This window comes from Oncorhynchus mykiss, chromosome 12, assembly GCF_013265735.2.
Source record: "Oncorhynchus mykiss isolate Arlee chromosome 12, USDA_OmykA_1.1, whole genome shotgun sequence".
Taxonomy (NCBI): domain Eukaryota; kingdom Metazoa; phylum Chordata; class Actinopteri; order Salmoniformes; family Salmonidae; genus Oncorhynchus; species Oncorhynchus mykiss.
The window spans coordinates 13,922,316-13,983,263 of NC_048576.1; the positions used below are offsets into that span (position 1 = coordinate 13,922,316).

At 41.6% G+C, this 60,948-nt stretch overlaps 3 protein-coding genes across 4 annotated transcripts; all 3 read left to right on the forward strand.

Moving 5' to 3' along the window:
* Window positions 1-2,999: 2,999 nt before the first annotated feature.
* On the forward strand, window positions 3,000-7,883 carry LOC110537006 (Golgi phosphoprotein 3). 2 transcript variants are annotated; one of them, XM_021622702.2, is made up of 5 exons: window positions 3,000-3,117; window positions 3,262-3,465; window positions 3,777-3,908; window positions 5,507-5,621; window positions 5,844-7,883. In XM_021622702.2, exons 2-5 carry the CDS (start codon window positions 3,262-3,264, stop codon window positions 6,266-6,268), a joined length of 876 nt encoding a protein of 291 aa, XP_021478377.1. In that variant the 5' UTR covers window positions 3,000-3,117; the 3' UTR covers window positions 6,269-7,883. The 2 variants fall into 2 exon arrangements, with proteins under 2 accessions (XP_021478377.1, XP_021478379.1); XM_021622704.2 differs by having other exon boundaries at window positions 3,034-3,100.
* Window positions 7,884-11,561: 3,678 nt separating this feature from the next.
* LOC110537007 (activated RNA polymerase II transcriptional coactivator p15) lies at window positions 11,562-27,596 on the forward strand. The gene is made up of 5 exons (XM_021622705.2): window positions 11,562-11,804; window positions 21,229-21,310; window positions 21,828-21,956; window positions 22,058-22,166; window positions 27,203-27,596. Exons 2-5 carry the CDS (start codon window positions 21,230-21,232, stop codon window positions 27,280-27,282), a joined length of 399 nt encoding a protein of 132 aa, XP_021478380.1. The 5' UTR covers window positions 11,562-11,804; window position 21,229; the 3' UTR covers window positions 27,283-27,596.
* Window positions 27,597-37,613: 10,017 nt separating this feature from the next.
* On the forward strand, window positions 37,614-59,711 carry LOC100136685 (proline-serine-threonine phosphatase-interacting protein 2). Its single transcript, XM_036936982.1, has 15 exons — window positions 37,614-37,764; window positions 38,710-38,810; window positions 39,852-39,926; window positions 45,826-45,860; window positions 46,032-46,138; window positions 46,518-46,580; window positions 53,442-53,540; window positions 54,112-54,157; window positions 54,293-54,372; window positions 54,585-54,683; window positions 54,877-54,973; window positions 58,357-58,441; window positions 58,628-58,662; window positions 58,823-58,890; window positions 59,006-59,711. The coding sequence occupies exons 1-14, from the start codon at window positions 37,732-37,734 to the stop codon at window positions 58,873-58,875; spliced, it is 1,008 nt and encodes a 335-aa protein (XP_036792877.1). The 5' UTR covers window positions 37,614-37,731; the 3' UTR covers window positions 58,876-58,890; window positions 59,006-59,711.
* The last annotated feature ends 1,237 nt before the right edge of the window (window positions 59,712-60,948 follow it).

The window sequence follows — 60,948 nt, forward strand, 5'->3', positions numbered from 1 at the left end:
AGTATCATAAAAACACAGCGGTTGGAACCAATAATCTCCAATTTGGACTCCAGACCAAAGGACAAGTTTCCACCGGTCTAATGTCCATTGCTCGTGATTCTTGGCCTAAGCAAGTCTCTTCTTATTATTGGTGTCCTTTAGTAGTGGTTTCTTTGCAGCAATTCGACCATGTAGGCCTGATTCACACAGCCTTCTCTGTACAGTTAATGTTGAGATGTGTCTGTTACTTGAACTCTGCGAAGCATTTATTTGGGCTGCAATTTCTGAGGCTGGAAACTCTAATGAAGGTATCCTCTACAGCAGAGGTAACTCTGGGTCTTCCATTCCTGTGGCGGTCCTCATGAGAGCTAGTTTCATCATAGCGCTGGATGGTTTTTGCAACTGCACTTGAACTTGAACTCAAGTTCTTGACATTTTTGGTATTGACTGACCTTCATGTCTTAAAGTAATGATGGACTGTAATTTCTCTTTGCTTATTTGAACTGTTCTTGCCATAATATGGACTTGGTCTTCTCCCAAATAGGGGTTTCTTCTGTATACCCTCCTACCTTGTCACTCACATTAAGAAGGAAAGAAATTCCACAAATTAACTCTTTAGAAGGCACACCTGTTAATTGAAATACATTCCAGGTGACTACCTCTGGAAGCTGGTTGAGAAAATGCCAAGAATGTGCAAAGCTGTCATCAAGGCAAAGGGTGGCTATTTGAAGAATCTCAAAAGTAAAATATATTTAGATTTGCATAACACTTTTTTAGTTACTACATGATTCCATATGTGTTATTTCATAGTTATGATGTCTTCATTATTATTCTACAATGTAGAAAATAGTAAAAAATAAAGAACATTACATTTTGAATTAAAAAAATTGAATTAAACTTCTTAGCGACAGGATCGACAACACAGGAAGATGCATATGAGAACGCATTAGGTAGAAATGTTTTGCAGGACACAAACATGGTTGAGTGGGTATACCTGAGTCCATGTTTGTGCTCTGTGCGCGTGTGTATTTTACATCTGACTAGAAATAAGGAAATTAGTTAAACAGAAAAACATTTCCTCATGTGTGCTACCTACAGTTGAAGTCAGAAGTTTACATACACCTTAGCCAAATACATTTAAACTCAGTTTTTTTTTTACAATTCCTGACATTTAATCCAAGTAAAACATTCCCTGTCTTAGGTCAGTTAGGATCACCACTTTATTTTAAGAATGTGAAATGTCAGAAAATAGAGAATTATTTATTTCAGCTTTAATTTCTTTCATCACATTCCCAGTGGGTCAGTAGTTTACATACACTCAATTAGTATTTGGTAGCATTGCCTTTAAATTGTTTAACTTGGGACAAACGTTTCAGGTACCCTTCCACAAGCTTCCAACAATAAGTTGGGTGAATTTTGACCTATTCCTCCTGACAGAGCTGGTGTAACTGAGTCAGGTTTGACCAGAGGACATTTCTCCAAAAAGTACGATCTTTGTCCCCATGTGCAGTTGCAAACTGTAGTCTGGCTTTTTTATGGCGGTTTGCACTTTTCGCACCACAGTACATTCATCTCTAGGAGACAGAACGAGTCTCCTTCCTGAGCGGTATGACAGCTGCGTGGTCCCATGGTGTTTATACTTGCATACTATTGTTTGTACAGATGAACGTGGTACCTTCAGGCATTTGGAAATTGCTCCCAAGGATGAACCAGACTTGTGGAGGTCTACAATTTTTTTCCAGAGGTTTTAGCTGATTTATTTAGATTTTCCCATGATGTCAAGCAAAGAGGCACTGAGTTTGAAGGTAGGCCTTGAAATACATCCACAGGTACACCTCCAATTGACTCAAATGATGTCACTTAGCCTATCAGAAGCTTTTAAAGCCTTGACATAATTTTCTGGAATTTTCCAAGCTGTTTAAGGCACAGTCAACTTACTATATGTAAAACTCCTGACCCACTGGAACTGTGGTACAGGGAATTCTAAGTTAAATAATCTGTCTGTAAACAATTGTTGGAAACATTCCTTGTGTCATGCACAAAGTAGATTTGCCAAAACTATAGTTTGTTGTGGAGAGGTTTAAAAACAAGTTTTAATGACTCCAACCTAAATGTATGTATACTTCCGACTTCAACTGTATATCCCCCCAATAGAATCCCCATACTTTAACTATGTGTTATGGGATTTTTTTATGAATAATGACTAAATTATGTATACATTTAACATAGAATCACAACAAACAGAATTCTACCCTGTCTTTCTAGTAGTGTTAAATAATGTTTGTTCTTTAGGAAGGGGTTATGTAGCAGGTATATCTCTCTGGTCACCAGAGAGATATTTACTTTGCCACCATGGCCTTTTTTTTGCCTTTACCTCCCTTATCTCACCTCATTTGCTCACATCGTATATAGACTTGTTTATACTGTATTATTGACTGTATGTTTGTTTTACTCCATGTGTAACTCTGTGTCGTTGTATGTGTCGAACTGCTTTGCTTTATCTTGGCCAGGTCGCAATTGTAAATGAGAACTTGTTCTCAACTTGCCTACCTGGTTAAATAAAGGTGAAATAAAAAAATAAAAAATAGATCTAGGAAGAAATTAATGTATGTGGTTGTAGAAAGAGAATGGAGAGGAGCATTAACCTATGTTGGAACCAAGAATTCAAAGTATGGCACAAACACCAAATTGAGACTCTGCATGCAGAATTCTGCACAAACATCCTCTGTGTGTAATGTAAAACACCAAGTAATGCATGCAGAGCAGAATTAGGCCGATACCCGCTAATTATCAAAATCCAGAAAAGAGCTGTTAAATTCTACAACCACTTAAAATGAAGTGATTCCCAAACCTTCGTGTATATAGAAATAATATGACATTTCAAATGTCTTTATTATTTTGGAACTTCTGTGAGTGTAATGTTTACTATTAATTTGGTATTGTTTATTTCACTATTATGTTTATTATCTATTTCACTTGCTTGGCAATGTAAACATATGTTTCCCAAGCCAATAAAGCCCATTAAATTGAAATTGAGAGAGAGAATAGAGAAGAGCGAGCGCATCCTCATCGGACGTCATCACTTGTCGCCATATTGGTTCAGGAAGTTGAAAGTATCAAAGTAGGAATCTGTTGCAGGTTTGCTGCTGTATTTATTCGAATATTCACTTGATCTACACCACAGTTTACGACAGCCGTGTTCATTTATGCATCGGAAACCCTAAAACCATCTTGAGGTACAGAAATCATTTGTATTTATCTGTTGTTTGGACGTGCATCCAGATGACTTCCCTAACACAGCGAAGTTCGGGCCTGGTGCAGAGGAGGACCGAGGCCTCTCGTAATGCAGCTGCCGACAAGGAGAGGGGGTCCGAGGATGAGGACTACGAGCCACGCCAAGAGGAAGAGGACGAGAAGGGAGACTCCAAAGAAACTCGACTGACGTTGATGGAAGAAGTGTTGCTGTTGGGATTGAAAGATCGAGAGGTATGTTAGCTAGTTATTGTCGTTAGCCTGTTGTGCTAGCGAGCTGAGTTAGCTTGCTAAAGTTAGCTGGTTTGTTTACGTTCTAACCAGCTAACGTTAACTAGTTAGCTAACATAATAATGTGCTATTCCTACATTTAGGTAGTTAACTAACATTACTAGCTGTATTTTCATGTAATATTCAACATTACAACCTGAAGGTTATCAAACGTGTCACTTTGTGGCGTGTCACTTGTATGTCTGTTTTATTTATCCAGGAAGTGTCGCTAACCCTGTGAAGCAATACGGACTCATTACAATTTTTTCCAACAGGGATACACTTCCTTCTGGAATGACTGCATTTCTTCTGGTCTTCGAGGGTGTATGGTCATTGAACTGGCTTTGAGAGGAAGACTGCAGCTAGAGGCTTGTGGCATGAGGAGGAAAAGTCTGTTGGCCAGAAAGGTGAGCACTCACAAACCTTATATTAAAACACACAGATAAACTTGGTCGCCTGCCAAACAGCCGGACTTCCGTCTTCACCCGACGATGATAATAGGGCTGTCCCGAACTCATCATACTTGTATTTGTAATCCTATCCGTTTACTACTTAATAGGATACTGGTAATTGGATTTACTCGCGATCGGAAAACGCTCAGAGCGCTTCTGATGTTCCTTCACTCATTCACACATCGTTCACGATCCCGACATCTGAAAGGCACATGACTTACTTTCATAGTCCTAATTATCAACAAAATAGGTTCATAAATAATGCATGGCTGGCTACTGCTGCCTGCATTTATTTCTTACGATTTAGTTGGCTCTTCCTAGAAGCCTAGGCTACATTTCACTTTCGAGAGGAGCAAAACTTATCCCAACTATTTACATTTTGTCATTTTATTTTCTAATGATCTGTTGCTCAAAAAACATATCTGGGGGAAATAATAACAGCAAGCATGCACTGGCATAGCGCATGATGACAAATGTCTTCTTCAGCAATGGAATAGCCGATGCAGACAGACAAAGAAGCCCACAAGACAACACCAAGTAGACAGAGAAAAACAACCATATGGTGGTATAAAGTAAAACTAAATTGATAGCTAGAACAACAATGACTAGCTATGGATTGTGATTCTCCAGTCCAAACAGTTTGGACTGGTGAGTTGATTCCTAAGGTGAGTGAGTGTAAGGGGAGCCTTGCGTGTGTATCTGGGGAATTACGGGGCGGGAGAGCAGCTTCACCAATGCAATTGAGTTGACTGATAAAGTAATAACCAATAGCAAAAACTTCCATGATATGACCTCAGAAAAGTCGACTGAAAATATAACTAGATTGATAGCTAGCCGCTTTTCTTCTAGTTATCTATGGATTTTGATTCACAATGTTTGGAGAGAGTTGTGAGTGAAAGTGGGAGCCGTAGCGTTTGTGCAAGAGACGTATCTGTCTGGGAAAACGAGAGAGGCTTTTCCTAATCCAATCATGGCCAACACCTGTCCGTGTCTTTACTGACAGCAGAATCAGCCTGTTGAGGCAGTATTTGGCATGGCTTGAGTGATATGAGAAATTCTGGCTTTTGGCTTTCTCCGATTACAGAAAATTACATTGTTTCCGGCAAATTCCTCATGTCCGTATTGGTACTCGTTTTGTCATAATACCCCTAGACAATAACAACTCTGATCTGGAGTGGGAGGGGTCAGAGTCCAAAATGTCAATTCGGACATGCCAATTGATGGAATGTCCGAGCTTTGATTGGCAGCTCTGAGTCGTTGCTGATGCATATCAAATCATACAATGCCTGGATGGGTATTTTAAGGATCAGCTAATCACATGATATGTTATAGCAGTCTGGTGCCCGACTGCACAGTCTGACGTATCAACCAATGGTTGCGTGCCACATGAGACATCTGAGCCGGGCAACACAGCCTTGGCCTTCTGCGTGTTTATGCTGACGAGGTTGTCTGACGTGTGTTGCAATGTTTGGAGGACTAGCAGTGTATGCTAACACTAGCGGTGTAAACCTATGTGTGTTTGACCTTTTTGAAACGGGTTTATTTTTGGTCAGGTGATCTGTAAGTCGGACGCTCCTACAGGAGACGTGTTGCTGGACGAGGCCCTGAAGCATATCAAAGAGACCCAGCCCCCAGAGACAGTTCAGAGCTGGATAGAGCTGCTGAGCGGTGAGCAGAAATGGATTACCCTCCCCGTCCTTCTCCTGTTCTCTTAAATCTCTGTTTATTTTACTGGCTTTCTTCATTCTCATGTAGATTTGATTCAATACATTTGACAGGTGCTCTCACTGTGCCCCCTCCTTTCCCTCTCCCATACCCAGTCCATTTTAAACAAAATATCTTTGTTTTATATATAATATAGGCCATTTACGATTTTGACTTGATGTTCAGGTGAGACGTGGAACCCATTGAAGCTGCACTACCAGCTGAGGAATGTCCGTGAGCGCCTGGCCAAAAATCTTGTGGAAAAGGGCGTTCTGACCACGGAGAAACAGAACTTCCTCCTCTTCGACATGACCACACACCCACTGACCAACGACACCATTAAACAGAGGCTGGTCAAGAAAGTCCAGGAGTCCGTCTTGGACAAGTGGGTGAACGACCCGGGGCGCTTCGACAAGCGTGTGCTGGCCCTGATCTTCCTGGCCCACTCTTCAGATGTGCTGGAGAACGCCTTCGCCCCATTGCTGGACGAGCAGTATGACCTGGCCATGAAGAGGGTACGTCTGCTGCTGGACCTGGAGCCAGAGGCAGAGAGCACCAAGGCCAGCGCCAACGAGCTGCTGTGGGCCGTGGTGGCCGCCTTCACCAAATGAAGCCCTACCGGAAACAAACAGACGGAACTTTAAAAAACACTACAGGCCTGTGGGGCTCAGAACTCCCATGTTCTGATATGATGATGGAGATGGCAGAGATGATTAAGATCACAGAGGGCGGCTCTCCCTCTGTATTGAGACAGGGCAGTTACCCCTGACCTCTGAGTCACTGTCCTGTCCTCTACCTGGCCAGTTGGTTGACATCCAGTACCCTGTGGGTGTCTCCCAAATGGCACCCTATTCCCTATATGGCTCTGGTCAAAAGTAGTGCACTATATAGCGAATCGGGTGCCATTTGGCACGTGACCTTTCTGTTCACTGTGAGACCTTGTGTAACCTTGAGCACTTGTGTCAGTAGCTGGCACCCACACAGGTCTCTGTTCTTCCATTTAGAAGGGACTTTAATACTGCTAGGCCTTGCTTGACCACCATGGCCCAGACCTACCACCATGGCCCAGACCTACCACCATGATCATCTGACCTGATATGATGACCTATGATCTACCAGAGGACCTGATATGATCGTACAGAACATTATTTGTTCTTTGCGTTAGTCACTTTGAGGAGGGTGCATTCTACACAAGCTCTTAGACATGACCTATAGACATCGTGTCGTTTTATCTTGCTAATAAATGTTAACCATCTCCAAACCATTTTGCACATTCAACAAGGAATCTGGAAGGGTTTAATATTTGTATAAAAAAAACTAACAGAAAAATTGTAACGTTTTATTCCAAGCACCATTTTTTTTGTTCAGGGCACCAAACAATACAAACTTTATTCCTGTTCAGTTTTCCTTCCTGTCCCTCTCCATGTACTAAAGTGTTGTAGCTTGTGAATGCCATCTGTTTCAGATTAGTCTCTGCAACTCTTATCATCCTATTGCAGATATCCAGACATTGCATGTCTCCTCTTAACAAACTGGTTTCGGGTGTTCATGTGTGCAAAGTCATATTTTGAAGAGGTACAGTCTCAAGAAAGAAATTCTCTCAAATCGGACAAATATCTTTGTCCTTTAGTTAGTGTATTGAAAAATATGACTGGATAGGAGTGGAAGCTTCTCCTAAATCAGGCTAATTGTATTTTATATGGCTTAGTGTCCCTATCTGGCAGTATAATCTTAACGCTTGTGATTTTATGCCATATGTATTTTATTTTCCATTGATACATTTTTATTGCTTTAATATCATTCACATTTCATTCAGATTTAGTTGGTCGTCATCAATGGTTTGGGCTTTTTCTTTCTTCTTGTATGCCTGTCTGTTGGTTGTACTGTTCATGACTCGGTGAGTAGGAGTTGTCCCCAACCACTGACACGGGGTCAGATACCACGGGGATCCCCGTAATGGTTAACGTTAGGACAGGCGGTAGGGTTATCTGATCCTAGATCTGTGGTTAGGGGTAACTTCTACCGTGAGCATTTGACTCACCTGGAGGCTGTAAAGACCAAGTATGGTGTAGGGATCGGATGGGGATGATGATTATATGGTATGGAGAAACTGATTATGTAGAATTTGATAAATGAATGTACAGCGTAATAAATGAAAGGGTGTTCTCTATACTTCTGTAGGTTTTTTTTTACTACACAATAAAGGATATTTTAAGTGCCTGAATATAGCACTGTGTAGCTCTCCTGTCATTCTTATCTGCCCTTTTTGTATCACAATTCCCTGATGAAGATGAATTTGATTATTTCTATATCATACACACCACTTGGCTGAAACGGCCTACTATCTGACTGTGACATTATTGAACAACCAATACAGATCATTTCAAAATATTGCAGATTTTGAAAACAACTTTTAATCGCTCAAGGCACAATTCTTTAAAACAATGAATGTAAGCCTCACATAAGGCATCAGAGCACTTCAAAGTCATGTGTCCATGATCCAAAACATGTCCCCAACAACTGATAATCCTCCTTTGTCATCGTACTTTCTTGTAGGATCGGTCCTGTCAACTCTGGTTCCGATGTTCGCGTTTGACGTCCATGTGAATGGCTGCCCATCGGGCTACCAAATGTCCCAACGACAAACCAGCAGAGGTCCACTGGTTTTGCCATTACACAATGTTACTGATCCTTTTTACTCTCCATTGACATGGTGGGGGGGTGAGCACTGGACACTTTGCCATTGAATATTGGATTGTGGGGCAGGTCCAGGCAGACTGTCCTCTTGACTTCCATCTCAGGTGGCTGCAAATGCACCTCTGAACGGCCAGGCGGGACTGCTGCACAGCTACCAAAACCGCGGACTGAGATAGAATACTATCTTCTTGTTTCTGTGATCTTTACTGAGTGGGTTGAACTCCCTCACTTGACTTTGATTATATTCTTGTAATGTTTTGTCAATATTTCCAATAATTTGGATCTCCAGTCCAGGGTGTCACTAGCGAGGCCGTCTCCAACTTTACGCAGCTGATGAGCACAGTCCAGAATGGCAGTTAGATCTGGAGAGATGAGAAAGTCATAGTTTAGTCAAGCAATTAAACATAGGACAATGTCTCATTTGTGGCAAAATCTTAAATTCAATAGTAATTTTAACAAAACTATAAAATTAGCTGTTACGTAATTACCTTGTCCAGTCATATTGATTTGCGCTTGCTTTCTGTTTCTTTGTTGAGCTCTTCAAGAGTTCTGTTTGTACTTGTGGTACAGAGTAGACTGAGTATCCAAACGTGTTCAGCTGTGTATGGCTCGTCAGTCAGTGAGAGTCTTCTGCTAATGTCAGAAGTTCACTCCATTATATAGCCTTAATGATGGTGATGTAAGTTGTGGATCCCACCTGTGCTAGTCCCGCCTCCCAATCACCTGCTGTTTTTACAGTAATTTTCAAACCTATGTTGTTAGACATGTCCTTACAGATTGAACTGAAATCAGATAGGCAGCTGTTTATCATTGTAGGCTAATTCCCTTGGAAGGAACACAGTGATATGTCCTTGTTTGCATGGAATCAAATTGTGCTATTGTTATTCCATTTGTACAGTGAACTTCAGTCAATGGTTACCATAGCAAAATATTTTTGTTTGCGAACAGAGCAGACCACTGACTCACCACATCCTAAAGCTATTGCTTAGGCTACATACATACATACAGTATATTCTATTTTTAGTACTACATATTATATAATTGGTTATTTGTGGGGTGGGCCTAGAAAAAAGACATACATCCAAAAACTAATTTTGGAGATTCCCTTGGCCCTCACTGACAATGGGTGCCCAAAGACCCAAGTTAAGGTTCATAAGGACCAGAGATAATAACACTATTTATACTATTTTGTGGAATAAAAAGATCCTCATAAATATCTGAAGTATTGATGCATAAATTACTAGACAGTTATATCCTTATAATAATAGAACATATCAATTAGGGATATTCTCTTGGCCTCCATTTGAAAGTTAATTGGCCCAGTGCACTTTGCACAGCATCAAGCAACAGTCCATAAAGTGTGTGATAGGTGACGCTATGTGTACAGGTATGTTAAGTGTACACTACACCTGCAATCAATACTATGCTGGCTTAGGACACATGTTATTTGATATTTTTTGGAGTGGGAGAGAGCTTGCACACTTACATAAACCAGTCATAAAAATGTATTGGTTTGCTCAAAGTACAATTAGAGTTCATAATTAGAACACAGGACAGGAACATCTGCCAACAGTTAACCTGTGATTGAAACATACGTCAATTGATGAAGTGACAAACAACAATTAATAAAGCTAGATTGATTGTGCAACATGGCAAGTGTTTCTAAGAAATGCAGGTGCATTTGAGGAATAATTGTTGACCCTATAATGAACATTACAGAGCATCAGTTGACCTTCCTATATTGAGTTTGACCTTTCTGGAGGTTAATTTTAGGGTACTTTGTGCTAACTTTCATGGGTTAACAAACAATGTCTAATATGTGTCAAAGTCCTGTATCTGCACCAGATTCAGATCTGATTTGAAGATAATTTCCCTCCTGTCCTGAGTGTCCTTATATCCCTGGCCATAATAGCTATAACAGTGGTGACTAACATGTTGTGGCTTGTCCTGGGTGTGCCTAACAGATGTGGGCCAGTACTGTACAGTTCTGCTGTGAGTGCACCTGCTGTCAGCTGACTCTTGGGTCCAATTTATTAGCGCACCCTATAGCAAAACGTTTTGCAAAGGAAAATGAAAAAATGGTTTCTTATTGGACAAGTTCAGGTAGTCCCTCCAAGTTTCATTCCATTTTCCTTTCCGTTTGGTGCCTGGTGAATATGACCCTTGGTTGAACCCGGAGGCTCAGAATGACAAATGTTATGTTCTCTTCCCCTACGGTTACCAACGTACTTTGACCCGTACTTAACATTGTGCCAAGGAAGATTTTATAGGATGTTTTCATATTAGGGCCTCACAATGTGGAGCAATTGTATGCTTCTGTTTACAAATCTCTTGTCACCTTTAACCTACTCTCAACAATAACATCCTTTCTTCCAAAAATGGAACCTTCAGCTGTATAATGAACCAAGAGATAAATTAACCCTTAATGTTGACCTGGTGCAAAGGAAATGAGTTGGATATAGACCTATCAGATAGTACACTGTGTCTAGGCCTAGTTCACAGAACCTAAAACAACTCTTACAAGCATTGATATAATACATTATTTTGATATTTTAGTGATTGCTAAAATGTATGCATTTTTTTCTTCAGAACTGTTGTCAAATTTACTATCAATACAAATGCTTTCTGTATGCATGTATTTTATTTAATAGCATAAAGACTGTAAATGTGGCTTTTAAAGGGGGCAATATGCATTTGCAACTTCCCTTTTTGGACTTTTAAATTCATGATATTGTAGGAAACGGGCAAACGGCAGGGAAGCAAACCCGGGTCACTGGTGTGAAAGGCAAACACCCTGCGCATCGCACGAATAGGGTTACCCCAGTTGTGGGAATTGTATATCGAGCATCGCTACAATATAACCCATAGATTTTTTTTTTAAGAATTTAACTTATAAATGCCTCATGAACTGTCGTACCCTATCAGAAACCAACATATTATCTTGTTTTACTCCAATGTTTGCAAACAATGCAATTGTAAACAAACACTGTATAGCCTCAAAACATGGTATGTTGTATATTGTAAGTAAGTCCTTGCATCCATAGCTGTCAATGGATTTGAGTGGTTACTGGTTACATTTCTCTAGAAACATCCCTCAGCTATTTACCTAAACAGCGGCGCGGTGTTGCTTTAAATCGCAGATTGCCGCTTTAAAATTGTTAACACAGACTAACTGTGACCAGAACCACAGAAAGAGAACATAATTTCCCACAATTCAATATAAACGGTACGTCCGGGTGCAACGAACCTGAAGCAAACTCGCGCGACTGACTTCTAGATCACCGGAACAGTAGAACAGCCTTGTGGTAAAAGTACTTCATCCAGTTCATTTGGAATCAAGATCTGGTAAACCTCGAACCACTAGGGTAGACATTTTGCAGGCCTGTATCTACCGCCTTCACACAGCATCCGCGAACACTACACTCGAGCTCATACAGCGAAACATTGCACGTAAGTACTGTAGCTAATGTTGCTATTTAGATTTAATCCCTAGAGCGAACGAACCCCTGTGCAAAGCTATCGTTATATGCAACATTGTAACGTGCTGCAAGGACGCTGCTGTTGCATGCTCGATTGATTTGACCGTGATACATTTTTGCATTTTTGGTTAATTCAGGCCTACCTATCTAGAAAATATGTGTACTATAATAACGCAACGAGCTGTGCAATAATTCGAGCGAAACAGTGCTATATTGCGAATGAAAATAGTGAACAGAGCAGAACAATGACTCATTTGCATATTCGATGATCACGTGGACAACTTTTGGATAAGGTGAAAATAATATTGGCAAATAATATACTGGTTTTTATTGCTTTAAAAACAGTATATTATTTGCCTATATTATTTTCATCTTCTCATAATTCAAACAACCACCACCATTACCAGTAGTTATTTCATACAGGTTCACTTCTTATTTGGGGGACGGTAACTAGGCAAAATATTCTTCGCACCACATGACAATTTGTAGAAATTGCAAGAACGAAGCTATAAACCTGCAATATTCTCCCCACCAACAAGAGGGGTGTGAACAATTTGTGTCATGAACAGTGCTTGTGCGTACGCGCGCTGGAAGGGGGGTCCGAGTGAAAACATTAGGGAACCCCTGATTATTATGGATAAGAGCGAGATTTTTTTTATTTGTCAAGCATCGATCATGTCACCAGAATAGGGCACTCGATATTTTTGGAAAAGTAGCGTCAAGATCACCGTGGATTTTCACCAAGTCAAATTCATAATGTATTTAATCTGTAGCCGAATAAACTGAATGGTTTCCCAAGTCGTAGTGGAGGAACACACCATATAAACTCGTGACTCCAAAATTACTTTGATATGATGGTTGTTGTATCAATATTTGCGCATAAAGGCGTTTCCAGCGCCATTTCTGGCATAATTAATTTGACCAGCATTTAAACATCCCACCATTTTGAACCAACAAATGATCCGTCGGCATTTATAAAATAGTGCCGAAACTTCCTGTTTACATGATAGCTGTCGTGATTTATTTTTCTACAGTTGACTTTACTCGCATAAAAACTGTCTGTAAAATGTTTTTATAGTGTAGCTATTTTTCTAGGCTGGAAAATGTTCAGTGGAAATGTTATAGATATCTGCATATTACCAACCCAAGATGTCTACAGTTTGAGGTATCCCAACCGGCCGGTAGGTGGCGTTATTATTCCTTATACGTCGTTTGCCATCTGCTTCCAACTGGAATGTATGCAGCCTGCTATACACTCATGACCCCCAGCGACCGGCTCGTACATTAAACATCCTCCATTCAGACTGCAAGGGCGTCGGTTTCCGCCTTAACTAGCTTTAACAGCGAGCCGCCTGAAAAAACCCGACAAATATGCGTACTGTCTCAATAAAAACAACTTTCCACCATGCTAGTAGAGTGGCTAATGCTACTTCCTGATGCTGCACATGAAATGAATGAAAACAGAAAGTAGCTTTTTGGTCTTAATTTAAGGTTAGAAATGTGGTTACGGTTAGAATCACATTTTTGTAGAAATATACCTGGTTTATGACTTTTTGGCTGCGGTAACTAGTGACGACCAGACAGACTGCTACAACCTGATTGGCTGAACATCAGGAAGTAGCATTTTTGGTGGGAATTATTTTTTTTTTTACCTTTATTTAACTAGGCAAGTCAGTTAAGAACAAATTCTTATTTCCAATGACTGGCTGTTCAGAACGACAGATTTGTACCTTGTCAGCTCGGGGGTTTGAACTTGCAACCTTCCGGTTACTAGTCCAACGCTCTAACCACTAGGCTACCCTGCCGCCATGACAGTTGTTGCAGTCCAAACCCTTAAGACACACCCTACCCACTCAGCCCTCAAATTAAGTGGACACTTTAGTTATTAATACTTATTTCCAAGTGAAAAAGGTCTTAGGAACATAACTGTTTTTTTTAAATTTTTAATTCATTTTCATATGCTCTTAAATAGCAGGTACCCTTTTATTTAAATTATTATTTAGAATTTTATTTCTCAGAATAGTTCCTGATTACACTAAAGAGGGTTTTTAGTCTCTCTTACTACAAAGAACCCTTGGTTTGGTCTTGAACATAATATTCTGTTGAGTTTAATTTAAAAAGCCGGATAACATCTAGCTCAGAGTTTATGGAATAAGCTATTTTCACTTTAAGTTGACTTAAATGGTGCAGATCTCCGTTCCTTATCACGTACGTTCACTGCTCCTACGTCTTTGACTCATCCTACTACAGTTTATACTTTTATATAATCTTTGTTGTTTTGTCTTTGTCTATAGTTTCTCTTAATGTTAGTGGGTTACAAAACAATGTGAAGCGCAAGGCCTTATTTTTATTTGCTAAACAATTTCAAACAGATTTCTGCTTTTTTCAAGAGTCTCACTCAATTTCGGCTGATGCCAACTTCTGGAAGTCACAGTAGGGCAACGATATTTGGCTTTCCCATGGATATCCCATGTAATATTCTACACTCGGAATGTGACCCCTTTGGTCACTTTATTGGTCTTGTGATCAGTTACAATGACATTACGCTCATTACTGTAAACTTCTACAGGTACAACACCAAACATTAGAATGATGAGTTGCTTGAATCTATAGAGAAACATATACTTAATTTGTTATCTAAATTTCTGAATTCGTTATTATTGATAGGAGGGGACTTTAACATTACTATAGATAATTCAATTGATAGATGGCCCCCAGGTAGGCCAAGCAATTAGAATTTGGGTTTAATATGGAGAGAGAGGTTTCCGGCCGACAGATCATTCACTTGGAGTAACAAAACAGGTTCCAGACAATCCAGAATAGATGTTTGGCTTTTATCCAAATGTATTGATGGTCAGTGTGTTACTACAAATATTTGTACTACTCCCCTCACAGACCACAGGGCCATTTATATTGATATCAGAATATTAACCCCTGATACTAACCTTGGTAGAGCATCATACTGGAAGCTAAATAGCTCGTTATTAAATAATGATATACACTGCTCAAAAAAATCAAGGGAACACTTAAACAACACAATGTAACTCCAAGTCAATCACACTTCTGTGAAATCAAACTGTCCACTTAGGAAGCAACACTGATTGACAATACATTTCACATGCTGTTGTGCAAATGGTATAGACAGCAGGTGCTAATTGCCTATAATTTCCAAGACACCCCCAATAAAGGAGTGGTTCTGCAGGTGGGGACCACAGACCACTTCTCAGTTCCTATGCTTCCTGGTTGATGTTTTGGTCACTTTTGAATGCTGGCGGTGCTTTCACTCTAGTGGTAGCATGAGACGGAGTCTACAACCCACACAAGTGGCTCAGGTAGTGCAGCTCATCCAGGATGGCACATCAATGCGAGCTGTGGCAAGAAGGTTTGCTGTGTCAGTCAGCGTAGTGTCCAGAGCATGGAGGCGCTACCAGGAGACAGGCAAGTACATCAGGAGACGTGGAGGAGGCCGTAGGAGGGCAACAACCCAGCAGCAGGACCGTTACCTCCGCCTTTGTGCAAGGAGGAGCACTGCCAGAGCCCTGCAAAAGGACCTCCAGCAGGCCACAAATGTGCATGTGTCTGCTCAAACGGTCAGAAACAGACTCCATGAGGGTGTTATGAGGCCCCGACGTCCACAGGTGGGGGTTGTGCTTACAGCCCAACACCGTGCAGGAGGTTTGGCATTTGCCAGAGAACACCAAGATTGTCAAATTTGCCACTGGCGCCCTGTGCTCTTCACAGATGAAAGCAGGTTCACACTGAGCACATGACAGACGTGACAGAGTCTTGAGATGCCGTGGAGAACGTTCTGCTGCCTGCAACATCCTCCAGCATGACCGGTTTGGCGGTGGGTCAGTCATGGTGTGGGGTGGCATTTCTTTGGGTGGCCGCACAGCCCTCCATGTGCTCGCCAGAGGTAGCCTGACTGCCATTAGGTACCGAGATGAGATCCTCAGACCCCTTGTGAGACCATATGCTGGTGTGGTTGGCCCCTGGGTTCCTCCTAATGCAAGACAATGCTAGACCTCATATGGCTGGAGTGTGACAGCAGTTCCTGCAAGAGGAAGGCATTGATGCCATGGACTGGCCCGCCTGTTCCCCAGACCTGAATCCAATTGAGCACATCTGGGACATCATGTCTCGCTCCATCCACCAACGCCACGTTGCACCACAGACTGTCCAGGAGTTGGCTGGTCCTCATCAAGAGCATGCCCAGAAGTTGTAGGGAGGTCATACAGGCACGTGGAGGCCACACACACTACTGGAGCCTCATTTTGACTTGTTTTAAGGACATTACATCAAAGTTGGATCAGCCTGTAGTGTGGTTTTACACTTTAATTTTGAGTGTGACTCCAAATCCAGACCTCCATGGGTTGATACATTTTATTTCCATTGATAATTTTTGTGTGGTTTTGTTGTCAGCACATTCAACTATGTAAAGAAAAAACTATTTAATAAGAATATTTCATTAATTCAGATCTAGGATGTGTTATTTTAATGTTCCCTTTATTTTTTTGAGCAGTGTAGTTACGTTTGAGGTTAATGGTCTGCTTTCACACTTTTGGGAAAGGGCTTGTGAAGAAAAATCTTATTGCAAGAACTGGGAGCTCTTTAAATTTGAGGTGTCCAAATACCTTAGAAAATATGGTAGTAATCTTGCTAAGACCAGAAGAGCTGAGAAGGAAAAGGTGATCATTAAGATAACTTCCCTTTCTCAGAGGTCCCCAGCCAGCCTCTCAGGGGAGGAGAAGATGGAACTGATTAAGTTACAAAATAAACTGGCTAATATAAATAGATTAAAAGCAGAAGGGGCCTTTATTAGATCTAGGAAAAATGGATTGAGGAGGGAGAACAGAATTCATCTTGTTGCTTTAGACTTGAGAAATTTCACTCTACAAATAACACTATCCATAACTTAAACATTGATGGTGTTATTACAGATGACCAAAAATTAATCGCTAAATACTGTAGCAGTTTTTACAGAAAATTGTATAGCTCTACGTACTGTCAGGAATCCACAGATATGTTTTTTAACTCACTGAATAATGTTCACTCTGTCAGTGACATAGGATCTAAACAGTGTGATGAACCCATCAAAGTTGAAGAGATTATGGAATCTATCAAACCTTTAAAATACAATAAATCACCAGGTGTTGATGGAATTACATCAGAATTTTACTAATTATTTTCTGAACAAGTAGCTCCCTTCCTATTTGAAGTCTTTTTAGAGAGTATTAAAAACAATGTTCTCCCTCCTACAATGAGTCAGGGGTTAATGCCACTGATACCTAAACCTAAAAAATAAGTGCTGCTCATCGATAACTGGCGTCCAATTTGTCTTCTTAATAATGACTATAAGATATTAGCCTTACTACTTTCAAAAATAATTAAAGAAGTCCTGGATGCAATCATTGATGAAACACAGTCTGGCTTCATGAGGAACATACATATTTCTAACAATATCAGACTAGTATTAGACATACTTGACTACTCAGACCTAATAACTGAGGATAGCTTCATATTATTTTTTAGATTTTTATAAAGCATTTGACACAGTAGAGCATCAGTTTCTCTTCCACTCCCTTGAGAGACTTGGCTTTGGGTATTTTTTTTTCTGTAAATCTATTAAGACTCTCTATACAAATGGTAACAGCTCTATCAAATTGAAATATGGCACCTCACCTAGATTTGAGTTGAAGAGAGGAATTAGGCAAAGTTGTCCTATCTCTCCGTACCTGTTTTTATTAATCACCCAACTTCTTACAAATTCTTTAAATAATAGTCCTGTACACGGTATTTCCATAGCTGGTAAAGAAATTATTATAAGCCAGCTGGCTGATACTACACTTTTGCTGAAAGACCCTAACCAAATTCCCATATCGATCAATGTGATACAATCCTTTTCCAAAGCGTCTGGTCTATATCTTAACATTAATAAATGTGAACCCATGGCTGTCAAAGACTGTGACAGAGAAGAACTGACATATTTAGGTATAACCATTACAAATGTCTGGAGGCTTACTACATTTTAACCCTATTATTAAAAAAAACAAAAAAAACAGAAGAAGCTAAATCAATGGCTACAGAGGGACTGATCTTTAAAAGGAAGAGACCTTCAGCCTTAGTTATTGGGAATCTCTAGACCAACATATGACACGCTATCTTTTTATCTTGAAGGTTAAATAACCAAGGAGATAGACCAGATGCTTTTCAACTTTCTGTGGAGAAACCATACCCATTACATCAGGAAAACTGTTGTAATGAACACTTATAAACATTTCTGGACTTTAATACCTTAAATAATACTTTTAAGATCAATTGGATAAAACAATTCCTAAGAAGACCCATTTCTATGTGGAATTTTATTCCTCATCGTGTCTTCTCTACTTTTGGTGGCCTTATCTTCATGTTGGTTTGCAATTATAATATTGACAAAGTTCCAGTGAAACCTTCTGCTTTTCATCGGCAGGTTTTCTTGTCATGGTCCTTAATTTCTAAGCATAACTTTTCTCCACACAGATATTATATATGGAATAATCGGGATATATTGTATAAAAATACTTCTTTGTTTTTAGAATATTGGTCCCAAAATAATATCCTATTGGTGAGCCAACTGGTAAATGCAGAGGGTCTTTTACTCAGTTATAAGGAATTCTTATCACTTTACAAGGTCCCTGTAACACCTAAAGATGTGCAATTGTTTTAGATGCCATTCCCTCAGGTGTTGCTTTATTATTCAGGAATGTGTCAAGACCTGACCCCGTTGACCCTGTTGACTCATCAGTAGGAAAGATTTGTTTCTCTATTGGTCCATTCAACAACAGAGCGATACAAACCTTGTTTCAGCAGGATGTTGTATCTATACCTTATGTCATGCCTTATTGGAATGGATTTATTGATAATATCTTTTGGAAAAAAGTTTGGACGTTGCCACACACACCTACTTGTTAACAAAATTAAGGAAGTTTCCTTTTAAATTATTCATAAATATTATCCTGCCAACCACTATATGAAGAAGTTTAAGGAAAACATCAACTCAAATTGCTCCTTTTGTAATGACCACCCAGAAGCAGTGTTGCATCTTTTTTGGCATTGTATTCATGTAAGAAAACTATGGCAAGACATCAGTAGGTTTATAATTGAACACGTTTTTTATGGAGATCCTGCACTATTGTGGAGAGATATACCGCTTGGATTCTTTATCTACGATAGAAATAAGCTGAAACATTTTTGTGTAATTAGTTTAATTATACTTTTGGCCAAATGTCATATTCACAAGTGTAAATTTACAAACAAAACACCACATTTTCTTACCTTACAAAAATAAATTGAACTGTATAATAAGACAATTAAATACTCTACTAACAAAAAAGCTGTTTGAATAATAAGTATGCATGTCCCTTAAGGTCCTTGTGTAATATGATATTGTACCCCCTAGCCCAATTGTCCTTTTGTATATTATTTATATAGACTTTAAAAAAATAAAAATAATAATAATATATATATATATAATAATATATATATATATATATATATATATATATATATATATATATATATATATATATATATATATATATATATATATATATATATATATATATATATATATATATATATATATATATATATATAATTTTTTATTTTATTAACAAAAATCAATATATAAAGCACATGAGGGAACACAAGCATACATAGATTACAAACAATAGACAATCGAGCTAGGGGGTACAATATCACATTACAATTACACAAGGACCTTAAGGGACATGCATATACTTACAATTCTAACAGCTTTTTTGTTAGTAGAGCATTTCTTTTTGTAGGGTACGAAAATGTGGTTTTCTGTTTGTAAATTTACATTTGTGTATATGAAATTTGGCCAAAAGAATAATGAAATTAATTATGTAAAAATGTTTCCGCTTATTTCTATTGTATGTAAAGAATCCAAACAGTACATCTCTCCACAATAGTGTAAAATCTTCATAAATGTGTTCAATTATAAACCTACTGATGTCTTGCCACAGTTTTCTTAGATGCATACAATGCCTAAAAAAGATGCAAAACTGTTTCTGGGTGGTCATTATAAAAGGAGCAATTTGAGTTGATGTTTTCCTTAAACTTCTTCATATAGTGGTTGGCAGGATAATATTTATGAATAATTTAAAAGGAAACTTCCTTAATTTTGTTAACAAGTAGGTGTGTGTTCCCACATGTACTTCCTGTTTTGATTTGTTGTTAATAAAAAAAAAATAAAAGGAAGGAATGATTTTTAAATGGACTTGGCTGGAAATTCATCGCTTGTTCATCCCGCGATGATTTTGTTTTAATTTGTGGGTGCTTTATATGCGCTACAATCAATTGAGTGACTGTCTACTTATATTAAATATAATTATTAATATACGCCTACTATATAATAGCTCACAAACTAATTATTTAGTGAACTAACGTTAGCCTGCTTAGCTGGAACTTCTGAAGAATGAAAATGTTTTATTTCTACAATTTCCAAAAAATAACCAAACAAAAATATATTTACTCTTTACGTAGTAACGTTAGCAAAATTTCAAACTTTTTTGCATTCGTTTTTACTTACACTTGCATGTTGACATCTCCATTGACGTTAAGTTTTCTCAGACTTCTTAGTGGATGTACAGTCGTCGCGAATTGAACATGATTATATACTCGCAAAGCCGACTAAAAACAAGGGCTGAGGGGCTTACGTATCCAAGCAAGGGAAGTTTGCAAATCATTTCCCCAAAGTGCATAAAGCAAGGGTGTGTCTTTTTAAGTGTTTTGGACCGTAGTCCTCAACTTAAGTATATTTTCCCAGGTTTTTTTTTCTCCTGGGCGGCTCGCCGTTAAAGCTAGTTAAGAAGGAAACCGACGCACCTTGCAACATGAATGGAGGATGTTTTTTGTACGAGCCGGTCGCCAGGGAACACGAGTGTATAGCTAGCTGGCTGCATACTTTCCAGTTGGACACAGATGACATAAAATGAATAATAGCGCCAGCTGCTGGCCAATGTCAGAAGTTTAAAGTTTTATTTCGTAGCTTTGTTTATTTAGGCACGTCAGTTAAGAACAAATTCTTATTTACAATGACGGCCTACCCAGCCAAACCCTCCCCTTACCTGGACGACTCTGGGCCAATTGTGCACTGCCCTATGGGACTCCCAATCACGGCTGGTTGTGATACAGCCTGGAATCGAACCAGGGTCTGTAGTGACGCCTCTAGCACTGAGATGCAGTGCCTTAGACTCCTGCGCCACTCAGGAGACAAAACACTATGATTGAACAAAATCATGCAGATTGTAATGTAGATTTATTTGATAACATTGTATGAAGTTCTATGGAAGGATTGTATTTATTCAGCTATTGCATCCCTCCTTTTCCAGGATGCCCAAGTCAAAGGAAGTTCTGTCCTCAAGCTCTGGCAGTGGCAGTGGCAGTGACTCCAACAGTGAAGCTGAGACCAAGGTAAATGTGACTCTTCTCCCCGCCCCCCCACACAGCCATAGAGTAAAGACAGCCTCTTGTGACTGTTTTTTTTGTTGTTGAATTTTTACCCCTATTTCTCCCCAATTTCGTGGTATCCAATTTCTCCCCAATTTCGTGGTATCCAATTGTTGTAGTAGCTACTATCTTGTCTCATCGCTACAACTCCCGTACGGGCTCGGGAGAGACGAAGGTTGAAAGTCGTGCGCGATGAGACAAGGACATCCCTACCGACCAAGCCTAACCCGGGCGACGCTAGGCCAATTGTGCGTCGCCCCACGGACCTCCCGGTTACGACAGAGCCTGGGCGCGAACCCAGGGACTCTGATGGCACAGCTGGCGCTGCAGTACAGCGCCCTTAACCACTGCGCCAAGCTGTGTTTTTATTTAGTATTTATGGTGCTGATGTCCATATTGTTATCAGAAGGTTAATTTTGCACTTTCAAAACAAATGTTTATACATATTTATGTGACGTATTGAAATGAACCCCTGTTGTAGTCCAAGAAGAGAAAGCAGGCAGCACCAGAGAAACCAGCAGCTAAGAAACCGAAAGGGGGAGAGAGTTCCAAGCCGGGTGGAACCTCCAAGGGAAGTCGCAACCAGGACAAGGATGACAACAAGTTCCAGGTAAGCAGTGAAGAACAGTGTTAGTCCATCCCCAGTACAAAAGATGCAACATTACCTGCATGTCGATATGGTTTTGTCTCTACGTTACTTTTTTATTTTAGATTGGGAAGATGCGGTACGTGAGCGTTCGTGAATTCAAAGGAAAATGTCTGATCGACATCCGTGAGTACTGGATGGATCAGGAGGGGGAGATGAAGCCTGGCAGGAAAGGTAAGAAACCTGTCATTGGGGTGTGAAACCTACTACAGGGCCCCTGGGGCCTCATTTATAACTGTTGCGTAAATTGAACACCAAATATCTGCGCCATGTCTGAAAAGACTACGCACGCTCAAAAATATTGAGATTTATTAACTTGGATCACACCATACATGCCTGTTTCCTGTTATAATTCAGACTTGTCATAAAACTACGTGCGTGAATGAGAATTCTAACTGAAAAACACCCATCATTCATCTTTAATTGTGACAATAACACCCTTATTTGCTGTGTACTTTGGAAGTATTGGAATCAGGCCAAGAGAGTATCTAAAGAAAATAGCAACGGCGAACATAATCAAATGTCTTTGGAGGTGTTGGCCATTTTCTTTTTCTTGCGAAAATTGTGTGGACCTGTAAACAGGTTTGAATTCAATGTTTTGCAATAACTATTCCCCCCAAAAAAGATTTTCTGCACTGCCTGCAAATTCTTGTCTACTCTGGAAAAGAAGGAAAACTACAGTGTAGGCCTGCTGATAAAGGTCAACAAGAAGTTTCAGTAAATAAATTATTTTTGATTCGATATCATGACTATGTAAACAAGGGACTGCTCATTTTGCTGGTTATTTTGGTAGCCTACACTTCAATATAAAAAATCAACTGTCTGTTCACACGTTGAATTCTATTGTATGTTATAAACTGCGCCACCATGCAGATCCATAGAGCATAAACTTGAAATTATAATCGCCTATCTAATAGGGCCAATTAAATGAGGGGTGCATGGTAATTTGGTGTATGGCTACTTTGGGAATGTTAACTTATCATGTCCAGAAAATGTGAGGAATGTATTCTGCAATGGTTATGATATACAGTATTATGTTTATAAATTAAATATAGTTTATTTGAGAAATTTGACGTTACAGTATTCAGATGTAGCCTGCAAATAATCAATGGAAAAATTAACCATCTGTTCTAGCGTTAAACTGCTCTTCGGATCAGATCTCAGAGCAAAATACTTGAAATAGCATATCTATTTACTACTGTGAAGTACAGTGCCTTGCGAAGGTATTCGGCCCCCTTGAACTTTGCGACCTTTTGCCACATTTCAGGCTTCAAACATAAAGATATAAAGCTGTATTTTTTTGTGAAGAATCAACAACAAGTGGGACACAATCATGAAGTGGAACGACATTTATTGGATATTTCAAACTTTTTTAACAAATCAAAAACTGAAAAATTGGGCGTGCAAAATTATTCAGCCCCCTTAAGTTAATACTTTGTAGCGCCACCTTTTGCTGCGATTACAGCTGTAAGTCGCTTGGGGTATGTCTATCAGTTTTGCACATCGAGAGACTGAATTTTTTTCCCATTCCTCCTTGCAAAACAGCTCGAGCTCAGTGAGGTTGGATGGAGAGCATTTGTGAACAGCAGTTTTCAGTTCTTTCCACAGATTCTCGATTGGATTCAGGTCTGGACTTTGACTTGGCCATTCTAACACCTGGATATGTTTATTTTTGAACCATTCCATTGTAGATTTTGCTTTATGTTTTGGATCATTGTCTTGTTGGAAGACAAATCTCCGTCCCAGTCTCGGGTCTTTTGCAGACTCCATCAGGTTTTCTTCCAGAATGGTCCTGTATTTGGCTCCATCTTCCCATCAATTTTAACCATCTTCCCTGTCCCTGCTGAAGAAAAGCAGGCCCAAACCATGATGCTGCCACCACCATGTTTGACAGTGGGGATGGTGTGTTCAGCTTTGTTGCTTTTACGCCAAACATAACGTTTTGCATTGTTGCCAAAAAGTTCAATTTTGGTTTCATCTGACCAGAGCACCTTCTTCCACATGTTTGGTGTGTCTCCAGGTGGCTTGTGGCAAACTTTAACCAACACTTTTTATGGATATCTTTAAGAAATGGCTTTCTTCTTGCCACTCTTCCATAAAGGCCAGATTTGTGCAATATATGACTGATTGTTGTCCTATGGACAGAGTCTCCCACCTCAGCTGTAGATCTCTGCAGTTCATCCAGAGTGATCATGGGCCTCTTGGCTGCATCTCTGATCAGTCTTCTCCTTGTATGAGCTGAAAGTTTAGAGGGACGGCCAGGTCTTGGTAGATTTGCAGTGGTCTGATACAATCAAATCAAATTTATTTTATATAGCCCTTCGTACATCAGCTGATATCTCAAAGTGCTGTACAGAAACCCAGCCTAAAACCCCAAACAGCAAGCAATGCAGGTGAAGAAGCACGGTGGCTAGGAAAAACTCCCTAGAAAGGCCAAAACCTAGGAAGAAACCTAGAGAGGAACCAGGCTATGTGGGGTGGCCAGTCCTCTTCTGGCTGTGCCGGGTGGAGATTATAACAAAACATGGTCAAGATGTTCAAATGTTCATAAATGACCAGCATGGTCGAATAATAATAAGGCAGAACAGTTGAAACTGGAGCAGCAGCACAGTCAGGTGGACTGGGGACAGCAAGGAGTCATCATGTCAGGTATTCCTGGGGCATGGTCCTAGGGCTCAGGTCCTCCGAGAGAGAGAAAGAAAGAGAGAATTAGAGAGAGCATATGTGGGATGGCCAGTCCTCTTCTGGCTGTGCCGGGTGGAGATTATAACAGATACTCCTTCCATTTCAATATTATCGCTTGCACAGTGCTCCTTGGGATGTTTAAAGCTTGGGAAATCTTTTTGTATCCAAATCCGGCTTTAAACTTCTTCACAACAGTATCTCGGACCTGCCTGGTGTGTTCCTTGTTCTTCATGATGCTCTCTGCGCTTTTAACGGAGCTCTGAGCCTATCACAGTGCAGGTGCATTTATACGGAGACTTGATTACACACAGGTGGATTGTATTTATCATCATTAGTCATTTAGGTCAACATTGGATCATTCAGAGATCCTCACTGAACTTCTGGAGAGGGTTTGCTGCACTGAAAGTAAAGGGGCTGAATAATTTTGCACGCCCAATTTTTCATTTTTTGATTTGTTAAAAAAGTTTGAAATATCCAATAAATGTCGTTCCACTTCATGATTGTGTCCCACTTGTTGTTGATTCTTCACAAAAAAATACAGTTTTATATCTTTATGTTTGATGCCTGAAATGTGGCAAAAGGTCGCAAAGTTCAAGGGGGCCGAATACTTTCGCAAGGCACTGTAGGTCCAATTAAATGAGAGATGGGATGAATTCTAGCCTGTCCTAACTTGTTGTAGGCCTATAGGCTATTTTGCAAGTATGAAAAGTTGAGGAATTTATAATTCAACGATTGTGGAAATGTAAATATATAATAGGAAGTAGATGCCTATTTCTAATTATTTTAGAAGGCAAAGATTAAATACATTGATTTTTGTTCTTCTCAAAAATGGCAACTTATTTCATCTTGTTATTATATTTAGCTAGCTGTTGTTATGAGTCAGTGTCATCATATATTCCCCAAAGCTACTAGGCTACTTTTGCCTTCGTGCAATGAAATACTTAAACCGCTAGAAACTATCCGTACGCATGTTCTGAAGTTTACGGGAGGATAAGCACATTCTCACGTCAAGTTCAGTTTTTAGAAATGCCAACTTTTGCATGAACTGGTGCGCACATGTTTTGAGGCACATTTTGTGTTTACATAGTGTTTTATAAATGAGTCACCTGGCCCCTGAACCAACAGACATGCTGTTGCTATACAAACATATGGATTGATGAATCATTGGTTAAAATTGTTTAATCGTAATTTTGGTGCTTCAACCAACAAGGATTTATATTTGTTTATTCATGATTTGTAAACTGCTAGGTATGAACTAATTGACTGTCTATTATAAACTCATTAAGTGAAGTTACATTTCAATATGGGTATTTTATACTTTCATTTCTAAAGGGGCAATCAGCAGTTGAAACAATAACAAAGGCACCCCGACCCTGTTTTGGTAAAAAGCTTAGTGATGGGGCTGGAGAAATGTAACAGCTCTCAAATTCATAGACTGAGCTGTACAGTCGTGGCCAAAAGTATGATGGCAATTTGCATATACTCCAGAATGATATGAAGAGTGATCAGATGAATTCCAATTAATTGCAAAGTCCCTATTTGCCATGCAAATGTACTGAATCCCCCCCAAAACATTTCCACTGCATTTCAGCCCTGCCACAGAAGGACCAGCTGACATCATGTCAGTGATTCTCTCGTTAACACGGGTGTGAGTGTTGACGAGGACAAGGCTGGAGATCACATTCATTCACACCTGCCTGCTGCCATTCCTGAGCAAGTTCTGTACTGGTGGTGCCCCGATCCCACGGCTGAATCAACTTTAGGAGACGGTCCTGGCGCTTGCTGGACTTTCTTGGGCGCCCTGAAGCCTTCTTCACAACAATTGAACCGCTCTCCTTGAAGTTCTTGATGATCCGATAAATGGTTGATTTAGGTGCAATCTTACTGGCAGCAATATCCTTGCCTGTGAAGCCCTTTTTGTGCAAAGCAATGATGACGGCACGTGTTTCCTTGCAGGTAACCATGATTGACAGAGGAAGAACAATGAAACAAGAAACAATTCCAAGCACCACCCTCCTTTTGAAGCTTCCAGTCTGTTATTTGAACTCAATCGGCATGACCAAGTGATCTCCAGCCTTGTCCTCCTCAACACTCACACCTGTGTTAACGAGAGAATCACTGACATGATGTCAGCTGGTCCTTCTGTGGCAAAGCTGAAATGCAGTGGAAATGTTTTTTGGGGGATTCGGTTCATTTGCATTGCAAAGAGGGACTTTGCAATTCATCTGATCACTCTTCACTACATTCTGGAGTATATGCAAATTGCCATAATACAAACTGAGGCAGCAGACTTTGTGAAAATTAACATTTGTGTCATTCTCAAAACTTTTGGCCACGACTGTACAGTGCTTACCCGGATTTCATGTTCGACATCAAGCCCAGTGATGCTACTCTCCGGATTCTTAAACTGAACCTAGATCAGTGGACCTGCCTCTGTCTAACTTGTCTCTGGTATGGCCCAAGGTATTTCACTGATACTAGATCAGTTTACTAACCACTCTGACTGGTCTCTGCTCTGTCCCCAGGTATCTCACTGAACCCAGAACAGTGGAACCAGCTAAAAGATCAGATCTCTGAGATAGACGACGCTGTGAAGGCTATATAGAAGGGAGGCCTCTGGCTGCCTGGGATTTACAATCCACCACCTTACATTCTGTTTTTGTTCTTATCTTTACATTTTTTTTATATATAATCTTAGTGAAACGTTTTTAAAGGAAGAGACCAACATTTTTAAAGTAATTACCAAGACAACATTGTGTATATTTTAAGCTAAGTTTCTGTTGACTTGTGCTGTGTTTTGAAAAACCCAACATATGTTATGTTTGAGTGATTCTGATGTAGTGAAAGGTGTGTGTGTGTGTGAGAGAGATTGGGTTTGCTCTAATAAGTCATTAATAAAAGCCATTTAAAGGGACAAAACATATTGTATGCTTATTTTTGTATTCGTAGTATCACTAACCACTAATAACCTATGAACCTGAGTTACATTACTAGCACTGAGGTGGTTTGCCCTAGTCGGAAGCCCACTGTGTGCAGTTCACCCTACACTATCGACTCAAACATAAATATCACTGTCCTATCTACCTCTGATAAGCATTCCAGTAAAGCAATAAAAATAGCCAACATTAACATACGTAGCCCAAGGAACAAGGTTAAGGCAATTGATAATTGCTAGTAACAACATTGATGTGTGTAAAATGCTTAATGTATGTGACATTAATCAAGCTGTCCACTCAAAAGGAAGCTTCAAGCTGCAACATGGTTCAGGTTATCAGTCAACCTACCAGGGTATTTAGACCGGCATAGGAATGAAATCAAAGATCACATCTTTACTAATGCTGCAGAAACCTGTTCTAAAGCAGTATCCCAATCCATTAGATGTAGAAATCATAATATAGTAGCCGTGTCTAGGAAAACCAAAGGCTGGGCCTAATATAGTGTATAAGAGGTCATACAATAAGTTTTGTAGTGATTTCTATGTTTTAAAGAATATTTTCTGGTCTACGGTGTGTAATGAGGAGCAACCAGGGGCTACATTTGATACATTTATGAAGTTGAAGTCAAACCGCCACCCAATCAGCCTGCTACCAACTCTTAGTACATTTTTTGAAAAAAATGTGTTTGACCAGATACAATGCTATTTCACAGTAAATCAATCCAGCATGATTATAGGGAGTGGCACACATGTTCACCATTTACACAAATTACTGATGATTGGGTGAAATAAATTGATAATAAGAAGCTTGTGAGAGCTGTTTTGTTAGACCAGTGCAGCTTTTGACATTATCGATAATAATCTGCTGCTGGAAATACGTATGTATTATGGCTTTACATCCCCTGCCATATTGTGGATCGAGTTACCTGTCTAACAGAACACAGAAGGTGTTCTTTAATGGAAGCTTCTCCAACATAATCCAGGTAGTGTCGGGAATTCCTCAGGGCAGTTGTCTAGGCCCCTTACTTTTTTCAATCTTTACAAATGACCTGCCTCTGGCACTGAGTAAACCCTGTGTATATGTATGCTGATAACTCACCATTATACACGTCAGCTAACATAGCAAGTGAAATCACTGCAACATTTAACAAAGAGCTGCAGTCAGTTTTAGAATGGGTGGCAAGTAATAAGATAGTACTAAATATTTCAAAAACTGAAGCATTGTATTTGGGACAAACCATTCACTGAACCATAAACCTCAACCAAATCTTGTAATCAATAAGGTGGAAATTGGATTGTAAACTGTCATGGTCAAAACACATTGATGCAATGGTAGCTAAGTTGGGGAGAGGTCTGTCCGTAATAAAGTGTTACTCTGCTTTCTGGACATTGCTATCAACAAAACAAGTCCTACAGGCCCTAGTTTTGTCGCACCTGGACCACTAATTAGTCATATGATCAAGTGCCACAAAGAGAGACATAGAAAAATTACAGTTGGCCCAGAACAGAGCAGCACAGCTTGTCCCTTAAATGTACACAGCACTAGAGGTTGGTGGCACCTTAAGTGGGGAGGACATGTTCCTGGTAATGGCTGAAGCAGAATTAGTGGAATGGTATCAAATACATCAAACACATGACTTAAGTGGGGAGGACAGGTTCCTGGTAATGGCTGAAGCAGAATTAGTGGAATGGTATCAAATACATCAAACACATGATTTCCATGTGTTTGATGCCATTCCATTAACTCCGTTCCAGCCATTATTATGATCCATCCTCCCCTCAGCAGCCTCCTTTGGTACATCAGTAACATGCATGCCAATCTCTCCTGGTTTAAAGTAAAGGTGAGATTGACTGAATGTTATTTTTGATTTAATTTTTAACTTTAGTTTATGTAGTAAATATTTTCTTAACTCTATTTATTGAACTGCATTGCTGGCTAAGGGCTTGTAAGTAAGTATTCGGCTCATGTGACAAATAACATTTGATTTGATTAGAAAGTACCGAGCTGTCTGTTCAAAGGACTTGCACACAGCTCAGACTCCCATGCATACGCCCACAAGACATGACACCAAGGGGCTCTACATGCGGCAGGGTAGCCTAGTGGTTAGAGCATTGGACTAGTAACCGGAAGGTTGCAAGTTCAAACCCCCGAGCTGACAAGGTACAAATCTGTCGTTCTGTCCCTGAACGGGCAGTTAACCCACTAGTTCCGTTCCTAGGCCGTCATTGAAAATAGGAATTTGTTCTTCTGACTTGCCTAGTTAAATAAAGGTAAAAAAAAATTAATAAATGGTTCCGAAGTCCAGAACAGACTCCGAGAAACACATAGTACTACACAGAGCCATGACTACATGGAACTATATTTCACATCAAGTAACTCATGCAAACACACGTACTCACTCACATGCTAGCACACGCAGTTAGCATGCTAGCGCACTATGTTCTAACATCTAGTGGAAAGCATTCCCAGAAGAGTGGAGGCTGTTATAGCAGCAAAGGGGGACCAACTCCATACAAACGCCCATGATTTTGGAATGAGATGTTCTTTTGTTTATTGTTGTGTACATTTTGTGTTGTATGCAGAGGTGTAATGATGTTATATGATGTACTGTTTTATTTTAAAAAAAAATTAAAAAATTGTGTGATATGACGTAGCCAAATCTTATTCATATTTTTCATAATTTCAAAAATGTCAAAATATATATTTTTTTAAATGCAGAAAATCTGGTGTTTCTATGACAAACGGTTATGTTATATGTCAGTCTTCTGTGATGTATATGAAGTGTAATATAGGGATGCAATCTCAAAATTGAATACATTTATACTCTATATCTGACATGGTAAAGGTGTCTTCTTTTATTAAGCCCATAACCATGTGTGTGAGGTGTATACTTTTGTTTCATAGTTAATTTGTTTAAGACTACCAAGAAACACCCTGTGTGATCCTGATTTAGCCTACTGCAGTAAAAGTAATGCTTTTGGACCCTAAAAAAAGAACAAGGCTACCTAAATTCCATCAACATATTGATTGTAGCACTCGCGCTGGCAAAACACTGGATCACTGTTACTCTAACTTCCGCAATGCATACCAGGACCTCCCATCCTTCAGCAAATCTAACCACGACTCCATTTTGCTCCACCCTTCCTATAGGCAGAAACTCAAACAGGATGTACCCGTGATGAGGACTATTCAATGCTGGTCTGACCAATCAGAATCCACGCTTCAAGATTGTTTTATCCCATCTGGACAAGAGGAGTACCTATGTAAGAATGCTGTTCATTGACTACAGCTCAGCATTCAACACCATAGTACCCTCCAAGCTCATTATTAAGCTTGAAGCCCTGTGTCTCAACCCCGTCCTGTGCTATTGGGTCCTGGACTTCCTGACGGGCCGCCCCCATGGGGTGAAGGTAGGAAGCAACATCTGCACTTCGCTGATCCTCAACACTGGGGTGCGTGTTCAGCCCCCTCCTATACTCCCTGTTCACCCATGAGTGCGTGGCCATGCACACCTCCTACTCAGTCATCAAGTTTGCATACGACAGTAGTAGGCTTGATTACCAACAACGATGAGACGGCCTACAGAGAGGAAGTGAGGGCACCCGGAGTGTGGTATCAAGAAAACAACCTCTTACTCAACATCAACAAAACAAAGGAGATGATCGTGGACTTCAGGAAACAGCAGAGGGAGCACCACCTATCCACATCGACGGAACAGCAGTGGAGAAGGTGAATAGTTTTAAGTTCCTCGGCGTACACATCACGGACAAACTGAAATGGTCCGCACACATAGAAGAAGGCGCAACAGCGGCTGAAGAAATTTGGCTTGTCAACTAAAACCCTCACAAACTTTTACAGATACACAATTGAGAGCATCCTGTCGGGCTGCATCACCACCTGGTACGACAACTGCACCTCCCATAACCGCAGGGCTCTCCAGAGGGTGGTGCGATCTGCACAACGCATCATTGGGGGCAAATTACCTTCCCTTCAGGACACCTATAGCACCCGAAGGCCAAAAAGATCATCAAGGGCAACAATCCCCTGAGCCACTGCCTGTTCACCCCGCTACCACCCAGAAGGCGAGGTCAGTACAGGTGCATCAAAGTTGGGGCCAAGAGACTGAAAAATAGCTTCTATCTCAAGGCCATCAGACTGTTAAACAGCCATCAATAACACAGAGGCTGCTGCCTACATACAGACTTGAAATCATTGGCCACTTTAACAAAGGATCACTAGTCACTTTAATAATGCCACTTTAATGATGTTTACATATCTTGCATTACTCATCCCATATGTACAGTGCCTTGCGAAAGTATTCGGCCCCCTTGAACTTTGCGACCTTTTGCCACATTTCAGGCTTCAAACATAAAGATATAAAACTGTATTTTTTTGGGACACAATCATGAAGTGGAACGACATTTATTGGATATTTCAAACTTTTTTAACAAATCAAAAACTGAAAAATTGGGCGTGCAAAATTATTCAGCCCCCTTAAGTTAATACTTTGTAGCGCCACCTTTTGCTGCGATTACAGCTGTAAGTCGCTTGGGGTATGTCTATCAGTTTTGCACATCGAGAGACTGAATTTTTTTCCCATTCCTCCTTGCAAAACAGCTTGAGCTCAGTGAGGTTGGATGGAGAGCATTTGAACAGCAGTTTTCAGTTCTTTCCATAGATTCTCGATTGGATTCAGGTCTGGACTTTGACTTGGCCATTCTAACATCTGGATATGTTTATTTTTGAACCATTCCATTGTAGATTTTGCTTTATGTTTTGGATCATTGTCTTGTTGGAAGACAAATCTCCGTCCCAGTCTCGGGTCTTTTGCAGACTCCATCAGGTTTTTTTCCAGAATGGTCCTGTATTTGGCTCCATCCATCTTCCCATCAATTTTAACCATCTTCCCTGTCTCTGCTGAAGAAAAGCAGGCCCAAACCATGATGCTGCCACCACCATGTTTGACAGTGGGGATGGTGTGTTCAGGGTGATGGGCTGTGTTGCTTTTACGCCAAACATAACGTTTCGCATTGTTGCCAAAAAGTTCAAATTTGGTTTCATCTGACCAGAGCACCTTCTTCCACATGATTGGTGTGTCTCCCAGGTGGCTTGTGGCAAACTTTAAACGACACTTTTTATGGATATCTTTAAGAAATGGCTTTCTTCTTGCCACTCTTCCATATAAAGGCCAGATTTGTGCAATATACGACTGATTGTTGTCCTATGGACAGAGTCTCCCACCTCAGCTGTAGATCTCTGCAGTTCATCCAGAGTGATCATGGGCCTCTTGGCTGCATCTCTGATCAGTCTTCTCCTTGTATGAGCTGAAAGTTTAGAGGGACGGCCAGGTCTTGGTAGATTTGCAGTGGTCTGATACTCCTTCCATTTCAATATTATCGCTTGCACAGTGCTCCTTGGGATGTTTAAAGCTTGGGAAATCTTTTTGTATCCAAATCTGGCTTTAAACTTCTTCACAACAGTATCTCGGACCTGCCTGGTGTGTTCCTTGTTCTTCATAATGCTCTCTGCGCTTTTAACGGAGCTCTGAGCCTATCACAGTGCAGGTGCATTTATACGGAGACTTGATTACACACAGGTGGATTGTATTTATCATCATTAGTCATTTAGGTCAACATTGGATCATTCAGAGATCCTCACTGAACTTCTGGAGAGAGTTTGCTGCACTAAAAGTAAAGGGGCTGAATAACTTTGCACGCCCAATTTTTAAGTTTTTAATTTGTTAAAAAAGTTTGAAATATCCAATAAATGTCGTTCAACTTCATGATTGTGTCCCACTTGTTGTTGATTCTTTACAAAAAAATACAGTTTTATGTCTTTATGTTTGATGCCTGAAATGTGGCAAAAGGTCGCAAAGTTCAAGGGGGCCGAATACTTTCGCAAGGCACTGTATATGCTGCATTTTATACCATCTATTGCATCTTGTCTATAGCGCTCAGTCATTGCTCATCCATATATTTAGATGTATATTTTATTATTCCATTCCTTTACTTAGATTTGAGTGTATTAGGTAGATGTTGTGGAATTTATTTATTTATTTAACCTTAATTTAACTAGGCAAGTCAGTTAAGAACAAATTAGTATTTTCAATGACGGCCTACCAAAAGGCAAAACGCCTCCTGTGGGGATGGTGACTGGGATTTAAAATATATATATATATATATATATATATATATAAATATAGGAAAAAACACACATCACGACAAGAGAGGCAACACAACATTACATGAAGCGAGACCTAAGACAACAACATAGCAAGGCAGCAACACATTACAACACAGCATGGTAGCAATACAACATGGTAGGAGCACTAAACATGGTACAAACATTATTGGGCACAGACAACAGCACAAAGGGAAAGAAGGTAGAGACAACAATATGTCATGTAAAGTAGCCACAACTGTCAGTAAGAGTGTCCATGTCTTGGAATTAAGAGATTGAGATAAAACTGTCCAGTTTGTTTGTTTGTTGCAGCTCGTTCCAGTCGCTAGCTGCAGCGAACTGAAAAGAGGAGCGAGCCAGGGATGGGGGGCCTTTAACAGCATGTGACTGGCAGAACGGTTGTTGTATGTGGAGGATGAGGGCTGCAGTAGATATCTCAGATAGGGGGGAGTGAGGCCTAAGAGTGTTTTATAAATAAGTATCAACTAGTGGGTATTGCGACAGGTATACAGATGACTTGTTAGTTATTGCTGCACAATCGGAACTAGTAGCACAAGCATTTCGCTACACTTGGAATAACATCTGCTAACCATGTACAGTGGGGCAAAAAAAGTATTTAGTCAGCCACCAATTGTGCAAGTTCTCCCACTTAAAAAGATGAGAGAGGCCTGTAATTTTCATTATAGGTACATTTCAACTATGACAGACAAAATGAGAAAAATAATTTTCCAGAAAATCACATTGTAGGATTTTTTATGAATTTGTTTGCAAATTATGGTGGAAAATAAGTATTTGGTCAATAACAAAAGTTTATCTCAGTACTTTGTTATATACCCTATGTTGGCAATGACAGAGGTCAAACGTTTTCTGTAAGTCTTCACAAGGTTTTCACACACTGTTGCTGGTATTTTGGCCCATTCCTCCATGCAGATCTCCTCTAGAGCAGTGATGTTTTGGGGCTGTTGCTGGGCAACACAGACTTTCAACTCCCTCCAAAGATTTTCTATGGGGTTGAGATCTGGAGAGAGGCTAGGCCACTCCAGGACCTTGAAATGCTTCTTACGAAGCCACTCCTTCGTTGCCCGGGCGGTGTGTTTGGGATCATTGTCATGCTGAAAGACCCAGCCACGTTTCATCTTCAATGCCCTTGCTGATGGAAGGAGGTTTTCACTCAAAATCTCACGATACATGGCCCCATTCATTCTTTCCTTTACACGGATCAGTCGTCCTGGTCCCTTTGCAGAAAAACAGCCCCAAAGCATGATGTTTCCACCCCCATGCTTCACAGTAGGTATGGTGTTCTTTGGATGCAACTCAGCATTCTTTGTCCTCCAAACAAGACGAGTTGAGTTTTTACCAAAAAGTTATATTTTGGTTTCATCTGACCATATGACATTCTCCCGATCTTCTTCTGGATCTGCAGGATTTGAGTCCCTGGCGGCGTAGTGTGTTACTGATGGTAGGCTTTGTTACTTTGGTCCCAGCTCTCTGCAGGTCATTCACTAGGTCCCCCCTGGTGGTTCTGGGACTTTTGCTCACCATTCTTGTGATCATTTTGACCCCACGGGGTGAGATCTTGCGTGGAGCCCCAGATCGAGGGAGATTATCAGTGGTCTTGTATGTCTTCCATTTCCTAATAATTGCTCCCACAGTTGATTTCTTCAAACCAAGCTGCTTACCTATTGCAGATTCAGTCTTCCCAGCCTGGTGCAGGTCTACAATTTTGTTTCTGGTGTCCTTTGACAGCTCTTTGGTCTTGGCCATAGTGGAGTTTGGAGTGTGACTGTTTGAGGTTGTGGACAGGTGTCTTTTATACTGATAACAAGTTCAAACAGGTGCCATTAATATAGGTAACGAGTGGAGGACAGAGGAGCCTCTTAAAGAAGAAGTTACAGGTCTGTGAGAGCCAGAAATCTTGCTTGTTTGTAGGTGACCAAATACTTATTTTCCACCATAATTTGCAAATTCATTCATTAAAAATCCTACAATGTGATTTTCTGGATTTTTTTCTCCTAATTTTGTCTGTCATAGTTGAAGTGTACCTATGATGAAAATTACAGGCCTCTCTCGTCTTTTTAAGTGGGAGAACTTGCACAATTGGTGGCTGACTAAATACTTTCTTGCCCCACTGTATATGTGACCAATACAATTTGATTTGATTTGAGGAAGAGAAGCTGTTGCCTTGGCAGCAGCTAATGGGGATCCATAATATATTCAAATACTTCACTTCTGTATGTCAAATCAAATCAAATTTTATTCGTCACATACACATGGTTAGCAGATGTTAATGTGAGTGTAGTGAAATGCTTGTGCTTCTAGGTCCGACAATAACCAACGAGTAATCTAACCTAACAATTCCACAACTACAAGTGTTAAGGGATAAAGGATATATGTACATAAAGATATATGAATGAGTGATTGTACAGAACGGCAAGATGCAGTAGATGGTATCAAGATGCAGTAGATGACATAGAGTACAGTATATACATATGCATATGAGATGAGTAATGTAGGGTAAGTGGCATTGTTTAAAGTGGCTAGTCATACATTTGTTTTACATCAATTTCCATCAATTCCCATTATTAAAGTGGCTGGAGTTGAGTCAGTATGTTGGCAGCAGCCACTCAATGTTAGTGGTGGCTGTTTATCAGTCTGATGGCCTTGAGATAGAAGCTGCGCCTTCTTCACAACGCTGTCTGTGGGCCCTCACCTCCTCCCTATTGAACATGTCCGTAAACACACCAGCCAGCTGGTCTGCGCATGCTCTAAGGACGCGGCTGGTGATGCTGTCTGGGCCTGCAGCCTTGCGAGGGTTAACACGTTTAAATGTTTTACTCACTTCGGCTGCAGTGAAGGAGAATCCGCATGTTTTGGTAGCGGGCCATGTCAGAGGCACTGTACTGTCCTCAAAGCGAGCAAAGATGTTATTTAGTCTGTCTGGGAGCAAGACATCCTGGTCCGTGACTGGGCTGGTTTTCTTTTTGTAATCCGTGATTGACTGTAGACCCTGCTCTACTTTGTCTCTATACTGACGCTAAGCTTGTTTGATTGCCTTGCGGAGGGAATAGTTACACTGTTTGTATTCGGTCATGTTTCCGGTCACCTTGCCCTGGGTAAAGCAGTGGTTTGAGCTTTCAGTTCCGTGCGAATGCTGCCATCAATCCACGGTTTCTGGTTTGGAAATGTTTTAATAGTTGCTGTGGGTATGACATCGCAGATGCACTTCCTAATGAACTCGCTCACCGAATCAGCGTATTCGTCAATGTTGTTGTTGGACGCAATGCGGAACATATCCCAATCCACGTGATCAGCTTGCCAATGATGATTTTTAACTGTTCTCCAGATATAACCTGATTTCACCAATAAAAGCATATTTACAGGAGAAGGGCATAAATACAGATAAAAGAGGAACCAAGAGCCAATAGATTCAAAGATATCATTTCTTCTCTCTTGCTGTTCCCGCTTGTGACCACCAAGTGGCCCCTCTCTCTCGCTCTTGCGCTCTCTCTTGCGCTCTCTCGCTCTCGTTCTTGCGCTCTTTCAATTCAATTCAAGGGGCTTTATTGGGATGGAAAACGTGTTAACATTGCCAAAGCAAGTGAGGAAGATAATATACAAAAGTGAAACAAACAATAAACATTTACAATAAACATTACACATACAGAAGTTTCAAAACAATAAAGACATTACAAATGTCACATTATATATATATATATATATATATGTATACAGTGTTGTAACAATGTACAAATCTCTCTCTCTTGCTGCATTTCGTCGGTCGTTAGGACCCAGCAAAGCATATTTAGTGCTCCATTGAGATATGAGCGGAGTCATAAACGCAACAATCCAATGGGAAGTCCATCAGTCACTAACACAGTATTAACATCGCAAAAACCAGCGGAATTACAAGAGTTGTACTGCCGTTATTCTTGTCTACAATGAGAGAACTTCACTTTAAGGATTACTTTTGGGTAGGTGCAAATGTTTGTATTTGCGTTGTGTGTCATCTGAGCTGAACCCTCATTAACTGTGCTTGCAGAACTATTTGTTTTTAGAGATCGAAATCAGATTTCGAAGTATTACCAAGTTGTAAACACAACTGAAGGAGCATGCACAATTATCTATTTAACAAGTCTAGTGATGTTTGTTAGGTCATTGAATTTATTCCGAATATTACACACCGCATGGACTGGCTGTTTTATTAGCACGTCTCTAACCCAGGAGTGTAGTTCTGGTCCTTTTGAACACCTTGTATGTAATATGTGCAGATGGCAATCAGATTGGCAGGGCTCAGGAGTATACCTACCCCTGCAGTGTAGGCCTACTGTAGACCTCTTTTAATCACGTGGTTAAAATGATTATATGTCATTATCTCATGCAGACATACATTACAGGGCACTTCAACTGCAGTTTATCATCCCAAACACATATTTATTCATGCTCACGAAATACTTATGTTGCTTCATTGCTGTTAGCTTTATTGTTTCCGTAGTCTGATGTATTGTGTGCTAAAGCCCATTGAGAAGCTTTAACGTTCTGGATGATTTTGGTTTTAGCCCTTGGGGGTCTTCTCTCTGTCAGTAATGTTGTAATGAGTTGTTTCCGTTTTGATAGACTGTTAAAAGGCAATGCAGCGAGGAGTATAGGATATTGATAGACTGTGAAAAGGCAATGCAGCGAGGAGTATAGGATATTGATAGACTGTTAGAAGGCAATGCAGCGAGGAGTATAGGATATTGATAGACTGTGAAAAGGCAATGCAGCGAGGAGTATAGGATATTGATAGACTGTTAGAAGGCAATGCAGCGAGGAGTATAGGATATTGATAGACCAATACTGGGAGGGTGTGAGAGACCCTCCATGGTGTGCTATGATTTGATTACTTACTGTTATTCCATCTTCCCCAATGTTGCCAGAATGGGGAGCTGACCAGTACCGGGGGTTATGACTGTATCATCCAGCATCTCAATGATGGTAAGAGGACATGCAAGGAGATAGAAGACTTCATGAAAGCCAGGTGAGAAACCATGTGAGATATCATTGAATAGAAGCCATTAATTGAATCCTCAGACTACTACAGAGAATATGCTCTGAAACAACAGTATGGATGCTGTTATTCTGTCTAGGTGACAGCACCCACAGGTTCTGCTGCCATGTTGTTGTTGTTGTTTCTGTGTTTATTTTAACTGAATAGCAGTAATGTTTTGTTGTGGACTGACTTCGTTCCACGGGCTTCGTTCCACGATACAGAAGTAAGAAAGTCAGTCATCATTTATTTTCCACCATGCTTTAGATCATGTGGGCGCAGAAAGATGAATCCTTCTATATCTGGGCAAAGTGTACTGTGAATGGTTGTTGGTGTTCAACAAACACTGCTGCTGTGTTTCCTGTTTCTGGTGTCACTGAGTGTGCACTTACAGTAAAAGCGAGTGGTTCATCTGTTTTATCTGCTATTTCCTCATTTTGGACAGAAATGACACTATTATCCAATGGTCTAGAATGGTGTCAGTGTTAATTTAATACAGTATGTAGACTATAGTTTACATATTTGTCTTTAGCTCTTGTCCTACTTCATATTTACTGTGTATACACCTCACGATTTTGAATGTGGAGATTTTTCCTACCAATCTAAATTCCTAACCAACTGCTACAGCATACTTGATCAAACTTCTTATTATGAATCATTATTATGTTTAATACTTTTGAATTTTTTGTTTGCTCCCTCCTCTCTGGACTGTACTGTTTAATGATTAATCCAAGCACAATACAGACTGCAATCAGTCATGCACAAGGAAACAACTCCATAATTACACTGTTATATTGAAAGTGTGATTTTGCATGTGTTAGTTCCTCTAAGATAACTTCAAAATGGCATTCAATTTCTTTATCTTTTTTTTAAATCTCATGGACACTGTGGACTTCCCCTCTGTGGTGCATTGTGGTGCAGATCCTCATGTTATTGCCTAATGTTCTCTCATGCACATACTGTAGCTAATGTTTGTTAACTGTATACCTTGTTAAATGCACATATGAAGAGATGTGTTTGGTTATCTTTCAGAGCATCCATAGAGGAGAAGTATGCCAAAGAGCTACTGGGTCTCTCCAAGAAGGTGTGTGGGCACAATGAGATGAAGTAAGTAAATATTCCAGTTGCTGATGTTATTCATTCTTGAGTAGACATTGCTTGTCATCAGTCAGGGACTGTAAGAATGTATACAAAAAGTATTTGAAAGCCCTGCTATTGAAGGTAGATACCCTTGTAATGGGCTTCAGGTGCGGACTAGGACCAAAAATCGGCCTTGGCATTTCTAACCCACCTGTAAAATGCTTTCCTTGAGGCCCTCACACCTGCCTATTTGTTTTTTCCCCTTGAGGCCCCCACATTACCATTTTTTTACTTGAGGCCCCCCTTTTTAGCCAGATAATGATAATTTTGAGATCAAAAACCCAAGATAGACAGGCCCACTAGGCAACAAATTGACTGGCCCACTAGGAAACAAATTGACCAGCCCATCTATCATTTGCCCAAAATACCAGATGGCCAGTACCCCTGATGGACTTTGTTGAAAGCCATCACATATTTAATAGCCTTCTGATTGCCTGGGTGCCATTCTGTCTCAAGCAAGACAAGGAAATACAAACATATATAGAGTTGTTGATATTGTCTGGTACACAGCCTTCAGATGGCACACTAGAATGCTGTGAATCTAGCCACTGATAGCACTGTCTGACGTTGACAAAACCTTTTTGTTTCGCATGTAGAAAGATGGTATCTGCAGTGGTTCAATGGCCCATGCAACACTATACATAGAGGTACAAGTATGCATTAAGGCATTAGTGCTATTAGTGCGTTACTGTTGTTAGATTGAATTGCTTTTGAGCCTTTTTTCTTGTTGCGAAGGATTCTGTCAGTGGCTTGAGTGCCCATCCTGTTTCAGTATGATCATCATTTTGATTCATCAAACAGCTCATGCTGGTTACATTTACTGATTTACTATTAAATCAGAAAGACTAAAAACACCATTGTCTAATGAAACCCTGAAAAGTAATGTACCAAAGATGAGGTCTGGTGTTTGGAGGGGTTTTAATGTAAACCCAATGAAGGTGCTAAGATACACTGAAAGGGTTTTAAAACAGAATTGAAGTATTCTGAAATGCCCAAAGTGGTTCTTCAATCTGAGGATTGGTGTTTTTAAGAGAGTGTCGTGAAAGCACTTCTCAATGCATGTAAAAGGCACCATAAACACAACAATATTTTTTTGTGGACTGTGTCTCTCATACAATCAAATGGTTTAGAAATGCAAATAGTTACCCTAAATATTGATCGATTATCATTTTCAATCAATATTTTAAAACTTATTGTAGGCTCTTTTGCACATTCAGACAGAGCTGTCAAATGTTCCACAACTTTATGAAATATCTTAACATTTTTAAGAAAACACTGGGCTTATACAACTCAGGATATAACTCAGATGCAGACACAGGAGAATCAATATACAGAGTAGTTTATTAAAACCACAGGAGGCAGGTCAAGGACAGGCAGAGGTTCGTAAGCAGGTCTGAGGCTGATAGGTATAGGACGGCAGGCAGGCTCGGGGTCAGGACAGGCAGAGGTTCGTAACCAGGTCTGAGTCTGATAGGTACAGGACGGCAGGCAGGCTCGGGGTCAGGGCAGGCAGAGGTTCGTAACCAGGTCTGAGGCTGATAGGTACAGGACGGCAGGCAGGCTCGGGGTCAGGGCAGGCAGAGGTTTGTAACCAGGTCTGAGGCTGATAGGTACAGGGCGGCAGGCAGGCTCGGGGTCAGAGGTTCATAACCAGGTCTGAGTCTGATAGGTACAGGACGGCAGGCAGGCTCGGGGTCAGAGGTTCGTAACCAGGTCTGAGTCTGATAGGTACAGGACGGCAGGCAGGCTCGGGGTCAGGGCAGGCAGAGGTTCGTAATCAGGTCTGAGGCTGATAGGTACAGGGCGGCAGGCAGGCTCGGGGTCAGGACAGGCAGAAAGGGTTGGAACCAGAAGAACTAGAAACCAGGGACTAGAGAGAACAGGAATAGGGGAAAACACGCTGGTAGGCTTGACGAGACAAGACAAACTAGCAACAGACAAACAGAAAACACGGGTATAAATGCACAGGGGAAATGGCCGACACCTGGAGGGGGGTGGAGACAAGCACAAGACAGGTGAAACAGATCAGGGTGTGACATGGGCATGCAATACTTTTCCTAGAGCCTGGCCCATTGTGATATTATACATTATGTTACAATCTAAATGTTTAGGGCTACCTATAGCAGAGGTAACATGTATAAAGTGGGCCTTCATCACTGGTATTTGTGTGACAAGGTGGATTTGAACCTGGGTTTCCTGTTTGTCAAGACACTGCCTTACTCCACTCAGACAGTCTTCAGGACTCAATGGTTTAACGGAACCAGCCTTGTAACACTAAGCACATGGGCCCAATTCATACTTGAGATGAGTGGACTTTACATGGACTTAAGTCAAAAGAACATGGACTTAATTTAAAACATCTTGCTGAACACTTAAACTTCTATCAAGTTTGAATAGGGCCTATGAAGAATATTTTTGTGTAATTCCACCTTTATTCCACCGCTCGGATGCTTTCTCCGGTGAGATAGTTTCAACCTCTTGCGAATTTAAGAAACGTTGGTGGGTGCACTGTTTGGATGCTGGAATTATTTTTGGATGACCCCGCAAAGGTAGCCTACTGTTTGAAGTGATTTGTTTGACAATAAGATGAAAACATCATGACTGGTTGTGTTCATGGCACATAAAAAGATAATACATTTTATGTTTACTCCAAACTGAATTTATTCAGCACGAAAACAATTGTTTCTTTTGAAGGTAGTTTCCTCCCTGTTCTGTTTGCTTCTGTTTGGTTCTTAAACTGTAAACCGCTTCCGCTGCAGGATGTAATGAATAAACCCTGGTTTTCTTAATGCTACATGTAGTTCATTGACACATGCCACTGGCTTGTTTGTCTATTACCTTTGTGAGCTTTGTCTATAGCCTATGGCTCACCATGCCACATGTTATTGCATCCCACTTTTGACATTCATATTATCTTGTTGCTATATTTGCATACTTTTTATTCTTATACATGCATTTGCATATATTGCTATTTATATGTTTAATTATTGAATATTCATATTGCAATTTATTTATATTTATAGCAGTTAATAACTAATTATGCATTCATGTACTTCATATGTAATTATTGCTTGATATGTGGTTTCTCTGTCTCCCTGCAGAAAACAATACATACAGACATACATACATGCATACATACATACATACATACATACATACATGCATACTGTTCAAAAGTTTGGTGTCACTTAGAAATGTCCCTGTTTTTGAAAGAAAAGCAAATGTTCATTAAACCCGCAAAACACCAGTCTCAATGTCAACAGTGAAGAGGCGACTCCGAGATGCTGGCCTGCTAGGCAGAGTTGCAAAGAAGAAGCCATATCTCAGCCAATAAAAAGAAAAGATTAAGATGGGCAAAATGACACAGACACTGGACAGAGGAACCATCTCAATTGGGTTGAGGTCGGGTGATTGTGGAGGCCAGATGAGATGGCGTATCGCTGCAGAATGCTGTGGTAGCCATGCTGGATAAGTGTGCCTTGAATTCTAAATAAATCACCAACAGTGTCACCAGCAAAGCATCATCACACCTCCTCCTCCATGCTTCCCGGTGGGAACCACACATGTGGAGATCATCCATTCACCTACTCTGCGTCTCACAAAGACATGGCGGTTGGAACCAAAAATCGCAAATTTTGACTAATCAAACGAAGGACAGATTTCCACCAGCCGTATAATGTCCATTGCTTGTGTTTCTTGGCCCAAGCAAGTCTCTTATTATTATTATTGGTGTCCTTTAGTAGTGGTTTCTTTACAGAAATTTGACCATGAAGGCCTGATTCACGCGGTCTCCTCTGAATAGTTGATGTTGAGATGTGTCTGTTACATTTATTTGGGCTGTAATTTCTGAGGCTGGTAACTCTAATGAACGTATCCTCTGCAGCAGAGGTAACTCTGGGTGTTCCTTTCCTGTGGCGATCCTCACGAGAGCCAGTTTCATCATATCACTTGATGGTTTTTGCGACTGCACTTAAAGAAACTTTCAAAGTTCTTGACATTTTCCGATTGACTGACCTTCATGTCTTAAAGTAATGATGGACTGACATTTCTCTTTGCTTATTTGAGCTGCTGTTGCCATAACATGGACATGGTTTTTTTACCAAATTGGGCTATCTTTTGTATACCAACCCTACCTTGTCATAACGCAACTGATTGGCTCAAAAGCAATAAGAAGGAAAGAAATTCCACAAATTAACTTTTTAGAAGGCACACCTGTTAATTGAAATGCATTCCAGGTGACTACCTCATGCGGCTGGTTGAGAGAATGCCAAGAGTGTGCAAAGCTGTCATCAAGATGGCAGCGTAGCCTAGTGGTTAGAGTGTTGGACTAACCGGAAGGTTGCAAGCTGACAAGGTACAAATCTGTCGTTCTGCCCCTGAACAGGCAGTTAACCCACTGTTCCTAGGCCGTCATTGAAAATACGAATTTGTTCTTCACTGACTTGCCTAGTTAAATAAAGGAGAAAAAAAAAGGCAAAGGGTGGCTTCTTTGAAGAATCTGAAATATATAATATATTTAGATTTGTTTCACACTTTTTTTGGTTACTACATGATTCCATATGTGTTATTTCATAGTTTTGATGTCTTCACTATTATTCTACAATGTAGAAAATAGTATAAAATAAAGAAAAACCCTTGAATAAGTAGGTGTGTCTAAACTTTTGACTGGTACTGTACGTACCTACAAACATACATACGTACATACATAATACATACATACATATATACATACATACATATATACATACATACGTACATACATACATACATACATACATACATATGTATGTGCGTACGTTTCCCACCGGTTGGTCAATCCTAATCACAACCAATCAAGACAAGGATCACAGATTAATGCCAACTGAACTGTCAACTGTTAATCATATCATCTAACTCAAGTGTACTGTGATTCAATCTATCTGAATACAATATATATGAACATATCTGAATATAATGTAATTGTCCCTTGATTTTGAAGAATATGAATATTATAAATACCTTACAGATCTTGGAACTGTTTTACTTTATCAATATAAAAATGTGAAAGACCTGTTAATGTTTTGTCATTGGATCATTTGCAAAGAAAATATAAAGCATTTGAAGCTTGTACATATGATTCATTGTGCTTGTATTAATTATTATCCTAGACAATCTTATTAGTTTTTGTATTTTCACAAAACTATATTTTCTGGTGTTCTTTGTTTGTGAATAATACTCTACATTTGACATTCTTTATCAACACATACCGTATAAGAGCAGGGAATGCATTCTGCACTAGAAAGGATGTAAAAACACCATCATTAGTGTTTAGGAGCTTTAGAGGGAGGAAACAGCACCAAAAGAGAAGGAATCTATTTCTGCACTAAACAGGACTCGAAACAACAAAATAGTGTTTTTATCATTTCCCTGTAGCGCTCCCAATATCTGGCAATGTGTTGCACAACTCTTGATTATGTGGTGTTACAACACACCATGTCATGTTTCGGAAAATCTCAGAATGATATATTTCAACACTCTAGCAAAGGTTGTGAAACGGCTAGCTAGTTAGCGGTGGTGCGTGCTAAATAGCGTTTCAATCGGTGACGTCACTTGCTCTGAGACCTTGAAGTAGTGGTTCCCCTTGCTCGGCAAGGGCCGCGGCTTTTGTGGAGCGATGGGTAACGAGCTTTATGACTGTTGTTGATGTGTGCATAGGGTCCCTGGTTCGTGCCCGGGTATGGGCGAGGGGACTGTCTAAAGTTATACTGTTACAGCAGCTCAGTTGACACTAGTTGTAGTGTTACACAACACTTACATTTTAACAGCATAGGTTGTACTGCATGCATTACTTTTCATAAAGCTGGTGTTTGTTTGTTTCATTATTTAGCACACTGAAGAGATCGCTGGACATGTTCAAACTGCGTAAGTGTTCTGCTGTCACAACAAATGTTTCTGATGTATGTTGATGACTAAGCTCAATTCTTTCTATTTCCATGTGTGAGTGAGTGAGTTCGAGTGTGTGTGTGTGTGTGTGTGTGTGTGTTCATGTAATTTACTAACACTCTCTTTACTAAACCCTCCTTTACAACATAGAAACTGAACATGTGAGTTTATCACACCTACAACTGGCACAAACAATGCGGGACGAGGCAAAAAAACTGGAAGACTTCAGAGAGAGACAGAAAGAGACAAGAAAAAAGGTACATTAGAAACCAACCAATTACTTAAAAAATGACACAAATGTAGGAATTAATATGACCTTTAATTACTAATAGACCTTATACGTTGCTAAAACAGTGCACTTTGCTTAATAGTGAATGCAGTTATAGTGAATAATTGCTTATCAACCGCTTATATCAACTTATTTAGCGAGGCGAGCCACCAACCAGAGGGTTGCCAGTTTGAATAACATGTCTGACGGAAACCTGAAACCTCTGTGTGTCTTTCGGGACGGGATGAGAAGTCAGATTTCAGTTGGACCTTGTGATCTTAATCCTAATCGCCCCGCACAGATGTGATATTTATCGTGGTGCAAATCATGGATATATCATCTCTATGTTCTCTACCTTTTCTTCACAGGTAGAACAACAGATGGATGCCCTACACAAACAGAGGGCCACGCAGTTCAAGAAAACCATGGAGGTAAACTGGAGAACTTTCCCATTTTTTTTTGTCAAACCAGCAGTTATCATCCCTGAATTAAGTAATCCTGAATTGATCATCTGTTCTCTAAAGGCATGTCTGGTTTCAGGCATCATGCTACCAAAACATGAAGCAGTCTTGTAATACTTAATCTGAGAAGAGGGAAGTTCATCAACAGCCATGGGGAGTGAAGAATGGAGGAACCTCTCAAATAAATGGAGAGTTTCATTATATGTACTGGGGCACCTCAATTAAATGGGAAGTTACTGTGAATTACATACATATTATGTAGCCTACAAAGAGCAGGTCACTGAGCAGGTCCCTTTTCTAGTATGGTCTATTTAGACTACATTTGGTTTGTAAAACCTTATGACAATAAAGTCTGTTCCATACAAATGAAGGATCTTAATTTGACCTCTATTGTCACAGCAAAATAATCCTGCAGCCACATAATGTTGCTTGATCGGTGGTTCGGCTTTCAGCTGGCTAAAAGTAGTCTTCATGAAAAGTGCAGTACTGTTAATATAACCGTGTGTTAGTATGGGTTTTCAGTGAATGTATGTAAATCATGAAGGTCATCTGCATTTCCTTGGGTGCAGGAAAAATCTCAGCAACAGAAGAGTGATCAAATTAAGGTCCTACAACCATATTGGGTTCTGGGAATAACAATAGCTATAAAAACAAATTTTCCTTCTGTGTTCCTTATTATCCCCTTCTATCCTGCAGGGCTACAGGGCAAAGGTTACTAGTAAACACAAGTTGTGCTTTGTGCAGTTCCACTCAGAGAGCGCTGGAGTCAGTCCTGGGCCCGTATTCACATTTTAGATTATGATGAATGAGATCAAATCAGATTTACAGAATACAATATGTGTAGACCTTACAGTGAAATGCTTACTTACAAGCCCTTAACCAACAATGCAGAGTAATAAAAAAAGTATTTGCTAAATAATCTAAAGGAAAAATAGTAACAAAATAAAAATGTGCTGGGGTACGGGGTAGTTGAGGCAATTTTAATTGCAACCTGGAATTAAAATTGTCCTGATTTTTGGGGAGTTTGTATAATTTGATTTAAACAACATGCCTACCACTTTGAAGGTGCACATTTTTTTTGTGTGTGAAACAAACAAGAAATAAGACAAAAAAAACAGAACTTGAGTGTGCATAACTATTCACCCCCCCAAAGTCTGTACTTTGTAGAGCCACTTTTTTCAACAATTACAGCTGCAAGTCTCTTGGGGTATGTCTCTATAAGCTTGGCACATCTAGCCACTGGGATTTTTGCCCATTCTTCAAGGCAAAACTGCTCCAGCTCCAAGTTGGATGGGTTCCGCTGGTGTACAGCAATCTTTAAGTCATACCACAGATTCTCAATTGGATTGAGGTCTGGGCTTTGACTAGGCCATTCCAAGACATTTAAATGTTTCCCCTTAAACCACTTGAGTGTTGCTTTAGCAGTATGCTTAATGTCATTGTCCTGCTGGAAGGTGAACCTCCGTCCCAGTCTCAAATCTCTGGAAGACTGAAACAGGTTTCCCTCAAGAATTTCCCTTTATTTAGCGCCATCCATCATTCCTTCAATTCTGACCAGTTTCCCAATCCCTGCCAATGAAAAACATCCCCACAGCATGATGCTGCCACCATGTTCTCCGGCTGATGAGAAGTGTTGGGTTTGCGCCAGACATTGCGTTTTCCTTAATGGCCAAAGAGCTCAATTTTAGTCTCATCTGACCAGAGTACCTTCTTCCATATGTTTGGGGAGTCTCCCACATGCCTTTTGGTGAACACCAAACGTGTTTGCTTACTTCTTTTATTTTAGCAATGGCTTTTTTCTGGCTACTCTTCCGTAAAGCCCGGCTCTGTGGCGTGTACGGATTAGAGTGGTCCTATAGACAGATACTCCAATCTCTGATGTGGAGATTTGCAGCCCCTTCAGGGTTATCTTTGGTCTCTTTGTTGCCTCTCTGATTAATGTCCTCCTTGCCTGGTCTGTGAGTTTTGGTGGGCTGGCCTTCTCTTGGCAGGTTTTTTGTGGTGCCATATTCTATCCATTATTTAATAATGGATTTAATGGTGCTCTGTGGGATGTTCAAAGTTTCTGATATTTTTTTATAACCCAACCCTGATCTATACTTCTCCCCAACTTTGTCCCTGACCTGTTTGGAGAGCTCCTTGGTCTTCATTGTGCCGCTTGCTTGGTGGTGACCCTTCCTTAGTGGTGACCCTTCCTTAGTGGTGTTGCAGACTCTTGGGCCTTTCAGAACAGGTGTGTGTATATATACTGAGATCATGTGACAGATCATGTGACACTTGGATTGCACACAGGTGGACTTTATTTAACTAATTATGTATCTTATGAAGGTCATCTTTTTTAGGGGCTTCATAGCAAAGGGGGTGAATACATATGCACGCACCACTTTTCATTTTCATTTTTTATTTTTTTCACTTTATTTTTCACTTTATTTTCACTTTACCAATTTGGATGTTGTTTTGTATGTCCATTACATGAAATCCATTTAAATTACAGGTTGTAATGAATGAAAATAGGAAAAACGCCAAGGGGGTGAATACTTTTGCAAAGCACTGTACTCATTCAAGGGTTTTTCTTTCTTTATTTACTATTTTCTACATTGTAGAATGATAGTTATGACATCAACACTATTAAATAACACATGGAATCATGTAGTAACCAAAAAAGTGTTAAACAAATCAAAATATATTTGAGATCTGAGATTCTTCAAAGTAGCCACCCTTTGTTTTGATGACAGCTTTGAACACTCTTGGCATTCTCTCAACCAACTTCACCCGGGAATGCTTTTCCAAAGTCTGAGCACGTGTTGGCTGCTTTTTCCCAAACCATCTCAATTGGTTTGACTTGCCGTTCCTGTACCACTTGCCATGTGATAGCAGAGAGAACAGTCTAGGACTTGGGTGGCTGGTGTGTTTGACCAGTTTTAGGGCCTTCCTCTGGCACCGCCTGGTTTAGAGGTCCTGGATGGCAGGGAGCTCGACCCCAGGAATGTACGCCTTGCGGTCAGATGCCAAGCAGTTGCCGTACCAAGTGGTGATGCAACCAGCAGGATGCTCTCGATGGTGCAGCTGTAGAACCTTTTTAGGATCTGAGGACCCATGCCAAATATTTTCAGCCTCCTGAGGGGGAATAGGCATTGTCGTCACGACTGTGTTGTTCTGCTTGGACAAACATAGGTCCTTATTGATGTGGACACCAAGGAACTTGAAGCTCTCGACCTTCTCCACTGCAGCCCCGTTGATGTGAATGTGAGCGTGCTTGGCCCTACCTTTCCTTTAGTCCACGATCAGCTCCTTTGTCTTGCTCACGTTGAGGGAGATGTTGTTGTCCTGGCACCACACTATCAGGTCTCTGACCTCCTCCCTATAGGCTGTCTCGTTGTTGTGGATCAGGCCTACCACCGTCGTCGGCAAACTTAACCTCTTGAATCTAGGGGGCACTATTTTTATGATTGGAAAAATAACGTTCCCAAAGTAAATGGCCTATTTCTCAGGACCAGATGCTAGAATATGCATATAATTGACAGATTAAGATAGAAAACACTCTAAAGTTTTCAAAACTGTCAAAATATTGTATGTGAGTATAACAGAACTGATATTGCAGGCGAAACCCTGAAAAAAATCAAACCAGGAAGTGGCTTCTATTTTGAAAACTCCATGTTCCATAGCCTCCCATTGCTCCATTTAAAGGGATATCAACCAGATTCCTTTTCCTATCGCTTCCTCAAGGTGTCAACAGTCTTCAGACATAGTTTCAGGCTTTTATTTTGAAAAATTAGCCAGAACGATAACATCGCGTCAAGTGGTCACATGAGTTTTGCTCACGCAACAGAATTTGGACAGCTATTGTTTTTCCCTCTCCTACTGTGAAAGACATTTGCGGTTGATATATAATCGATTATATGTTTTAAAAACAACCTGAGGATTGATTATAAAAAAAGTTTGACATGTTTCTGTGGACATTACGGATATTATTTGGAATTTGTCTGCGTTGTCATGACCGCTCATTCCTGTCGATTTCTGAACATAATGCGCCAAACAAACAGAGGTATTTTGGATATAAAAATAATCTTTATGGAACAAAAGGAACATTTGTTGTGTAACTGGGAGTCTCGTGAGTGAAAACATCCGAAGATCATCAAAGGTAAACGATTAATTTGATTGCTTTTCTGATTTTCGTGACCAAGCTACCTGATGCTAAGTGTACTTAATGTTTTGTCATGCGATCGATAAATTTACACAAACGCTTGGATTGCTTTCGCTAAAACGCATAATTTCAAAATCTGAGACGACAGGTGGATTAACAAAAGGCTAAGCTGTGTTTTGCAATATTGCACTTGTGATTTCATGAATATAAATATTTTTAGTAATATTATTTGACTGAGGCGCTATGCTATTCAGCGGTTGCTGATGACAATTATCCCGCTTAAGGCATGGGTAGCGTCAATAAGTTAATGATGGTGTGAGAGTTGTGCATGGACACGCAGTCATGGGTGAACAGGGAGGACAGGAGGGGACTAAGCACGCACCCGTGAATGACCCCTTTGTTGAGGGTCAGCGTAGCGGATGTGTTATTGCCTACCCTCACCACCTGGGGGTGGCCCCTCAGGAAGTCCAGAATCCAGTTGCAGAGGTGTTCAGTCCCATGGTCCTTAGCTTAGTAATGAGCTTGGAGGGCACTGTGGTGTTGAACGCTGAGCTGTAGTCAATGAACAGCATTCTCACTTAGGTGTTCATTTTGATCAGGTGGGAAAGGGCAGTGTGTAGTGCAGTAGAGATTGTGTCATGTGTGGATCTGTTGAGGCGGTATGCAAATTGGAGTTGGTCCAGAGTTTCTGGGATGATGGTGTTGATGTGAGCCATGATCAGCCTTTTCAAAGCATTTCATCACTACAGATGTGAGTTCTACGGGGCTATAGTCATTTAGGCAGGTTACCTTGGCATTCTTCGGCACAGGGACTATGGTGGTCTGCTTGAAACATGTAGGTATTACAGACTAGATCAAGGAGAGGTTAAAAATATCAGTTGCCAGCTGGTCTGCGCATGCTTTGAGTATATGGTAATCTTTCTGACCCTGTGGCCTTGTGAATGTTAACCTGTTTAAGGGTCTTACTAAAAAATGGCTACGGAGAGCGTGACCATACAGTCGTCTGGAACAGCTGGTATTCTCGTGCATGGTTCAGTGTTGCTTGCCTCAAAGCGAGCATAGAACGAATTTAGCTCATCTGGTAGGCTCCCATCACTGGGCAGATCGCGGCTGAGTTTCCCTTTGTAATCTGTGATAGTTTGCAAGCCCTGCCACATCCGATGAACATAGTAGGATTCGATCTTAGTCCTCTATTAACGCTTTGCCTGTTTGATGGTTCGTCGTAGGGCGTAGCAGGGTTTCTTATAAGCGTCTGGATTAGTGTCCCGCTCCTTGAAAGCGGGACCTCTAGCCTTTAATTCAGTGCGAATGTTGCCTGTAATCCATGGCTTCTGATTGGGATATGAACGTACCGTCACTATGGGGACGACGTCGTCGATGCACTTATTAATGAAGCCGGTGACTGATGTGGTATACTGCTAAATGCCATCGGATGAATCCCAGAACATATTCCAGACTGTGCTAGTGAAACAGTCCTGTAGCCTAGCATCCGCTTCATCGGACCACTTCTGTAATTGAACACTGGTTGAGTGCGGGCACTGATGCCTCCTGTTTTGAGTTTTTGCTTGTAGGAAGGAATCAGGAAGATAGAGTTGTGGTCAGATTTTCTCAATGGAGAGCTGTAAAGATGATCTAGAGTTTTCTTTCCCCTAGTTGCACATTTGACATGCTGGTAGAAATGAGGTAAAACGGATTTCAGTTTTCAGCGTTAAAGTCCCCGGCCACGAGGAACGCGATCTCTGAATGAGACTTTTCTTGTTTGGTTATGCCTTGTACAGCTCGTTGAGTGCAGTCTTAGTGCCAGCATTGGTTTGTGGTGGTAAATAGACAGCTACAAAGAATATAGATGAGAACTCTCTTGGTAAATAGTGTGGTCTACCGATTAACACGAGGTACTCTAACTAAGGCGAGCAAAAGCTACAGACTTCTTTAATATTAGAGATCGTGCACCAGCTGTTGTTAAGAAAGAGACACAGACCCACCCCCCTGATCTTACCGGAGGCTGCTGTTCTGTCTTGCCGATTTATGGAAAACCCAGCTAACTGTATATTATCCATGTCCTTGTTCAGCCACTAATATTACAGTTTTTAATGTCCCATTGATAAGATATTCTCGAACGGAGCTCATCCAGTTCATTCTCTAGTAGTTGCACGTTCACCAGTATAACGGAGGGTAGAGGAGGATTATCCACTCGCCGACGCAGTCTCGCCAGGCATCTGGCTCGCCGACCCCTTTAGCGGCATCTCCTCTTCTTACGAATTACGGGGGTTTGGGCCTGGTCCCGGAAGAGACGATATTGCACAGAGGGGACCTAATTCTAGATCAGCTCTCTAACTCTGTCTCTTTCTAAATTCTTTTCCTGATTTGATTTTGATCCTAAATGCCTGCCGTTTTTCATTGGTCAGACAAAGTGGTACTGTTAGGGCTGTGCATGTTGTGCCACATTGCCATGCCAACTGCTACTGAAACATCAGGCATTTTATACACAGTGGAATGACCTCAGAGTGTTGAAAAATGCAGGTTGTGGTAGTTGAATTCAAATGCATGGGCTTTGTGTTTCATTTAGAGACTTTTATGTTAAGTGAAGACAGTATAGAGTCTAGTAGAGTCAGTAAACTATATTATCAGTTATTTCCTACCATCATCCCCCCCCCCACCCCCCTTCCTGTCCATGTCGTTATCCACAGACAAAGAAGACATATGAGCAGAAGTGTCGAGACAAAGAGGAAGCAGAACAGAACATGAACCGAAACGCCAGCACCAGCAATGTCAAGCAGCAGGAAAAGGTGAGTATTCTGAGAGACTGTGGGGGGTTGGGCAGGGGGCAGGGGGCGGGGGGCAGGCGGCTGGGGGGGGGGGGGCAGGCGGCTGGGGGGGGGGGGGGGGGGGGGGGGGGGGGGGGGGGTCTAGTGGTAGTGCTGCTGCCCCCGGACCACACATTGCCCCTGCAGCCATGGGTTCAGAACCAGACAGCAACACTTTCCATTCTATGACCATCTCTTTTATCTCCTCATCAATCACTTATTCACTGTGTTTGTTGATTCAAAAAAGATACATCAAAAAGAAACAGAAAGCACTAGTGACAATAAATAATGTGAGTGAGCCATGGGAATCTTTCTGAAGGAAATAGCATACCTATTTTGAGCACAGGAATCAGACCACAAAAATTAGGCCTACACTGACCACAAAAAGAACAAGGCTACCTAGTTTGTACCCTGTTTATTGAGAGGACATTTACCAATCAGACATGTGCTTTCACTCCTATATGCAGCATTGCATTGAAAGAAATACCTGAACACAAGAAAGAGTTGAATAAAGTACAGAATCAGTGATTTTTTTTCCTTCTTCATCTTTCAGCTATTGACAAAAACACAGCAAGCAAAGCAGAATGCTGAAGAAGCTGGTAACAATGACAACATATTCTCCTTTGGTCTCTTAGCAACCATCAACAGGAAAACCACCATTTAGTCTAAAGATAATCAAAAATGTGCCTCTATACTATGGTCTCCCAAGATGTATTCTCTGATTTGAATCCCAGACAGGCTATACATGCACAACGTGTCTGTGCTGGGAAAAACCAGGGAGGACTGGCAGAAAGAATACATTAAAGCATGTGAGGTAAGGGCCAGAAAGCATGATGATATTTAGTTTCTTTGTTAGTTACATACTGTATTACTGATGTAGTATGTGTAACAGTTTGACTACATCCAGGTATTTGTTTCTTAGCTATATGTTGTAGAATTGGTATATATAATTTACATCCAGTTATTTGTTTGTCAGCTATAGGTTGTATTACTGGTATATATAATATAGTGCTCTGTTACATCCAGGTATTTGAGAAGCAGGAAGTGGAGAGGATCAATACTCTAAGGAACATGGTATGGACTCACCTCAACCAGCTCTCCCAGCAGTGTGTCACTAGCGATGAGGTAAAGTGCTTCTAGGGACTCATCAATGTGCAATCTGCAATATTACTTACTGGTATTGCATTTGTATTAATGATACCCATTGATTCTCTAAGAATATAGCAAATGAAGGATTGTGGCTGTAAGTGACCATCCGTATTGCTTTGTGTTTCTATCTTGCCCGCCTGTGTGTTTCTGTCTGTGTCTATGGGTTCAGCTTCATGAGGAAGTGAGGAAGTCTCTTGAACAGTGTGACATACAGGAGGATATAGAACACTTTGTGAACCTCAGACGGACTGGGGACAAACCGCCTGGTACAGTTCTCACTCTTCACAGATCACCTTTGACAACAGACACATACAATACATTATAGGTCCTCTAAGGACCACAATGAAAATCAGACTGACTTTTTAGTGTCATCCTTGATGGCATAAATGTTGTCCTAATTTTGTTTTGTCCGGGTCCCCCTCCCTGACAGTCTAGTTGCGTATTCTAGTTGTACTGTCCTCACCCCCTGGCCTGCTCTGTCCTCACCCATCACTCCTTGGCCTGCTCTGTCCCCACCCACTGGCCTGCTCTATTCTCACCCTACACTCCCTGGCCTACTCTGTTCTCACCCCTCACTCTCTGGCCTGCTCTGTCCTCATGCCCTGTCCTGCTCTGTCTTCACCCCTCATCCCCTGCCCTGTCCTCACCCCTCACCTCTCACTTCATGGCCTGCTCAATCCTTACCCCTTACCCCCTGCTCTGTCCTCCTCCCCTGGCCTGCTTTGTCCTGACCCCCTGGCCTGCTCTGTTCTCAACCCTCACCCCTGGCCTGCTCTGTCCTCATTCCCCGGCCTGCTCTGTCCTCACCCCTCACCCCCTGCTCTGTCCTCACCCCTCAACCCCTGGCCTTCTCTGTCCTCACCCCTCATCCCCTGCTCTGTCCACATCCCTCAACCCCAGGCCTGCTCTGTCCTCACCCCTCATCCCCTGTTCTGTTCACATCCCTCACCTCTCACCCCCTTGCTTGCTCTGTCCTCACCCCTCATCCCCTGCTCTGTCCTCACCCCTCAACCCCAGGCCTGCTCTGTCCTCACCCCACATCCCCTGTGCTGTCCTCACCCCCTGGCCTGCTCTGTCCTCACCCCTCATCCCCTGCTCTGTCCACATCCCTCAACCCCAGGCCTGCTCTGTCCTCACCCCTCATCCCCTGTTCTGTTCACATCCCTCACCTCTCACCCCCTTGCTTGCTCTGTCCTCACCCCTCATCCCCTGCTCTGTCCTCACCCCTCAACCCCAGGCCTGCTCTGTCCTCACCCCACATCCCCTGTGCTGTCCTCACCCCCTGGCCTGCTCTGTCCTCACCCCACATCCCCTGTGCTGTCCTCACCCCCTGGCCTGCTCTGTCCTCACCCCTCATCCCCTGCTCTGTCCTCATCCCTCACCTCTCACCCCATGCCTGCTCTGTCCTCACCCATCATCCACTGCTCTGTCCTCATCCTTCACTTCTCGCCCCCTTGCCTTCTCTGTCCTCACCCCTCATGTCCTGGCCTGCTCTGTCCTCACCCCTCACCTCCTGGCCTGCTCTGTCCTCATCCCCTGGCCTGCTCTGTCCTCAACCCTCACCTCCTGGCCTGCTCTGTCCTCACTCACTGGCCTGCTCTGTCCTCACCCCTGGCCTGCTCTGTCCTTAGGCCCTGGCCTGCTCTGTCCTCACCCCCTGGCCTGCTCTGTCCTTAACCCCTGGCCTGCTCTGTCCTCATCCCTCACCCCTCATTCCCTGGCTTGCTTTGTCCTCACTCCTCACTCCCTGGCCTGCTCTGTCCTCACCCCCTGGCCTGCTCTGTCCTCAACCCTCATCCCCTGCTCTGTCATCAACCCTCATCCCCTGCTCTGTCCTCACCCCTCACCTCTCACTCCCTGGCCTGCTTTGTCCTCACCCCTCACTCCCTGGCCTGCTCTGTCATCACCCCTCATCCCCTGCTCTGCCCTCACCCCTCAACCCCTGGCCTGCTCTGTCCTCAACCCTCACCTCCTGGCCTGCTCTGTCCTCACCCCCTGGCCTGTTCTGTCCTCACTCCCTGGCCTGCTCTGTCCTCACTCCCTGGCCTGCTCTGTCCTCACCCTCTGGTCTGCTCTGTCCTCACCCCCTGGCCTGCTCTGTCTTCATCCCTTACCCCCAGTCCTGCTCTGTCCTCACCCCTCATCCCCTGCTTTGTCCTCACCCCTCACCCCCTGGCCTGCTCTGTCCTCACCCCTCACCCTCAGGCCTGCGCTGTCCTCAACCCTCACCCCTGGTCTGCTCTGTCCTCACCCCTCATCCCCTGCGCTGTCCTCACCCCCTGGCCTGCTCTGTCCTCACCCCTCATCCCCTGCTCTGTCCTCATCCCTCACCTCTCACCCCTGGCCTGCTCTTTCCTCACCCATCATCCACTGCTCTGTCCTTATCCTTCACTTCTCGCCCCATTGCCTGCTCTGTCCTCACCCCTCATCCCCTGCTCTGTCCTCACCCCTCATTCCTGGCCTGCTCTGTCCTCACCCCTCATCCCCTGCGCTGTCCTCACACCTGGCCTGCTCTGTCCTCACCCCTCATTCCTGGCCTGCTCTGTCCTCAACCCTCACCCCCTGGCCTGCTCTTTCCTCACCCCCTGGCCTGCTCTGTCCTCACCCCTCATCCCCTGCTCTGTCCTCATCCCTCACCTCTCACCCCCTTGCCTGCTCTGTCCTCACCCCTCATCCCCTGCTCTGTCCTCACCCCTCATTCCTGGCCTGCTCTGTCCTCAACCCTCACCCCCTGGCCTGCTCTGTCCTCACCCCTCATCCACTGCTCTGTCCTCTTCCCTCACTTTTTGCCCCCTTGCCTTCTCTGTCCTCACCCCTCACGTCCTGGCCTGCTCTGTCCTCACCCCTCACCCCCTGGGCTGCTCTGTCCTCACCCCCTGGCCTGCTCTGTCCTCACCCCTCATCCCCTGGCCTGCTCTGTCCTCAACCCTCACCTCCTGGCCTGCTCTGTCCTCATTCACTGGCCTGCTCTGTCCTCACCCTCTGGCCTGTTCTGTCCTCACCCCCTGGCTTGTTCTGTCCTCACTCCCTGGCCTGCTCTGTCCTCACCCCCTGGTCTGCTCTGTCCTCATCCCTCACCCCTCACTCCCTGGCCTGCTCTGTCCTCACCCATCACACCCTGGCCTGCTCTGTCCTCACACCCTGGCCTGCTCTGTCCTCACCCCTCACACCCTGGCCTGCTCTGTCCTCACCCCCTGGCCTGCTCTGTCCTCACCCCTCACACCCTGGCCTGCTCTGACCTCACACCGTGGCCTGCTCTGTCCTCACCCCTCATCCTCTGCTCTGTCCTCACCCTTCTTCCCCAGGCCTGCTCTGTCCTCACCCCTCATCCTCTGCTCTGTCCTCACCCTTCTTCCCCTGGCCTGCTCTGTCCTCACCCCCTGGCCCTGCTCTGTCCTCAGCCTCACCCCCTGGCCTGTTCTGTCCTCAACCCTCACCCCCTGGCTTGCTCTGTCCTCATCCCTCACCCCCTGGCCTGTTCTGTCCTCAAACCTCACCCCCTGGCTTGTTCTGTCCTCAACCCCTGGCCTGCTCTGTCCTCAACCCTCAATCCCTGGCCTGCTCTGTCCTCACCCTCTGGTCTGCTCTGTCCTCACCCCCTGGTTTGCTCTATCCTCACCCCCTGGCCTGCTCTGTCCTCACTCCTCAGCTCCTGTTCTGTATGAGAACTTCTACAGTGGTCAGAGGGTCCCCGCAGGACCACCATCCTCCAGAACGGCTCCTCCTATCACTAGGTGAGAGAGGTTTTATCAATAAAATTATTTTTCAAGCAAACCAAGAGTTGCTGAATATTGTTTCACCCTGAGAGAGGAATGACCCACACAGCAGATGAGGATCTTCACCTTACCACAAAAATCATGTTTTTCATAATTCTCATCATGTCATGTTGATTTCTATTTGGTCTGTTTTGTGAAAATCAGGAGAGGACCATTGCCTAACCCAGACAATACCGAAGGTACATGTTAAAAAACTCCAGAGATATACAGATAGATATTATGACAGTTGTCAGATTTGATCCATCATTTAATATATTGATAAACTGTTATTTTATTTCCTTTTTAATGACAAGCCACTGTTTGTCTGTTTTATTTGTGCTTTGAATTCCTCTGCTGTAGGTGATGTGATCTACTCAACTGTAGATCCAGGCTACAGTGCTCTACAATACTAGAACATATATTCAGTGGTAAGTACTTTATTCTTCAGTATTACAGCTTTAGTCAAATGACTATTGTTATCACAATAAGTTTGAGCCTGACTAAAACCATGGGTTTATTTGTTTCTTAACTCTTTGTTTCCAGTTTTCCATGGATATTGACTGTCTGGTGGATTTACACAGATGGCTGAGTAGGGATTGATGGATATGAAGAGTGGACTCTGTGACTTCGTGGTCATTCAACAGTGACACCTGACAAACCAACTACCTAAATAGGAGCAATGCTGACGTTAGTAGAGCATGTTTGATTGTGTCACCATTGTGGCTTTATAGCTGTGTTATAAACAGTAAGATGATGTTTCATTGCTCAATATATGTAAATAGGTTCCAGAATGTATGAATATACTTAGTTTTCTACAGTCTAAACCAGGAAATGTAATTAAAGCAAAAATAAAAGTCATCCCTTTATAAGTTATTAACATTTGGGGCAGCAGACATTCCAAAGCATTTTGCAACTTTTCAATCTAAGAGGGTTACTTTTATTTGTTGATTAATAACATGAATATTACAACAATACAGGTACATGATCTAAATGTTTTAAAGTTGTGTGATAAAGGCAAAATAACTTTAATAATTTAAGTATTTGTTGTTGAACAATAAATATGTTTGTCAGTCACTTAATTAACACATTATTCTGTACCTTTGTAGAACCTAGTTGTTTCCTGTTGTGGTCGATAATAATCTGATTGGTCTGTACTTGAACACTACATTGTGTTACTCAGGCTAGTTTCTAGTTGATGATTGCACACAGATCTTGATAAGAAAATTGAATAAAGGGCAGTTTAAGGTTGTATTAAGCGTTCCCTGATTGAGAATATTCTGTAAGTGACAATTGTCATCATGGAGAGGTCAAACACACTCGTAAATGATGTTATGAAACACTGACAGACTTTCTTGTAAAAACTCACTTCCTATTCCAGGTCTTCTATTGTCTTTTTCCCCCATACAATACAATTGAGGAACAAATGAGTGGGGGTGCACAGGAACCTGACACGCTAATAATATAAGCAAATCTTGTGCAATCTATTGGTTGATAGAATGGGTGTTGTACTTACACCCAATATGGACGCAAAGTGTTCAGCTTGTCTGGCAAGCTCATTGAGATGGGTATTTTGCTCTTTTAAAGTGAAGATCTCTTCCTGTTTCTGCTTAGTGTGGCAGGGGAAAGATCTCAATTGCATACTCCTCTCGCGTCTTCGTCTCCTCAAAACCCATTAGAGAAGAAGGTCAAAGAGCGGAACCTCTGTCTTTCTCATCCAATGGGTTTTTGTGAAGGAGACGAGGAGTATGTAATTGAAATCATCCCACGACACGTAGCTGTGGAGATTCATATTGAGTCAGATCTCAGAAAGATATCTAAATAATTAAATTAAATAAGTCCTAAGAGTGAATTGCAGTATACCAAGTATGTCTATATTTGGGCCTTTTTGTTTTGCGAGGCCTGACAAAACAGTGATTATAGAATCAACGGAAATTGGAACTCACACAATAATGTTTCTCAACACTCTACTGTTCAAAACGTTAGCTGGTGGTTAAAACGACACAATGATTCTTTCTTAACTTCTCCCCTGTCACTCAGGGGTGAAGGTCATGCTGGGGTCACCTCCATGTTTTTGAATGTCTCCTTGATTCAACTTGGTAATCTCATTAAGATAAAAGAAAATCTACACTACATGACCAAAAGTATGTGGACAGCTGCTCATCTAACATTTAATTCCAAAATCATACTTCATACTTTTGTGTATATATAGCGTATTCATCAAGAGAGACCAGTCACTGTGTGAGGTAAGTCCGTGTTCATATTGGTGTGTTTGTCAGACAGAGATCAGGGAAGTAGCTATGGACAGCAGAGATATACTATATAACCTGGAGGCCTTTTGGTCTATTCAGGAAATCAAACTGTAGATCAATACCACACTATGAAAACACACACACTATGATAACACACACTGTGTACAAAGTTAAAACAAGAGATTAGTTAACCATCCGGGTTCATGGCATGGCCACAACTTTTCTGTGATTTCTGAA

Coding starts and splice junctions, on each gene's coding strand:
- LOC110537006 (XM_021622702.2), top strand. CDS start 3,262: ATGACTTCCCTAACACAGCGAAGTTCGGGCCTGGTGCAGAGGAGGACC. Junction 3,466..3,776: donor TGGGATTGAAAGATCGAGAG/GTATGTTAGCTA, acceptor TTTTTCCAACAG/GGATACACTTCCTTCTGGAA. Junction 3,909..5,506: donor AAAGTCTGTTGGCCAGAAAG/GTGAGCACTCAC, acceptor ATTTTTGGTCAG/GTGATCTGTAAGTCGGACGC.
- LOC110537007 (XM_021622705.2), top strand. CDS start 21,230: ATGCCCAAGTCAAAGGAAGTTCTGTCCTCAAGCTCTGGCAGTGGCAGT. Junction 21,957..22,057: donor AGGATGACAACAAGTTCCAG/GTAAGCAGTGAA, acceptor TTTTTATTTTAG/ATTGGGAAGATGCGGTACGT. Junction 22,167..27,202: donor GATGAAGCCTGGCAGGAAAG/GTAAGAAACCTG, acceptor CTCTGTCCCCAG/GTATCTCACTGAACCCAGAA.
- LOC100136685 (XM_036936982.1), top strand. CDS start 37,732: ATGAGAGAACTTCACTTTAAGGATTACTTTTGG. Junction 54,373..54,584: donor AATACATTAAAGCATGTGAG/GTAAGGGCCAGA, acceptor TGTTACATCCAG/GTATTTGAGAAGCAGGAAGT. Junction 58,663..58,822: donor TAACCCAGACAATACCGAAG/GTACATGTTAAA, acceptor CCTCTGCTGTAG/GTGATGTGATCTACTCAACT.